Source organism: Piliocolobus tephrosceles, chromosome 8 (assembly GCF_002776525.5).
Source record: "Piliocolobus tephrosceles isolate RC106 chromosome 8, ASM277652v3, whole genome shotgun sequence".
NCBI lineage: Eukaryota > Metazoa > Chordata > Mammalia > Primates > Cercopithecidae > Piliocolobus > Piliocolobus tephrosceles.
The window spans coordinates 35,001,883-35,063,933 of NC_045441.1; the positions used below are offsets into that span (position 1 = coordinate 35,001,883).

Sequence of the window (62,051 nt, forward strand, 5' to 3'; positions counted from 1 at the left end):
TCTTTCTTTCTTTCTTTCTTTCTTTCTTTCTTTCTTTCTTTCTTTCTGTACTTCCTACAGCTTGCAGTGCTAAGATGAATAAGAGTGTCAAGAGCAAACATTCTTGCCTTAAGTATGACATTAGGTATAGATTTTTGTAGAGATTCTTTATCAAGTTAAGGAAGTTCCATTCTCTTCATAGTTCTCTAAGAGGTTTTATTATGAAAGGGTGTTGGGTTCTGTCAAATATTTTATTTGCTTCAATTGATGTGGTATGTAATTTTTCTTAATTAACCTGTTACATGGTAGATTATATTGATTTTCAAATATTGAATTACTCTTGCATCTCTGGAATACATTTTACTTGGTCATGGTATATAATCTTTTTATATACTACTGAATAATATTTACCAATATTTTATTAAAAATTCTTGCATCAGTCAGCCACAGTGGTGCATGCCTGTAATACCAGCACTTTGGGAGGCTGAGCCAGGAGTATCTTTTGAGTCCAGGAGCTCCAGACCAGGCCAGCCTGGGAGACCTGGAGAAATACATCTCTACAAAAAATACAAAAATTAGTTAGGCATGGTGGCATGTGCTCTTAGTTTCAGCTACTTGGGAGCTGAGGTAAAAGGATGGTTTGAACCCAGGAGGCAGAAGTTGCAGTGAGCCAAGATCGCGCCACTGCACTCCAGCGTGGGCTACAGACAGAGACCTTTTATCAAAAAAAAAAAAAGAACATTTGCATCTATCAATATGAAGGATGTTCAGTCTATAGTTCCTATTTCTTTAAATGTTAGAAGTCTTCAGGGAAACAGCCTGGGCCTCAGATTTATTTTTCAGGTATTTTAACATTATGAATCCAATATTGTTAATAGTTATTGAACTATTTAGATTATTTCCCATTCAGTGTGCTTTTTAAGGAGTTAATTTATTCATTAATGTTATATTTAAGGGTGTAGAATTGTACACGGTATTTTCTTACTATAATTTTGATGTTTGTAGAGTCTGTAGTGATACTTTATTTCATTATTCACATTGGTAACTGTATTTTTATTTTTTCCTTAGATTCTCTTGCTAGGGGTTTGTCAATTTAATCTTTTCAAAGAAACTACTCTTATTAATTTTCTGTATTTTCTAATTTTAATTTTATTGATTTCTATTCTTATCTTTATTATTTTCTCTCTTCTGCTTGCTTTGGGTTTATTTCGCTTGTCTTTTTCTAGTTACTCTACATATGAATTTAATTCATTGATTCAAGAACTTCTTTTTGTTTGTTTGTGTTTTTATTGAGACAGAATCTTGCTCTATGACCCAGGCTGGAGTTAAGTGGCATGATCTTGGCTCACTGTAACCTCCACTTTCTGGGCTCAAGTAATCCTATCTCAGCCTCTCAAGTAGCTGGAACCACAGGCACATGCCACCACACCCAGCTAATTTTTGTGGAGATGGTTTTCTCCATGTTGCCCAGGCTAGTCTTGAACTCCTGAGCTCATGATCCCCCAACCTTGGCCTCCCAAAGTTCTGGGATTACAGGCATGAGCCTCCATGCCCAGCCTTCCTGATTTCTATTGTAAGCATTTAGTACTATAAATTTCCCTCTCAGAAAATTTAGGTATGTTTTATATTCTGTGTCAATGTCCTACCAATTGTTCAGAGAGAAATATTGAAGTCTTCAGTTGCAACTGTATATTTCTCTATTTCTTCTTTCAGTTCTATTAGATATTGCCTTACATGTTTTGCAGTCTTTTTGTTTCATACACTTTTGGTATTGTCTTTTTGGTGGACTGAACCTTTCATCATTCACTAATGTGCCTCTCTGATAATTCTCTTTGCTCTGAATTCTACATATTTTTATAAACTAAAACTTTCAACCTACATGTATCATTATATTTGAAATTAGATCCTTGTAGATGGCATATAATTGAGCCATAATTTTTATATACTTGTTACTTCTGTATCTTAATTAGCACATTTAGTCTATTTACATTTGATGTAACTATTGATAAATCTTTTACTCTCTGTCTTTTTTTGATATTTTCCTGTTTTTTTTCTGTCTTTAGTTTTGTAATATGTCATTCTGATTTATTTAAATTGTGTTAAATTGTATTTATTTGTCTAAATTTTTAATGGTAGCTTTAATTTGTAATCTATATAGAGACTTGAGATTTTACTCTTTGAGTGAAGTATAGAAAACTTACCTCTTCATATATCTCTATTTCTCCACTATTTATAATTATTTAAGTAGTTTCTCTATATACATTGAAAATCATATCAGCCATGCAAGAATTTTTGCTTCAACCATCAACCCTAGTAAAAAAAACTTAAGAGAAACAAAATGTATTGTGTTTACCCATATACTTACTCTTTTCATTGTTCTTTCCTTCTTTCTGATGTTTCAAAGTTCTGTCTTTCATCATCTTTCCGTTTACAGAACATCCCTTAGCTCTTCCTTTACAAGGCCTATTACCAACAAATATTTATAGCTTTCCTTCATCTAACATCTTGATTTCCCCTTTATCCTTGAAGGATATTTCTGTTGGATATAGGATTGAATACAATTTTTTCTTTTTGTTACTTTATTTTTAATACTTGAAAAATGTGCAGCTTTCTTTAGGCCTCCATGATTTCTGATGAGAAATTCTTTATTACTTAAATATTTTCTTACTATAAATAAGGTGTCCCTTCTCCCTCTTCAATAAATTTTGTTTTAGTTATGAGAAGTTTGACTATAATATGTCTTGATGTAGATTTCTTTGAGTTTTCCTGTTAGAGTTTTACTTTGCTTCTTTAATCTGCATGTTTATATATTTTGCAAAATTTGGTAAGTTTTTAGCCATTATTTCTTTGAGCACTTTTAATCCTATTTTCCCTTTCTTCTCTTTCCAGGACTTCAATGACAGGAAATTTAGATATTTTGCTAGAATCCTATAGAAACATGAGTATCTGCTCATTTTTTTAGACTATTTTTTCTCTCTTGCTCAGAGTTGCTTATTTCTGTGGCTATATCTTCCAGATCATCAATTCTCTTTTCTGTTGTCCTTTCCATTCTGTTGGTAAGTCCATACGTTGAGTTTGCTTTTTTACTTCATTTATAGTGTTTTTCATTTCTAAAATCCAAACTGGTTCTTTTTCTTTGCTGAGTTTTCTATTTTGCTTCAAGAGTATAGTAATTATTCCTTGAAGTCTCTTCATGATGGCTGCTTTAAAATTTGTGTGTCAGATATTTGCAGCATTTGTCATCTTGTGTCAGTATCTTTTTAAATTCATATTGGGATTTCCTTTGTTCTTATAATGCATATTTTAAAAATGACAGCCTGGACATTGTATTTATTATTCTGTGATGATCTGGAACTTATTTAAATTTTTTGTTTTACTTGGCTTACTTAGACACTGCTCCAGCAGGGAAAAATAGTAGCATGGACTCACTAATGTCAGGGGAAGGTAGATGTTCTGGCTCCCATGTAGTCTCTGCTGAGAGCACCCTGATTGGGAGGAGTAGGTTGCCTTTGTACTGTTCCAAAGTTGATCTCCACTGATAGAAGGGGTGGGAAAGGACTCATTGCTTCCCAGCGGGGAAGAGTCCTGGCTCTCTACTCAGCCTTCTCTGACACCCCAGGGGAGGGTTGAAGCACCAAAAGGTGATGTTTCAGCTTCTCACTAGGCTTTTGCTGAAGAGCATGTATCCACAGTACTCTTAGTTGTGTTTGACTGGAGAACAAATGTTATTGACTAAAACATTTCTGTCTTATTAGGATACTGCTTTCTAGCCCTTTGACTACAGAGCCAGCTTTTGAGAAGCTTTTTCAATTGTGACTGGTGGTGTTTCTGGCCAGTTTCTTCAGCTACAAGTCTGGGATGTGTGTGACTAAGAGAAAACCCAGAAAACCAGCCATTGTGTAATTGTATCTTGAGTTTCCTTGGCAGTCTTCTTCTTTCCATCTTCAGAATATGTATCTCAGTGCTTTCAGTTGCATTTAGCAGGAAGGAAAAAGTATGTCTACTTCATCTTCCTAGAGGTGAAAGTACTTCTGACTTGTTTTCTCACTTGTTCAGTTAATATTGGACTCAGATTCTGTTGTCTTGCATCTGCTGAATGACAGGCTTCACTTAGTTCCTTGCAGCTCTGAGTTTTTGTCTCTTTGTCCTGCTACTGTACTTGACTATATGGTGGTTAGCTTGACATTAGGTCAGTCCTAGGGACTCAGCTTGAGGATGAGGTTGTGTGATTAAACCTTCATCAAATTTTCTCTAGTTTTGGCTACAGGAAATGTCACATGCATGCACACACAAACACACACACACATGCAGAGAGAGAGATCCCTTCATTGTGTATAGGAATTAGCAGCTTTATGTAGGCTTGCATTGCTCCTCCCTGCTTTTTCCATTCCTTGCTGCTAAGCTGACTAAAGCCATCCAGCTGCAAGGAAATAAATCTTGTTCTGACCTCCTACGAGTAAGTGTACTGTTCTTCAACCCAGGATGCAGCCCCTCCAGAAAGTTTTTCCCAAACACCTCCACCTCTACTCTACATCAAACGCACACATCATATTACCACTGTTTTCTTGTCTTTCTCTTCTACTAGAATGACAGCCCCCTATTTACAGGGTCTGTATTTTGGAGTATTCATGACTTCGGACATAATTCTGAGCCTCTAAACAGTGCTGACAAATGTTGAAACTAAGTCAGACACACAGCAGGTTAGATATGGAATCAGTTTGAGGCATAGCCCTCTAATTGAGCTGGGATGAAGGCTGGTTATCTGTTCACTCCCAGGCTTTGATCACATTCTAATTTTGAGGCTGTGTTGAATGATTGGAGGGTTTCTTCAGTTTGTGCCTGGCATCCTTATTTCTGTTGGAACTGTAGCCTTCCTTCAAAACCTTAGACTTGCTGGCTGGGGCCCTGAGGCTCTGTTGAGCCAGCTTATTTCTGCACCCATCATGAACGTCAGGAGCAGAAACGGCTATTGTGTTGTAACAGCAGGGCACCAGCAGAGACAGACAGAGGAGAAAGAGTGCCATCATCAATGAGTAACATCAGCTGTGGGTGGGAGAGGGACAGAGGAAACAAGTTTGGGTTTGCCTAGCTAGTTTGGATTATATCTCCTGCTCCATGCCCTGGATGGGGTCTTGTGATGACCCAAAGAGATCAGGTGAACCACTGCTCCCCTAACCTGCCTCTAGAAACTTCTATTTCCTGATTACAGTAATTAATCTGACCTTCCCTAACCAAACCATCAGCTTTAGTCATATCTGAGGTCCCTTAGACTAGATGATTGTTAGCCACCTGGAAATAGCTTCCCATGCCATCATATAACTAGACAAGACTACACAAATGTATTAGTCCATTTTCACACTGCTGATAAAGACATACCCGAGACTGCATAATTTACAAAAAAAAAAATAGGTTTAATCAACTCATAGTTCCACGTGTTTGGTGGGGTGCCTCACAGTCATGACAGAAGGTGAAAGGCATGTCTTACATGGCAGCAGGCAGGAGATGATGAGAGTCAAGTGAAACGAAAAACCCCTTATAAAATCATCAGATCTCATGAGACTTTTTCACTACCATGAGAATAGTATGGGGGAATCCACCCCCATAATTCAATTATCTCCCACCAGGCCCCTCCAACAAAACATGGAAATTATGGGAGCTACAATTCAAGATGAGACTTAGGTAGGGACACACCCAAACCATATTATTCTGCCCCTGGCCCCTCCAAAATCTCATGTCCTCACATTTCAAAACCAATCATGCCTTCCCAACAGTCCCCCAACATCTTAATTCATTTCAGCATTAACTCAAATGTCCAAAGTCTCATCTGAGACAAGGCAAGGCCCTTCTGCCTATGAGCCTGTAAAATCAAAAGTAAGTTAATTACTTTCTAGATACAATGGGATACAATGGTCTATCCACAATGTCATTGGATAAATACACCCATTCCAAATGTGATAAATTGGCCAAAATAAAGGGGCTAAAGGCCCCATGCAAGTCCAATATCCAGCAGGGCAATAAAATCTTAAAGCTCCAAAACAATCTCCTTTGACTCCATGTCTCATATCCAGGTCACACTGATGCAAGAGGTGAGTTCCCATGGTCTTCGGCAGCTCCGCCCAGTGGCTTTGCAGTGTGTAGCCTCCCTGCTGGCTGCTTTCATGGGCTGTCACTGAGTTTCTGCAGCTTTTCCAGGTACATGGTGCAAGCTGTTGGTGGATCTACCATTCTGGTTCCTGGAGGACAGTGGCTGTCTTCTTATAGCTCTGCTAGGCAGTGCCCATGGGGACCCTGTGTGGGGGCTTCAACATCACATTTCCCTTCTGCACTGCCCTAGCAGCGGTTCTCCATGAGGGCCCTGCCCCTGGAGCAAACTTCTACTTGGACATCCAGGCATTTCCGTACATCAACTGAAATCTAGGCAAAGGTTCCCAGACATCAGTTCTTGACTTCTTTGCACCTGCAGGCTCAACACCAAGTGGAAGCTGCCAAGATTTGGGGCTTGTACCCTTTGAAGCCATGGTCTGAGCTGTACCTTGGCCATGGCTAGAGTGGTTGGTATGGAGGGCAGCAAGTTCCTTGGCTGCACACAGCAGGAGGGCCCTGGACTGGCCCACAGACCATTTTTCCCTCCTAGGCCTCTGGGCCTGTGATGGAAGGGGCTGCTTCAAAGGTCTCTGATATGCCCTGGAGACATTTTCACATTTGTCTTAGTGATTACCATTTGGCTCTTCATTACTTATGCAAATTTCTGCAGCCAGCTTGAATTTCTCCTTGGAAAATAGGTTTTTCTTTTCTCTTGCATTGTCAGGCTGCAAATTTTATGAATCTTTATGCTCTGTTTCCCTTTTAAAACTGAATGCTTTTAACAGTACCTAACTCATCTTTGAATGCTTTGCTGCTTAAAAATTTCTTCTGCCAGATACCCTAAGCCATCTCCCTCAAGTTCAAAGTTCCAGAACTGTCTAGGGCAAGAGCAAAATGTCACCAATCTCTTTGCTACAATGTAGCAAGAGTCACCTTTACTCTAGTTCCCAAAAATTTCCTCGTCTCCATCTGAGACCACCTCAGCCTGTATTTCATGGTCCATATCATTATCAACATTTTGGTCAAAGCCATTCAACAAGTCTCTAGGGAGTTCCAAACTTTCCCACATTTTCCTATCTTCTGAGCCCTCCAAACTGTTCCAACCTCTGCCTGTTATCCAGTTCCAAACTTGCTTCCACATTTTTGGGTATCTTTACAGCAGCACCCCACTCTACTGATACCAATTTAGTGTATTAGTCCATTTTTATGCTGCTGATAAAGACATAGCTGAGACTCGGTAATTTATAAGGAAAAAGAGGTTTAATGTACCCAGTTTTGTGTGGCTGGGGAGGCCTCATAATCAAAGCAGAAGGTGAAAGCTACATCTTATATGGCAGCAGGCAAGGGAGAATGAGAGGCAAACAAAAAGGGAAACTCCTTGTATAACTATTAGATGTCATGAGATTTATTCACTACCATGAGAACAGTATGGGGGAAACCACCCCCGTGGTTCAGTTATCTCCCACCAGGTCCTTCCCACAACACGTGGGTACTATGGGAACCATAATTCAAGATGAGATTTGGGTGGGGACACAGCCAAACCATATCAACAAACAAGAGATGACTCTGGAATTTAAGTACTGGAGTCCAGAGTGGTTTCTCAGCACCACCTTAGACAGCATGGCAGCACCTGCAAGCCTTGGGTTTCTCATCTGCCAAATGAGGATGATTAAAAGTAAGCCAAAAAAAAAAAAAAATCCCTACCTTCAAAGATTCTGGGAGTCTCACATGAAATGACAAATATGAAAATGCTTTTGCAATTCAAAAATGTTATACAAACAAAACATTACCACTTTTTTCAATATCCTGAATATCCTGAATTGTTAAATAGATCCTCCTAGACACCAACTCTTAGGAATTCTATTTGAATCAGGACAGCTTTGCATGGGCCACCAGACTGCTTGTAAATGCAGAACATATAATTGAAACTTTATAAAGACCAGAGGAAATGTACTTGAAAGTGTTGAATTCACATTGCAGAATGATTTATGCACAGTTACAATTTATGCAGTTAGCTTCTCATGGCTGTATTTTTCCAAAGCTCTGATTAAAGCACAATGCAATTCTGACATTACTCCCAATCCCTCCTCACCGTGGGTGGGTGAAATCCTTAGCTAAGTTCAGTAGTAGAGACAGAACATTTTTCTTTTAAGATTTGATTATGCTCTGTCTATGTTTTTTTCTAAGTATTGTATCTGTCCTACCAGAAATTAGTACTTCATTTTACAATGACTTTTGTGTTAATTATAGTGAATTCTTGAATTCAGTCTACAATTGCTCAATGTTCAGACATCACTGTTTTCACTGAAAATACTTCTCTAACTCTAGCTACACTGTTCCTAAGTTGTTATTGCACAGAGTCCAACAACACTGAGGAAGACATTTTCTTCTTAGATGTGCACCCTACAAATATCCCGCAGACACTGCTGAAGGTATTCCAAAAATTGGCTTCTTCATCAGAACATATGCAGCAGCAGGAGAGGATCTCCTGGTTTTCACCAGAACAGAATAATCCCCTAATTCAATGCCATCTGAAAGCAATATTTCTGTTTATTAATAGACATATAATTTATGCTTTCTGTTTTTTATTAAACTTTTTTTTCTGGCTCAATAAAACTACTTTTAAAAAATAAATAATCAGAGAACATAGAATTATGGAAAATTAAAAAATATGATAGCTAAATAAAAAACTGAGCAGAATAATGAAAGATACCAGAAGATAGAAGGAAAAGAAAGAGAGGGAGGGAGGGAGGGATGAAGGAAGGAAGGAAGGAAGGAAGGGAGGGAAGGAGGGAGCGAGGGAGGAAGGAAGGAAGGAAATCAGAAAGGAGATAACACACCCAATCAACTGAAGGGGGGAAATAAAGAGAAAATATGATAAGTAAAATTTCCTTCAAGAGAAAGTGAGGTTGAAAACATTTTCTTTTATTTTTAATTAATTAATTAGTTCTGTATCAAATAGTACAATTATTTGTATTTTCATGGCACTTTAATGATTTTTTTTGAGACAAGGAAGGTTGTGGCAAACTTTTTAATACGTGTCATCATTCAAATTCAATGAAATAGAGGCCCAGGTTTCCAAACCAGTTAAAAATTGAAGCAAAAATATAAAATATGAGTTGGGGCAAAAAAAAAAAAAAATCCCCCTAAGAATAAAGATAGGGCTAAACACAGCATGCTGCCCTGTGGCAGTCTCTTTCACTGTTAGATGCTATTGGGTAAATGCACCTGACAGCAATAACTTAAGCACACCCTTAGAATGACCCCGTGTGGTACACACACCTAAGTGTGGTTCCAAGCTAGGGAATCCAGGAGTGGCCAATCTGGTGATTCATTCCTTGTCTATGAGGAACATCTGAGCCCCTGGCATGTCCTGTGGAACACAGGCTGTATAGAAGATTGACTTCTGAGTTTTGGAGCGGGGGGCGGTCAGTAAATGAAGGTTGTCAGGCGGAGGTCATTACGCGGAGGGTATTAAGTGAAAATAAACTGCATGCTGTTCGCAAGTGGTTGTGGTTGTCCTGCCCAACCAACCACCACTGTGCTGTGTGTTGACGTTGTTCAGCCTGCTGTCACTGGATTGTTTCTGTCCATAAGGTGGTTTTCCCTGCCCCGCCTGCCATCACTGAACTCTCTCCCCTGTAATGAAAGTCCCTAATAAAACCCAGTGTCTCATTTGCTGATTCTGGGTCTTTCTTTGACCTCTTGAACCTGGCGCCTTCCCTACTGAGGTTGATAGGGGTTTGGCACAGCAAATGCTCCAGAGACTGATTCATGAGGAAGGAAAGTGAGCTCTACCAGAGAGAACAAAATCCCAGGTGACCCCTCTCTGCCTTCTAGCGTCAAAGATTCCAGGTAATGTTTCCTGGTCCAACCTGTCTCACTTGCTCTACTCAAGCCTCATTTTCCACATCTGCAAAATGGGAACAATAGTTTTGATCCGATTCTCTCAGGTGTGGGCATGATTCATGCAGAAAGCTAATTCATTTGCTGAGTGTTACAAACCGAATAGGGATTTTCCAGCAAGGAAACAGTGACAGGGCATTTCATTTTACGAGAACCAGGTATGTGAAGGCAGAGATATATACCAGTGTTTCACAGATGATCTTACTTTAGCTTTTCAGCAGCCTCATAGCAGAGGTAGAAATAGCATATCAGTAATGAACAGGCACTCCAGAGGCACAATTCCCTGGGCACATGGAGAATGGTGATGCCCACTCCAGGCTGAACTGAAAATCTGTTCTTAGGGATGGGGGATAGGCACCTGAGAAAGAAAGTGAGCAGACATTGAGGGAATTAGACCTTCACCCAGGCTCAGAAAGAAAAGAAACATTCTTTTAGAAGGGACAAGCATTGTTGGCCAGGAAGAAACAAAATGAAACACTCCAGGCCACTACATACTCCCTAAGTGAAACCTGCTTGTCTGCTCACTCCATAATTATTGGGCTGTCTGCTGTGAGCCCTGGCGTTTACATGTTCATGTACTAAGTGAACATATTTACCAACCTAACCTGTGGAAATGTTACCAGCAGTGATGCACATGGACCATCTGCCCTCACCAGACACATGAGAAAACCAATCACAAGAAAGGGGGCTGGGGGAACTCCTGGGACACTGAACTCAGAAAAAAAACGAATATACTTTGGGGAGCAGGAGAACATTCATTAAGCAGATTTAAGAAGATGTTGCAAGTATGAAACAAGAATGGCAGCTTTGAATGGCAGAACAAAGAGAAGAAAAAGTCTTAGACATTGTAAGAAAAACAGTGAAAATACCAGTGTGTATGCTCAATAGTCAGCTGGTTACTTTGAACGCTAAGTTGGTTATTAAGAAAACTTAACACAATTCAAAGAAAAAGTTGGAAAACATGAGACAAAATAATAAAAAAGCATTGACCATATGTCTAAGAGTCAAACATACATCTAAAAGATCAGGTCAGGGATAATGGAGAGGAGGTAGAATATTGAAAAAAGTATAAAAATAAACATATCTGGAAGCTAAGAAATAACATAGATGCTTTGAACAAGAGTTCTTTAATACTGTGTCGGGTGGTTGGATGAGTTGGGAAAAGACCTTACTGGGCCCACTTAGAGTCATTTGATGATTCCAAGTTAACAAGAAGTTCTGAAAATCTTTCAGTATTAAAAGAATCAGAATGAATACCAAGAAGTGGATGTTAGTGTAACATGAGAACTCCCTGAGAAAAACCCCATACAAACAGCAGTGTGGCCTCACTTGTGGATTTTTGAGGGAGAACTGTCTGAAGAATTGAATTTTAGGGGGCATCTACATGATATTCTTTCTGCTCTCTAATAATGATGTGGCAATATTTGAAATGCAGAAGCGTAAGTTAGAAAATTGAAATGTTAAAGACAATAGAAAAAAGTTATATTTGCATGAGTGAGCACACAGACACACACTTGCTAATTTATTCATTTCCATTGAAACACTTTCTGAATACCCAAACACATTGCCAGGACCTAAAGTTGCTATAGAAATTGAGGAAATCCAATGCTTGCCCTGCAAAAAATCAATACTCAGTAAAAACAGGTTAAATACACAAATATCTATAACAATAAGTAGAATCAGTTGTCTGACAAGGGAAAAACATACTTGTCAGGGTTCTTCAGAAAAAGAGAACCTGTAGCATATATGTGGAGATTTACTATAAGGAAGTGGCTGCTGAAACTCCAGAGGCTGGGAAATCCCACGATCTGCACTCTGAGAGCTGTAGATCCCAGCAAGCTGGTGATGCAAATTAATCCAAGCCCAAAAGCCTGATTACCAGAGAAGTCAATGGTATAAATCCCAGTCTGAGGGCCAGGGAAGATGAGATGAGATGGGATGTTTCAGCTCATGCAGGCAGAAGAAAGAAGAGGCATACTCCTCTTTTCTTTGTCTTTTGTTCTACTCCAACCCTTCAAGGATTTGGTAATGGCCAACCACATTGGGGTGGGCAATCTGTTTCACTGAGTCCATGGATTCAAATTCTCATTCCATTCAGAAAAAACATAAAAGACACACACAGAAATAGTACTTAATCTGTGCACCTTATGATCCAGTCAAGATGACATGTAGAATCAACCATCACAAGTTCAACCCTTGTCAACTTGGCACACAAATGCCTCACCTCAAATCATAATTAATCCTCAAATAAAAACAATAACAAGGTCACAATGCCACTGAACATGATACACCTATCCTATGTACAACCAGTTATGCACTAACTCCTTCCCCAGAAGCAGAGATAAAGCCCTGAGTGATGTTTATTCTGCTCCTTGGTATTCTATAGCTTAAATTTTACAATGTAAAGTTAACAATATTGAAATACTACAGTATGAAATAAATATATCTTATGTTACATGGTAACAAGATAAGACAGGAAAAAAAGATACACATATACATATATATGCATGCAAACATACTCAGAAAAAAGTAAAAAGAAAGTGCTTGTGACAATTGCAGTCATGAGTCATTTTTCTGTAACTGGTCATGTGTCTGTAGCTGGTATTTATAACTACCTTCTTCCACTACCTATTCTGTATTCCCTTTGACTTCAGCAAGCACCTCAGCCAATTGTGGTTCTTTACCTGGTGGGATGACCCAAACTTACATTCCTGAAAAGTCTGGGCCATTAGATGCCCTACATGATTTAGTTTGTTGTGGTTTTCCATTGACGTTAATTACAGGGCATGGTAATATAAAGAGATGCTCTAAGTTATTCCAGACATATTCGACCTCCACTATGGAGTAGTAGTTCAGTGTAACCTTGGTAATCTGGATCAGTCATGCCAGCCAACACAGTAAATTCTTGGCCTGTTGACTCAGGAGGGAGACTCCCAAAGTGGTGGATGGAACTCTTAACTTCCAGTTCAATGAAGTCACGATTTTGTCTTCTGGTGGGAGCATTCCCTTTTCCAGGATGAAGACTTCTAGGTCAGCAGAGCATAAAGTCATGGAAACAGGAAGAAAACATTTTGCTAATGGGACACTAGGGGAATTCATGAATAGTGTCACTTCAGTTTTGAACCTTGATTCCTGGACCTATGAATTTTGGTTATTAGAGAAACAGCACCAAATATTGGATGCTAATTCAGAACATATACAATTTTCTGGAGAACACTGCCTTAACCCTCAAGGTATTATCACCTAGCTGGTCCTGTAACCAAGACTTCAAATGGCCATTCCACCATTCTATCAAGATGGCTACTTCAGTATAGTGGGGGATGGGGTAAGACAGTGAGTTCCTGAACATGAGACCATTGCCACACTTCTTAAGCTATTAAGTGAGTTCCTTGATCAGAAGCACTGCTGTATGGAATAACATGATGGTGGAATAACATGATGATAGGATTTTGGCCCAAAGTCCTAAAGCCCTAAAGGCAGATGAGGCATTCTGTGAGTCCACCGATGATAGTCTTGGTGGAAACATTCAAGAAAAGCAAATCCATGTCTGGAGTAAGTATATATTCCAGGAAGGACAAAACACTACCCCTTCCATGATGGAAGCTATCTAATATGATCGATCTACCACCACCTAGCTGTCTCATGACCCCAGGAATGGTGCTATGGGGATGGGGGCTGAGAATCTGTTCTGGTCTCTGCTGCTGGCAGACTGGACAATCAGCAGTGCCCATAGCCAGGTCAGCATTAATGAGTGGAGTCCCTATTGTTGAGACCATGCATAACCTTCATCCCTGCCACAGGGCCACTTTGTTCATGATAACAACACTTTGTTCATTGGATAATAACAAGGTTGGCTTAGGAAAGAGGTTGACCGGTATCCAAAATAGGTCATCCTATCCACTTGATTATTAAAATCCTCCTCTGCTAAGGTCACCATTTGATGAGCATTCTCATGAGACACAAATATCCTCCCACTTTTTCTCCATTCAGGGAAAATCTCTGTCCTCATATTTCTCTGTGACCATTTTCCAATCATGCATCTTCCAAGTCTCTGACCATTAGGCCAAAGCATTAGACATCAATTGGTATATAATTGTATGTCTGGCCACTTCTCCTTCCAAACAAAATGGACAATTAGATGGATCCCCTAAGTTCTGCCCACTGGGAGAATTTCCCTTCACCAATGACCTTCAGAAATGTCCCAGAGGATGGCTGTGGTGCTGCAGCTGCCCTGCATGTCATGCAGAATCATTTCTAAACCAGGACTGAGTCTTGTCTTTCTCTGTCAACTGATTGTTGAGAACTGCCTAGGAGCCCACAGGTGTAGCTGAGAAAGAGAGAAGGTAATGAAGCAAGAATGGAGACCATGAAAATTTGAACCACTTCTTCATGTAACTTATTTGTGCTTTCAGGGCCTGCTCATAAAACCCATGTATATACCACCTTCATTCAATGATGGAGTGTTGCTGCATGCAGCCAACTTGATGGCTTCATGGGTCAGCTAATAGTTCATGATGGGCAGCTCAAGTTGCATGGTAACTTTGTGGCTTACATTTAAACGCCAGTTGCAGAGAAAAAGCTATTTCTCAAAAGGAGAGCAGTTTTCTGCAGATGACAATAGGATCTTGCCCCAAAGTCCTAAAGGCCTGTGCTCTAATTCATCTATTGGAGCCTAGCAAAAGCTCCAAACAGCATCGCTACCCACTATTGACACTTCGAAAACTATTGGATCTGCTGAACCATGTGGCCCAAGAGGCAGAGAAGCTTGCACAGCAGCCCGGACTTCTTGAAGAGCCCTTATTCTGGGCTCAACTCAAAACCAGCAGCTTTTCAGGTCATTCGGTAAATGGGCCAGTAAAACACACCAAAATAATGAATATGTTGCCTCCTAAATCCAGAGAAGCCCACTAGGCACTGTGCTGCCTTTTTAGCTGAAGGAAAGGCAAGATGTAACAATTTATCGTTAACTTCAGAAGAGGTATCTTGACATCCCCACACCATTGGGCCCTTAAATATTTAATTGAGTTAGAAGGCCCCTAAATTTTTGTTGGATTTATTTCCCACCTTCTGACACACAAGCATCCTATCAAGAGGTCTTAAGCAGCCGCTACTTTTTGCTCACCAGATCCAATGAGTGTCATCAATGTCATGGACCAGCATGATATCTCGTAGACGAGAAAGGCAATCAAGATCCCTGAAAACTAAATTATGGCATAGAGCTAGAGTGTTAATATAAGGCTGAGGTAGGACTGTTAAGGTGTATAGCTTTCCTTACCTGTTGAAAACAAAGCTGCTTCTGATCAGCCTCCAGACAAGTAAAAAGAAAAAAATAATTGGTCAGATTAATAACTGTGTACCATATATCAAGTGATTTGTCAATTTTCTCAAGCAATTAAGTCACATCTGGTATAGCAGTTGCAATTAGAGGTACCACTTGATTAATCTTACAATGGTCCACTGTCATTCTTTAAGATCCATCTGTCTTTTACACAGGCCAAATAGAGACAAATGAGGATGTGGTGAGAATCGCCACCCCGAATCTTTCATGTTTTTTTCATGGTGGCAATAATCTTTCCAGTACCTCCAAGAATGTAGTATTGCTTTTCATTTACTATTTTTCTAGGTTGATGTGACTCTAGCAGCTTCCACTTGGCTTTTCCCACCATAATAGCCCTCACTACAGAAGTCAGGGAACCAGTGTGGGGTTTCTGCCAGCTTCTGAGTACATCTATTTCTATTTTGCATCTGGAACAGAGGAAATAACCACAAAATGGGTTCCGAGACCCTGGAACTACTGTGAGATGGACCTGAACTAAAACTCCGTTGATCCCCTGACCTTCATAAGCCCCTACTGTAACTGGAGGGCCACAGTGATACTTTGTGTCTCCTGGAATCAACGTCAGTTTAGAGCCAGTGCCTGCTTGTTTCAAAAAGGTCTAATTATTTTCTTTTCGTTAATGCACAACGGCCTGATGAAAGGCCGTAGGTTTTTTTGTGGACAGCTAAGAGAAATGTCAACGGTATACATTTTCAATAGTGCACTGGGGTCTTTCCTCCAGGTGATCACCTCCCCTTCATCCAAGGTGTTCTGGGTTTGTAACCTGGCTCAAGTCTGAGAATTGACTGAGGGACAATGACTCTGTTTTATTAAAGTTGGACTTTGGTTCTCTTGATCCATAACTTTTTACTTTATACTGCTGAAGCAAGAATTTAGTAGGGTTCCAAGCTATTTCTCTTCTAGGAACTCCATGATTAACTAGCCAACACCACAGGTCCACATGAGTCAGACTGTTCTGATTGCTGCTTTGACTCTGCTGTTGATTACAGTAACTATGCCCACATTTTCTTTGGTACTTCACCTCTTGGCCCCGGCTCCCCAGGTTCCAATTATTCTCACTGCATTTAAGTTTTCAAGTTGTATGGCTATGGCTTCCACTGTAAGGTCTGGCCTACAGAGAAGAACAATTACAAAGCACTTTAGGGTGCTAGGACTCCCCTTATGAACTCATTTCTCACAGTCCTGGTGAAAGATGTATCTTCTGGACTCTCCCAGAGTGTATGTGTAAGTCTTATATGACAAATCCACCCTAACATTCCAGTCTCCCTAAGCCTTTCAGTCCCTTCCTCTATGTTAAACCAAGGGGTGTCTGCAATTTCCAGTTCACTTACTGCAGGCCATCTTTTGGTCCATGTTTCAGCCAACCAACCAAACAAACAATTGGAGCCCTTTCTAACTCCCCAAGTTGTCATATTAAGTGCAGACTCACTGCTTTGTGAGCTCATATCAATAAATTCAGCATAACCCAACTTTATGTTCCTTCCATTGTTATCCCATATATCTATTCCCACACATGTTCCCAGGATTTCCACTTGAAACCATAAGAAAACCTGAGTAGTTCTTTTGGAGTGTAACATGCCTCCTTCTGGGCCACACTTTGTACCTTACCTGCAGGAGTCTGCAGACACTGGAGTCTACTGGTATGCCTAGAAGCAAAGAGGAAGGGTGAGAGGAGGTCCTGAGGAGAATCAGCATAGTCTTTCATGGCCTCAAGGGAGGTCATTACACTTTCCTCAGGCAATGCAGGGTTAATTCCTTCAGATGGGGATTGAAAGGTGGATGTCACTGCAGGTGAGGAGGCTGCTACCACTGGAGGTAGAGGTGTCTCTGCCACTGGGGTTGGGGAGACCACTTCCACTAGTAAAGAAAATTCATCTGAACTTAGAGGCTCAATGTCCCCAGCTTCATCAGAGTCTTCCCACAAATCCCCATTTAAATTTTTTAGAATACTGTTCCTTCCCAATCGATACCCTCACTTTTAAGAGTAGACACCCTACAAGGCTGGGAGTTCAATTAGCATTATAATTCAGCCAGTGGCAGAATGGAACTCCATGTTTGATTTTCAGCAATTGCAGAATCCGTGTCATTGCAGGAGATAAAGGTCTCCTTTAAGACACATATGAAAGTTCTTACATTATCTACATGACACTTGAGATGGAATTTCAATCCCTAAACTCAACTTTTTTCTTTCACCATTTTGTTCAGCAACATTACGCGCAACCAACAATGCCTTCATATTTGTTAGTTTTCCGGAAATGTTCAAAAATATAATACACACAGTCACTTCACTTCTTGCCTATTATAAGTGGTTAATTGGGAGTATACAATGCATATATTTCGTATATCTCTATGAACAATTCACACCATGGGCTATCAGTGCTCTCTTTACTACCAAAAATAGAGCCGTTAGTATTATTTAATCAGATTAGTGGGCCAGTTCCAGAAACCCCAGCCTCAATTTAGAAAACTCATCTTTAAATTTTTGTTCTTCTAATTCTGCTCCTCTAGAACCACTCATTCCCTGTATCATATGTGTATACATATCTGGAGTGAGAGAGAGGTAATATGGGAATTGGACCATGTGATTATGGGGGCCTAGGTGTCCCACCATCTGCCATCTGCAAGCTGGAAATTCAGGAAAGCCAAAGGTGTTGTTCAGTTTGATTCTGAAGGTCTGAGAACCAGGGGAACCAACAGGGTAAACCCCAATCCAATGGCCACAGAAAATGAAATGAGATGAGATGTCCCAGCTCACCAGTGAGGCAGAAAAAAATAATGTAAATTCTTCCTTACTCCTGCCTTTTGTTCTATGCAGGCCCCCAGTGGATCAAATGATGCCCAACTACATGAAGGAATAAAATCTACTCTATTGAGTCTACTGATTTAAGTACTAATCTTATCTAGAAACAACCTTACAGATACATCTAGAAATAATATTTAATCTGGGCACCCTGTGGCCAGTCGAGCTGATACATTAAAATTACCCATCACAAAAAGTAAGATGTTTCTGCATATCAAAGAAAGATTTTTTTTTTTTCTGAAAGGCAACAATGCTGTGTCTTTTCAGAATGATTGGAGTAAAACATTAAATTGTGTTCTGTGAAATGGACTGCATCAGCACTTGAGGAGCTGATTCCTGAGTCATTAACAGAAATGACAAAATTTGGGGTTTGAAGTTGGAAACCTTGAGTCATTTTCTTCCTCTGTAGACCATCAGACTTGTGATTTTAGCCCAGCTATCCTCACTGAACCACAGGTCTGTAACCCATAAAATGGGAATAACAAACTAGTTCATAGGATTTTGAGGCTTTATAAGGCTTTGGTGGGATGCTCTATGGCCATCAATGAGCTAATCCTGGCTGAGCCATACAGAAAGGCACTGTAATTTGGTTTACTTGCCAGATTCCATTAGCTGCATTCAAACACCACTCTGGCTTGGAGGGACAGAACAAGGCCTCCCTTGGACATTTTATCTGATTCACTAAGGTTTTCCAAGCTGCTTCTCTAACTCTTCTTCTACAGGGTATAAATTTTGTGGTGATACACATTGCTTAAGGTCTTCAAAGTGCTAAAGACTCTCTTGGTTTGAGACACATCAATGAAAACAGATGGCAGTTCAGCTTTCCAGGGGAGGGGGGCTGATTAGAAAGATGGGAAATAATGAGAAAGAAAAATATCTTGAGTTTCAGGCAGAGTGTTTTAAAGGTGACAGAATTGATCATTTATCTATCTTTCTTAAAAAAGTCAAGATAATTAGAAGAGATGTGTATTAAAAAACATGTATATACACACGTATGTTTTAACACTAAGGCTTAGTTTAAATGAAGACTTACTTTGGAGAGAGGCCTCATAACTGTGCCAAGAGTAATTTGCATATTGATATGTTTTATTTATGCAGTTTCATTTTTTGGCATTATCTCAGGAAAATCACTTGATTGACTCCTGGTAAATGAAATCATACACAGTTCTTAATTTACTTTAGCAAGTAAAGATGGTTTTTATTAAACTACAAATGATCTTTCATAATTTGTAATGACTTGCCTTTTTAAGAAACATGGAGAGCTTCTTATGAATATTAGTAGCATTTTATTCTGTACTACTACGAACCTGCAGTGTAAGCAAAGACAGGCAAGGCATTAGGCATTTAAACAGAATCTAAACTTGGAACAGTGTGTCCATCCTGTTCTATCTTTCTTTCTTTTTTCTTTTTCTTCTTCTTCTTATTTTTTTTGAGATGGAATGTTGCTCTTCTCACCCAGGCTGGAGTATAGCGGCGCGATCTCAGCTTACTGCAGCCTCCGCCTCCTGGGTTCAAGTGATTCTCCTGCCTCAGTCTCCCCAGTAGCTGGGATTACAGGCGCGTGCCTCGACGCCTGGCTAATTTTTGTATTTTTAGTAGAGACAGGGTTTCACCATGTTGGCCAGGCTGGTCTTGAACTCCTGAATTTGTGATCTGCCTGCCTCGGCCTCCTAAAGTGCTGGGATTACAGGTGTGAGCCACTGCACCCAGCCACACGCTGTTATTTCATATGTGTTTGTGTGCACCCTCACCCCACCCCCACCCCCACACACAAGTCTGCAAGTGTAGTGGGATAAAAAGTTGTTTTAACTATATAAGGAGTATATATTATTACTTTGAGTATAATAATTTGTATTTTCCTAAGCCAACTCGTTCAAAATAGAATATACCAAATTTTCTCTCATCTTTGACCACGTTCTCACCAGTCACACCACCTAAATCATAAAGTCTTATCACTTCTACTCTTCTTCCACCCCACTGATCTGTCCCCTCATTTTCAACATTATACCCCACACCCTACCAACTGCACTCCCTGTTTCTGAACTCCCCTACCCATGGATTCTGAACTGGGGCCACAGCAGAGTGCCTATCTGAAGAGTGCTCAGGTCTGATTCTGTCTTTCCCAGCTTAAAGTGTGTAAGGGCTGAAGACCCTTAGTCCCTACAGTAGGAACTTGTTAGGGTAGGGCTGACAGGGGAACATTACACCTGGGAAATGTGCCCTGCAGTAGAAAAGGAATCACAGGTGGAGAGCCAGAGAGAGAACCGGCCATATTCACAAGTTGCACGCAGTGCCTTTGTCCCCTTGTCAGCAAAATGGGAGAAAGAAGTCCCCGCTGGAGTCAGCCAAGCCCCACCTGGAGCTTCTTCTGGTGACTTCCTGTCATGAATGTTGGCCCCTCGGCAATGCCCTATCTCCCAGGGGTGATCTGAGAGGAAAGTTCTTCTAATAGCCAAGGTGTGGTGAGAGGGGCCAAGAGGGGTCAGAGGACCTACTCTGTGTAGACAAACACCAAGTCTGAATAGTCTTTCTGTGGGTCCAGTTTGGTTTACTTTCTATTCATATATATGTATACATGTGTAAATATATTATAGAAAGATATATAGAGATATTGATGTAGATATATAGATATAGAGTAGATGTAGGTATAGCTGCATAATATATTTAAAACTGAGGTCATTATCCATGCAGCTTTCATACAGATAGTTGAATTTGATATGTTATAAAGTATATTTATTCATTATTCTTTAAAACATTGGGTTTTCATAACCACACAGTTTTGATGACTCTACCACCATGGAGGTCTGACTAGTGACCCCTGGTCTGCAATTTGACAATGTGTTTGCAGGTTTTGTCTGTCAATTCTTCACTATAACAAATACATATATTCTTTTTCAGAGTGAACCTGGAAGGGTACAAACATGAAGCAAATACCCTCGCCTCCTCTCACTTCCTTTCAAGTTAGGCCTGTGAAATGACTAGTCCCTTTCCTTTTAAGGCATTTGGTGCTGATGACCCAGTGAGTTGGCCAGCTGTTACAAGTCCAGTTTCACAGAATCTCAGAGGGCTTATATAGTCAGCTGATCCCTGATTTGAATCTCACCCCTCTCTCACCACCAAGGTTAGGCTTTAGGAATGTAGACGGGAGGGATGGCTGCTCTTCCACTCCCCTTCCCTACTCCTTGCTTGGATGAAGATGGAGAACAAAGCCCTCTTCATGCTTCCTGGAGGCCTCACCCACTTACTACTGGAAAAGCAGAGGGCGTAAGGGAAGAGGAACCCAAGTCCCCTCTCCCCTCTGCCTTGGTGTTCCCTTCCCATGGGCCATTTCTGACAGCCACGGAGTCCCACTCTGCAGCAGGTATGAGTTCTTGGGGGTCCTCGGGTAAGGCTGACTGGGTCAGGGTCATTTCGTCAATTCTTGGCAAAAGGTAATCAGTGCAAGGATCTTGCTTTGTAATAATGTGGGCCATTGAGCTTCCTCCCCATGATTCTCCCAGTTTATGCTAGGTCTAGGGTAAGAGGAAAATCTCAATTAAAATTGTGTGTAGGGAAAATATTATAATACTTATGAAGACGATTATAGCATTTCTAGAATTGTGGGTAGTTTTAATTCTCCTCCTATTGTTTCATGTTTGCATGTTTTCTAAAGGGCGTGTAGTATGTTTATAATCAGATAAAAACTTTTTTTAAAAAATAGTAGTCTACCAGTTCTGGACAACGTAGAGTTCAATTCTTCTTGCTAAGTACAAATATAAACACTGGACAAAGTAACAGGTATAACTGTCAGAAGATTGTGAAAAGATAGGCCAGGGACCTGAGGACTTGAGGAGCCACATGATTTGTTTTGTCTTTTTTTTTTTTTTTTTTTCATTTTGTCATATCCCCTATCTGTTCTAGCCTGGGCTCTGAAAAAGTCCACAACCCAGAATTGCCGGTGTGCACAGACAAAAGCCTTTACTCCACAACAGAGGCCTGGAGGAGGTAACCCTGTACACAGAGGCTTCTAATGACACCCTCCACCTTAGACCAGCATCCCAGGTCCCACTTTCCATCTATCTTTAAGTTCATGTTTCCATCCTATCTTTAATGCAGGCTGCCACTCTTTTCTGCTACTGAGACTCAATCCCATGGACAACTGGTGGGGTAGAGTGCACAGGAAACACTAAGTCTCCTGATGAGCTATGGCTATCATGTGCTTTAATTTTTCTGGACTGGGATTTGATTTGTATTTTAAAATCTTACTTTATTCAGTGGCAGCAGAAACCCAGCTGTGAGTTACTTCTCAGTTTGCTCAGTTAACTTTGGCTTCCGTCATTAATTCTGGGTTTGTTCCACCCACTCTCTCACAGGCATTCAAACTGTAATGTGCAGTACAGGGAACATGCAAATTAAGGCCTCAGCTGGACCTCAGCCATCATCCCTGTGCCTCTCATCCTCTGGCCCACTGGCACTGTCCTCCATAGGGGATCTTCAGAGAGGTTCCAGTTTTCATCCTGTCTTTAATGCAGGCTGCCACTCTTGTCTGCTACTGAACCTCAATCCCATGGACAACTGGTGGGAGGGGGCACACAGCAAACACTAAGTAACCCCACTCTGGGCTCCTAGGAAATGAGCTGTTTCTGCCCTGCAGCCTTATGAACTTGCTGCATACGGGGCTCAGTGGTGCAGTGAGCTCTGCAAGGCCTGTGTTCCACCCAGAGCCCCAGACAAACAGTGGTCCTGGGGTCTCCACTCTCAGATCCTGAAAGCTCTCGTGTTTCTAGGTCATCTGTGACATGTGTTTCCTTAGGGACGGAGGCTGAGTACCTCAGTTTCCTGGCTCAGGAGAGACGCATGGAAAATAATTCAAAACATGTTGCAAGGATTCTGCCTGCCTCCCTTTGTGCCATTATCTTGTTTATATGTTAATTAATATTAATACAGTCCCAGTATTACTGAACTTTTGTATCACAATTTCTATTTTTCTTTAAGGTTATGCTTAATCTGTTTTGGGGGGGAATTTAAAAATTCAAAATTTATGAGATATATGAAATTTAATTTAAATTTATAAAATACACAAAAAATTTTAACTTATGCCTTTGGATTAAAAAATATAGAGAAACAATTTCATTAGATAATGTTTTCCCATGAGTTGATTCAAAGAGCTTGATAACACTGCAGAATAAATGAGCTTTTCTAATTTGAAAATAATGTCTGAGAGCTTTTAGAATACACCTAAGCGCCTTCAAATTGCAGTGCAGTTTTTCATCTTGTTTTATATATATATATACACACATATATATGTACACATTTTATGAAACAAGCAATAGGAACACACTTTCATGAACAATTTACTGGTCAAAATTTTTAAAAGAAAATATTGTGAATTTTCATAAAACGGATGCCATTTTAGGTTGATTTCGTTTATTTTCTATAACTCAAAAATTTTAAAGGCTATGAATAGCTGAAAGCATAAAAATAACACACTATAATATGCAGTACTTAATACAATTCTTTTACAATTCAGTTTTCAATTTTTAATTTTTATTTTTTTTATTTCAATAGGTTTGGGGGAAGCAGGTGGTGTTTGGTTACATGGGTAAATTCTTTAGTGGTGATTTCTGAGATTTTGGTGCACCCATCACTCAAGCAGTGTACACTGCACCCAGTGTGTAGTCTTTTATCTCTCACCCCGTTCCCACCATTTCCCCTGAGTCCCCAAAGTCCATTGTATCATTCTTATGCCTTTGCATCCTCATAGCTTAGCTCCCACTTATGAGTGAGAACATATGGTGCTTAGTTTTCCATTCCTGAGTTACTTCACTTGGAATAATGATCTCCAATTCCACCCAGGTTACTGCAAATGCCATTATTTCATTCCTTTTTTTAGATGAGCAGTATTCCATGGAATATATACCATATTTTCTTTATTCACTAATTGATTGATGGACATTTGGGCTGGTTGCATATTTTTTGCAAGTGCAAATTGTGCTGTTATAAACATGTGTGTGCAAGTATCTTTTATATATAATGACTTCTTTCCCTCTGGGTAGATACCCAGTAGTGGGATTGCTGGATCAAACAATAGATCTGCTTTTAGCTCTTTAAGGAAACTTCACATTGTTTTCCATAGTGGTTGTACTAGTTTACATTCCCACCAACAGTGTAAAAGTGTTCTCTGTTCACCACATCAATGCCGTCATCTATTATTTTTTTGGTTTCTTTGATTTTGGACATTCTTGCAGGAGTGAGATGGTATTGCACTGTGGTTTTGATTTGCATTTCCCTAATCACTAGTGATATTGAGCATTTTTTCATGTTTGTTGTCCATTTGTATATCTTCTTTTGAGAATTATCTATTCATGTCCTTAGCCCACTTTTTAATGGGATTTTTTGTTTTTTTTCTTGCTGATTTATTTGAGTTCCTTGTAGATTCTGGATATCAGTCCTTTGCTGGATGCATAGTTTGAGAGGATTTTCTCTCACTTTTTGGATTGTCTATTTATTGTGCTTATTGTTTCTTTTGCTGTGCAGAAGCTTTTTTTCTTTTTTTTCTTTTTTTTTTTTTGAGACAAGAGTCTCACTCTGTCGCCCAGGCTGGAGTGCAGTGGCCGGATATCAGCTCACTGCAAGCTCCACCTCCTGGGTTTACGCCATTCTCCTGCCTCAGCCTCCCGAGCAGCTGGGACTACAGGTGCCTGCCACCTCGCCCGGCTAGTTTTTTGTATTTTTTTAGTAGAGACGGGGTTTCACCGGGTTAGCCAGGATGGTCTCCATCTCCTGACCTCGTGATCCGCCCTTCTCGGCCTCCCAAAGTGCTGGGGTTACAGGCTTGAGCCACCGCGCCCAGCCAGAAGCTTTTTAATTAAGTCCCATCTATTTATCTTTGTTTTTGTTGTATTTGCTTTTGGATTCTAGGTTGTGAAGTCTTTGACTAAGCCAGTGTCTGGAAGAGTTTTTCCAATGTTATATTCTAGAATTTTTATGGTTTCAAGTCTTAGATTTAAGTCTTTGATCCATCTTGAGTTGATTTTTGTATAAGGTAACAGATGAGGATCCAGTTTTATTCTTCTACAGGTAGCTTGCCAATTATCTTAGCACCATTTTTGAATAGGGTGTCCTTTCCCCATTTTATGTTTTTGTTTGCCTTATCAAAGATCAGTTGGCTATAAATATTTGGCTTTATTTATGGGTTCTCTGTTCTTGTCTCATTGGTCTATGTGCCTATTTTTATACCAGTACCATGCTCTTTTGGTGACTATAGCCTTATTGTATTGTTTGAAGTTGGGTCATGTGATGCCTCTAGCTTTATTACTTTAGCTTAGCCTTGCTTTGGCTATGCGGGCTCTTTTGTGGTTTCATATGAATTTTAGGATTTGTTTTTAGTTATGTGATGAATGGTAGTGGTATTTTGATGGGAATTGCATTGAATTTGCAGATTGCTTTTGGCAGTATGGTCACTTCAACAATATTGATTCTATCCATCCAGGAGCTTGGGATGTGTTTCCATTTGTTTGTGTCATCTATGATTTCTTTCAGCAGTGTTTTGTAGTTTTCCTTGTAGAGGTCTTTCACATCCTTGGTTAGGTACATTCTTCTTCTTCTTCTTCTTTTTTTTTTTTTTTTTTTGGCGGCTATTGTAAAAGAGGTTGAGCTCTTGATTTAATTCTCAGCTTGGTTGCTGTTGATGTATAGCAGTGCTTGTAATTTATGTATATTGATTTTGTATCCTGAAACTTTACTGAATTCATTTATCAGTTCTAGGAGTTTTTTGGATAAGTCTTTAGGGTTTTCTGGGTATATAACCATATCATCAGTGAATAGTGACAGTTTCACTTCCTCTTTACCTATTTGGATGCCCTGTATTTCTTTCTCTTATCTGATTGCTCTGGCTAGGACTTCTAGTATTATGTTGAATAGAAGTGGTGAAAGTGGGTTTTCATTTTTTACTCACTGATGGCATACAAAACCATATAGATATAGAGATAGATTCATAAGTACACATGGATGTGAATTCCCCCAATTTATGATCAACCAATTAACAAACACCCCACACACAAGCACAGTCAGCATGTGGTTTTGCCGTTTCTATGCAGACAGTGAGAATCTTCTGTTTTCTCTCTAGGCCCCTCACCCACCAATCAAGCTTTTGTTCTATACTCTAGGTATTTTCCTCTCTGGGGATCAAATCATATTTCCTGGAGAAGCAGCAGGCTTGTTTTGTTTGTTTTTGTTTTTGTTTTTGTTTTTTCCTGATCCTGATACCTTGAGCACAGTTAAATGACCAAGAAAGGTTGGCCATTTACTAAATAATTCTTTTAGGGTTTGACCCAACGTTTTAAAATCCAAAACTGGGATCAAAAGTGAGGCCTACTACAGATGATCATGCTGTGAGGGGTGATGAACTGAAGACATTGGGGGACATGTCATCCAGAATTTGCCCTCGTGTGGGCTGCAGAGAAGGAGAATGATACCACAGACAGAGAGAAGGGAGAAAGAAAGGAACTTACTGTTAGTTGAGTTCCAGGGTTATTCACTCTTCCTGAGACTTGGTAGCCTTATTTCCTTCCACGTATTTGGATGCTTCAACACTCATCTGGATGTAATGAGATTCTTCAGTATCTCTCTGAGGAATTCTCTTTTCTGTCTAAGCTGGTACAACATGGGTTTCTGTTACTTACAACCCTCAGAATCCTAAGTGGTGTAAAACTAGAGGGCTTCTTTCCTGGACTTAAACCCTTTGAGCTTGAATCCTGGGTCTACTACTTATAAAATTTGCTACTATAAACAGTTTCTTAACCTCTCAATCTTCTCATCTTTAAAATGAGGAACATAATGTTATGTCACTTGCTGAGAGTGTGAAATGAGATGATATCCATAAAGCCATTAGCACAGAGTCTAGCCCAAGGACCAAGTCCATCAGCACCCCAGGGAGAGGAGTTGTATAGAACTAGACCATACATTTTATATCTTCAAATACACACATGCATACAAAAGCTAGAAGACAAAAATGCTCTTCCTTACAGAATAGACCAACTCATAAATTTAGAAAAAAAATAATAGAGCATACAAACCACACCTTTGCAATGATAATATTAAGGAGTGAGTCAAGCAGGAGGCGGCAAGGGATGGTGATGAACAGGATAGTTTTGCAGTCTCAAAGCATCTCCTCACAAATAACTTGTCAATCACGATGGTAAACACTCAAAGTGCAAAAACTTCTCAGGCTGCATTGTAATCAAGTGATGGAAGGCAACACCCCAATCATAAAGCAAGCTGACATCAGGACTCACCTGGAATGATGCAGTGAGGACACAGCCTCCCTTAGTGGCAGCCCTGAAAAAGAAGCACAGCTGAAATCTATCATGAAGAAACAATAGACCCACACTGAGATAAGTTCTATAAAATAAATGGGCTCTAGATGTTTCATGCCATGAAATGGCCTCTAGATGTTTCATGCCATGAAATACAAAGAAAGGCTGCCATACATTTCAAATTGAAGGAGACCAGACACACGGAAACTGTGATTCTTGATCAGACACCAGAACTGGGAAAGACAACCCTAGACAATATAATTGTGACAACTGTTGAAATTTGAATAAGATCTGCAGATTAAAGAAGAGTATTTCATGGATATTAAATTTCCTGATTTTGATCAGTATTGTGGTTCTCTGAGAGAGTGCTCTTGTATGTAAGAAATTCTCATGAAAGTTTTCAGGAGTCAGATGGCTTGATGATTCCAGCCTAATTTCAGATAATTCAGACAAAACAATACATACATACATAAGTAAATGTGAATGTGTTCGGGGACAGAGAGTGAAAGATATCGTACATGAGACCAAATGTAAACAACTGGTGAATCTGTGCATAGGGCATGCAGAAAAATTGTGTACAGTTCTTGAATTTTTTTTTTTTTTTTTTTTTGAGGTAGGGTCTCACTCTGTAGCCCAGGCTAGAGTGCAGAGGCACAATCATGGCTCACTATAGCCTCAACCTCCAAGACTCAAGTGATCCTCCCACCTCAGCCTCCCAAGTAGCTGGGACAACAGCCATGTGCCACCATGCCAAGCTAACTTTTGCATTTTTTGTACAGATGGGGGTCTCACCATGTTGCCCAGGCTGGTCTGGAACTCCTGAGCTCAAGCAATCCCCCCATCTCCGCTTCCCAAAGTGTTGGGTTTGTAGGTGTGAGCCACCACACCCAGCCAAAATTTTTAATAAGTTAGGAATTTTCTTTATTCTTTTTTTTTTTTTTTTTGAGATGGAGTCTTGCTCTGTCACCCAGGCTAGAGTGCAGTGGCATGATCTTAGCTCACTTCAGCCTGTGCCTCCCGGGTTTAAGAAATTCTCCTGCCTTATGTCAAAATAAGGAGTTATAAGATGTTAATAAGTTTATGTACTTAAAGATGCTGTTTAACTTATGATGAGGTTACATCTTAATAAACTCATCTTAAGTTGAAAATATTTTAAGTCAAAGATGCATTTAATACACCTAACTCACTGAGCATCATAGCTTAGCCCAGCCTGCTTTAAAGGTGCTCATGAAAAGACTAAAAGGCAGAAATGAAATCCACAGGCAGACAGCCCGGGCGGTGCCCTGAGCCTGGTTAAAGATCGACCCCTGACCTAACCGGTTATGTTATCTATAGATTCCAGACGTTGTATGGACAAGCATTGTGAAAGTCCCTGTCCTGTTCTGTTCTGTTCTGATTACCGGTGCTTGCAGCCCCCAGTCACGTACCCCCTGCTTGCTCAATCGAAACCACCCCCCTCCCACCCATGGTTAAGCAAGCAGTTTGTCTAAAAAAAAAAAAAAAAAAAAAACCCTAGACGTTTGTGGTTTAAAAAAGGGCAGGAGCCAATCAGAAACTGCCAAATGTTCAAACTTCAAAATGTCAACCAATCCCAATCTTGTAACTGCAAAAATGCCCTAATCTTCTGTAACCTGTTTGTGCCTTACTATAAAAAGTAGGCTTGAGCTGTACTCGGGACCTCTCTCTTGCCCTCCTGACTACTCCTGTACGGAGAGAGGTCCGGGTTCGAACCTGCAATAAAGTGATCCCGGCCGCTTGGCTTTGACTTCGGTTTCTGGTGGTCGTCTTTGAGGGGGGTCTTGGAACTCAGGAAACAACACTCAGAACTCTTATATTAGCCTACAATTGGGCAAAATCTGGCAACACGATACCTTGTAGAGTGTTGGTTGTTATCCTTATGATCACAGGGCTGACTGGGAGCTGGACTCAGTCTGGTAGAACCAGGGACAACTCACCTGGAGGTCATGTCTGAGCTGAGATTGGGAGACCATGGAGAAGGCAACCAGGTGAGGAAGGCCAGGGAAGGCAACGTGGGCAAGAGCCAGGGTCAGGAGACAGGAGGACACCTGTGAGCAAATGTCAGTTGCTCCTTAGGGCTGGAAGATAACATCAAACATCGTCTTTAAGCTTTATGGGTATTCAACGAACAGATCTTGGAAAAAAATCTACTTTTGAGTACATGAAGACAAAATAGCTTTAAAATCTATTTGGAGCAATTCTAATAAAGTCAAAATAGATTTTTTAAAATACAGCAAATATTATGTAAGTGTGATGTCCTTATTATTTTAAGAGCTCACAGAAGCTGATAAGAGAAACATCAGACCCCAATAGGTAAAAAGATTTACGTAAAAAAAGAGAAAAATATACAAACTGCAAGGAAACAAACAAGAAAATGTACTATGTAGTTTTGAATAAACTTCTTTCTCTGCAAATGCAAAATGAAGGCCAAGTAAGTATCTCCAAAAAATGTCTCTATGCTCTCAATAATGAAAGACAATAAATGTGTTAATCAATTGTAAACCAAAAATAAAATCCTAAGCCCAGCAACCGACTAAATGGACTACCACCCTTGGCCAAAGACATTCCAAAGTAAACTGGAAAAACTAATTCAAGCCATGATGGGACGAGATGGTTAGACATTCCTCATTATACCCTCCACCCTTTGGAATTCAGACACAACTGACCAGCATTAGCATTAAAGCAGAGACCCTCAGACTGAAAAAACAGACTGTAACAATAAGATACTAAATTGCAACCTGACTTGGGTATAAGATCACGTGACGGATACACGTGACGGATAGCAAGTCCTGAAAGAAACTGAAGTATTTTATGCCAACATATATTTCTTTGACATATTTTTAAATGGCCCTACAAAGGTGTCCCTTGCGGGGGAAATTTATATTCTGTAGAGAATCTCCTTCCCTTACTAGATCCTTTCAGGAAAGTCTAGCACCTTTTAAGATCTGTTAAGACAACATTTGCCATCTATTATCTCTGATGCCTACTACCTAGAGGCTTCACTTGCAGAACAAGAATCTTAAATTCCACAGCCCCCTTATCTTAACCCCAAGCATATATTTCTGCTGACTTCAACTCCTTAGACAAAACTTAACTCTTTCAACCTATTGCCAGTCAGGAAATCTTTGAATCCACCTATGACCTGAAAGGTCTTTCACCCTCTTCTAGATGTCCCATCTTTCCAGACTGAACCAATGTATAACTTACATATAATGATAGATGTCTTCCTAGAACTTTTGTCCCACTAAAATATATGCAATCATGCTATGACCCAACCACCTCGAGTACACGTTCTCAGGACCTCCTGAGGCTGTGTCATAGGCATGTCCTTAACCTTGGCAAAATAAACTAAATTAATTGAGATTTGTCTCAGATACTTTCTGGTTTATGTAATATATGTAAAAATAAGAAAAATATGAAATTGCATTTAGGCAGTCAAAAAACTTGGGAGGGGAATAAATACAAATTTTAATATTAATCACTGTGTGGTGAGTTACTATTTTTAAGTTCTTTCTGCTTTTCTGTATTTCCTAAGATATCAACCAAGTTTAAATACTATGTTTTAAATAAGAAAGACAGTGATTGATTTTAAGGCCTTTTTCACCTGATTTGCCTTTTTTGTTGTAATTTTTTAACTGGCATGTCGATTTAATTTGTAGGCAGTTTCATTATGATAGGAAATCCAGTTATTTGCCAAAAAATGTCAGAAAATTGCACATTTTAAAAATAGCATATTTTAATAAATAGTTGTGTTTTTTCTGTGATTTTTTGTTTGTTTTATTTTGTTTTGTTTTGTTTTGTTTTGCTTGACACAGGGTGTCTCTCTGTCACCCAGGTTGGAATGCAGTGGTACAAGCATAGCTCACTGTAGCCTCGATCTCCTGGGTTCAAGCAATTCTCCCACCTCAGCCTCCAGAGTAGCTGGGAATTTTAGGTTCGTGCCTCCAAGCCTGGCTAATTTTTTACTATCTTTTTTAATCACAGGGTCTCACCATGTTGCCAGGCTGGTCCTGAACTCCTGGGTTCAAGTGATCAGCCTGCCTCAGCCTTCCAAAGTGCTGGGATTATAGGCATGAGCCACCATGCTCAGAGTCATGTGCATCTGTGTGAAGAGACCACCAAACAGGCTTTGTGTGAGCAATAAAGCTTTTTAATCACCTGGGTGCCAGCGGGCTGAGTCCGAAAAGAGAGTCAGCAAAGGGAGATAAGGGTGGGGCCGTTTTATAGGATTCGGGTAGGTAAAGGAAAATTACAGTCAAAGGGGGGTTGTTCTCTGGTGGGCAGGAGTGGAGGTCACAAGGTGCTCAGTGGGGGAGCTTTTTGAGCCAGGATGAGCCAGGAAAAGGAATTTCACAAGGTAATGTTATCACTTAAGGCAAGGACTGGCCATTTTCACTTCTTTTGTGGTGGAATGTCATCAGTTAAGGCGGAGCAGGGCATTTTCACTTCTTTTGTGATTCTTCAGTTACTTCAGGTCATCAGGGCATATATGTGCAAGTCACAGGGGACGTGATGGCTTGGCTTGGGCTCAGAGGCCTGACAGCCCTGATAGATGTATTTTGGAGCAACTTAGATGTGGTTATAAGAGCGGAATGTCTTTTAGAGAAACAACTATGTAACATCTTTCAGGCTAAATATCTTTTTTCTGGATTAATTCTGTAGGGCTTCTTCAGCTCTTACCTGTGTTTTATCCCAGAACACAAACCCTTAACCTCTTCTTGAGAGATAAAATGAAACTTACAGAAAGAGGAACTCTGTTTAACATAGGCATTCCTTCACACTTGGGGCCAAAGAAGTTTCATTCTGCTGGCAAAATGTGGACTTCTGGTTTCAATTTTTAAAATATGAAGGATTTAGAGAACTATTCTCAGAAATCTGGAATGGGCTTAGGAGGGAGTGAACACTGGGAGCACTGTGCCTGTGAGACAGCAAGCTCTAACATGGAATTCCTGAGTGGAAAATTTAGTTAAGGAAGGGCACTAAACAGCAGCCAATTTGGTAAATAAAGTTTTATTGGAACACAGCCATGTTGATTCCTTCATGGATCATCTATGACTGTTCCTTTATTGGAAGAGCAGAGTTGAGTGGTTGCAACAGCAACCTTACGGCATTAAAAGCCTACAACACTTACTATCCAGCCCTTTGTATTTATATTGCTAGTTCTGTGCTAGCCAGTTTCCCCAGGTGCCTCTCTTTAACTTGATGATGTTTTTACTTTTTACTCTTACTGGCAACTTTTGTTTTTGACAACAACAAAAACAAAAGTAAAGACTTCACTAACACTTTTGTTCTACCAGGTTTATAACCAGCCCAGAAATTTACCTTTGGCAGGAAATGCCATTACGGATAAAAAATTCAGACACCACAAATTTCAGAAAAACAGTACATTTAGCCATTACAATAGTGCAGCTTTATTTACACAGACATTGGTAGGCTTTTCTGTGAATACACTGTGTATAGGAAACAAGAACATAATTTCCAAGATACAGGAATCCATCCACACAAACCAAGTAAATTTATGGTCAGAGAAATGATCTCTCTAGGAAGTCAATATTATGAAACAGGTTGGAGATCAACAACAACATGCATGCTGCCAGATTTCTTTGTTTTGTCCAGTGTTTTCATCCAAGAAGGTCAAAGCAACCTTAAGAATTTCAAGATTTCCAAACACCTCCAGAAAGTAAAGAGCAAAAGAAGCAGCTGTGAGTTGGATAAATGCAACCTCCAGGAGAATGAACATAGTGGGAGCCCTCTCAGGCTTTGCAGACACTCACTCTACAGCTCAGGTTTCCTTGTAAATGTCCCAGGCTTATTATGGAACTGCTCTCTGGTTTCACAGCAGCTTTTTCAGGTTACCAGGGCATATGTTAGCATCACTATGACTTTTTAGTGATGATAGAATTCATCCTTCATGTTATCATTTATCGAATAATTAAAAAGCTGAATATAACTTGGAGAGATCCAACTCTCTCAAGCTCTGCAGTGGCTGAGGGGTTGGGTCCAATGGCTACATGCTGCTTCTTTCCTTTATCACTTCCTAGCTGGGTGAGCCCGGGTAGATAATAATCCATCTGTTCCACTATGTCCTCACCTGTGAAATGGGAATTATCAAGAATTTAATGTTTCATATGCTCAGTGTGTGTCAGGCTTAGCAGAATGCCTGGCACACAGCAAGTCTTCAAGATACATTAGACTTGGCTCACATCTGGACAGCAAGCTGCCTTTTAATATTTAGTCAATCAATTCTGAAAACTCTGAGCCATCTGTAAGAATTGCTTGTGCTTCATCAAGTTGAATTGACTTGTCTCCATAAGAATTTTGATTGTGAATAGGTGATTATGTAAAGTTATATGCACTTCTCCTAACAATTAGAGATTCAATTGCAGAGTAGAGCATCACAGAAAATTATTTTGGGGATTGAATCATGCTCCATGTGTACAAGCAAGAAATAATGTTCAGTTTCATAGAAGAAAGAGCACTAAAGTTTGAGTGAGAAGGTACCACTTATTAATTCTGAGGAAGCTATTTCTCTAGTCTCATTTTTGCAATTGATAAAATAGACATGATCCAAGATGCCTGTCATTAATTCTTCCCACTAAATTAATGGAGCCACTGCATCTCAAAGACCATTAGCGAGTAGAGACAAGGGTTTTGGCTGGAAAAGTAAGTAAATATTTGACTTCTTTTTTTTAACTTGATCTGAGAAATTGGTTGGAATTGCCCATCAAATGGATTCTCTGGCCAACATTTTAGATTATCTGTGTTTAAGGCAGGCCAAATAAGGAGATAACTCTATCAGGTATGAGGCGATATTTCACTGTGGTATTATAAAAAAGCAAGAGATAAGAAGTATTGGCGAGGATATGGAGCAAGGGCAATTCCTGCACACTTTTGGTGGGAGTGTAAATTGGTGCAGCCAATTTGAAAAACTGTGGAAGTCCCTCAAAAAGTTAAAAATAGAACTATCATATGATCTGACAATCTCACTTCTGGGTATATATCCAATAAAAATAAAAATGAAATCAATATCTCAAAGAGATACACCCCCATCATTGCAGCATCATTCACGATAACCAAGATAAGGAAACTAAGTGCCCATTTGTGAGTGAATGAATAAAGAAATTATAGTGTATTTATATAAAATGAAATATTATTCTGCCATAAGAAAAGAAGAAAATCCTTCTATTTGCTATAATATGGATGAACCTGGAGGAAACTATACTAAATAAAATTATTTCACTTGTAAGTGAATACACATACAACGACAAATACTGTGTGTTCTCATATGTGGAATAGAAAAAGTTGGTCTCAGAAGCAAAGGGTAAAACAATGGCTGACAGGAGCTGGAATGGGGGAGTGAATGGGGAGATGTTGATGGAAGGGCTGAAACTTTCAATTATAAGATGAATAAGTTCTAGTGATCTAATGTAACATGATGACTATAGTTAATAATACTGCATTGTTTATTTGAAGTTTAATTATAGAGGAGATGTTAAGTGTCCTCACTTCCCTACACACACACATACACACAGTGTTGACAATGGGTGGTGATAGATGTGTTAATTAGACTGTGGTAATCAGTACACAATGTATATCAAATCACTTTGAAAATATACAATGTTTGTCAATTAAATATTTTAAAATGAGAAAAGACATTTCTTAGCTGACTGTATCATACTTGACTCATGGAATAGAATATGAGTGAAATTTTTTTAAAGAGTTATGTTTAGTGCCTGCCTAGTTTTTCTAGAGTGTTGTGTCACCCCTGGTGCACAGTAAGTGCTCACTGTTTGCTTAACTAAAATATTGACTTAAATGGGATGTTTTATCACCTTCATTATTAATGTGCCTCTTGATAACACTTGGTATATTGTATTAGTCCATTTTCATGCTGTTGATAAAGACATACCAAGATTGGGAAGACAAAGAGGTTTAATGGGACTTATAGTTCCACATGGCTGGGGAGACCTCAGGATCATCGTGGGAAGTGAAAGGCACTTCTTACATGGTGGTGGCAAGAGAAAATGAAGAAGATGCAAAGGTGGAAACCCCTGATGAAATCATCAGATCTCATGAGACTCATTCACCACCATGAGAACAGTATGGAGGAATCCACTCCCATGATTCAAATTACCTCCTCCTGGGTCCTTCCCACAATATGTGAAAATTATGGGACAACAATTCAAGATGAGATTTGGGTGGGGACACAAAACCAACCCTTATCATATGCCTTGACTCTAAATTAACCAAAATTAAAGTCAAATAAAGTTATATTTTCCTCTTTAAATTATAAGTTCTCCTCAACAATAATTGAATTGTTTCAAGATAGTGTTGAGACAAAACTTTTAAATAAGAAATTAATCTTCCTATCAGAATTACAGAATGTCACCTCTAAAGGGAGCCCCAGAAATCACCCTCTTTCCACAAAGTGGGAAATTTGGCCTGGGAACAGGGAGAGGCAGGCCTAGGCCTCCCAGTGGACACTGATTAGGACAAGGAAAAATCTAGAATTTCAGAAGTCTGCCCCCTTCCCCCTTCAGTATTATTTATTGCAAGGTCATGCCCTTTCTCCATTCTCTTTAATTATTGGGCCTCATTTTCACTGTAAGCAAGTAGTCCTTTTATGACAACATGGCCTAATATTTGGTCCAGAAAAAATGTCCATTGTGGTAGTAATTGCAAGGAAAGAAAAACAAATTATCTCCTTATTTGGCCTGCCTTAAACATAGGTATTCTAAAATGTTTGCCAGAAAATCCATTAGATGGGCAATTCCGACCAACTTCTCAGATGAAGTTGAAAAAGAGAAGTCAAATATTTACTTACTTCTCTAGCCATAACTCTTGTCTCGGCTCTGCTAATGGTCTTCGAGATGCAGTGACTCCATTAATTTAGTGGGAAAAAATTAATAAACGGTGTCTTGGTTTCTTCTGTTAAGATTAGAAATGACTAAAACTGAATAAGTTATGAATATCCCTAAGGTCATTCCAGCACTAACTACCCAATTCTTCCAAATCTGTCCTCCAAAGAAAGGTTATTTTATCAGATGGCAATTAACAGTTTTTTATAGGTAGAAAAAATAAAATAACAAAACAAAACAAAAAGTATGGTTACTGAGTGCCTTCTGGAAGCTTCTGGACAGTGGTGTTCAAGTGCAGGGAAAACTTGTCTTTAAGAGCCCACAAAATGGCAAAGATTGCAGGCAAACTTATTTTATTGCATGTCCAGCTATGAAAACCTCTTAAATGATGTTGCCCCTTCCCTTGCACCCACTCTCTGACCATGAATCAGACAATCCCCAGTGCCACACAACCCTGAGATTGGCCAGCCTGGAAGCCTGTACATCTTCCTTGGAGAGACACAGACTCTATCCTGCAAAGAAAGGTTTAGATCCATAAATGCATAGAAGAGCAAGGTTGTCACTTCTCAGTGGTATTTGAAAAAGTGTTGCCATTGAAAAAGTCAGAAAACTGAATAGGACTGAAATCACATGCCATTCCCATCAGCTCAAAGGGCTCAACAGTGTGAATAGCCAGCCCCTTTGTGTTATGGCTAAAGAAAGCTTGGGTGGGCTTCATCTTTATGGAAAATTCCTGGCTCCCACTCCTCCCTCTACTGACAGGCATTCCCTGCTCCCCAGTCCTTTGTGGCCTTTTAAAAGACCTCCAGACACGTCTTTCCCCGTGGTTCCTGTGCTGTGCTCTATGTGTCATGTGGGACCCTGTACAAGTCTCCTGCAGCACGATTGACCTGAGCACATACTGTCCTATAGTACATAACAATTACGAAAACCCGCAACAGAAGAAGAAAGAGGAGAAATTGCCATGGAAAGGCTTCTCCTTTGTTATATGCCAATTCTCCTCCCCTAGAGCCATGCCACCTTGGACTGGAGTCCATCCACCCTTGAACTTCAAAGTTCAGCTATTTCACAAATGGTCAACTCTTGCCTGGAAAAATCCCAAACAACCCCAGAGGGGACAGATACATGGAGTTTGTTTTCCGTGGGTCATGTGGTTTCCTCTGAGTCTGTCTTTGATTTATTTAATGATTGAAAAGATACCTTAAGTCTAACTTGCTGTGGAGAGATATTTATTTCTATTTCCCCCTCCCTCATCTACAAAAAACCCAGTTTGTACCTTCCTCAGCAGAAAACCATACCTTCTGATAACTGAGCATTTTCTTGAAAAATTACCATATGTTATATAGAGTTTTTCTTTCTCAGTAACACCTCAATAGAGCCAGGGAAAATAAATTTTTTAAGTAACTTTTAAAAATATAGCCTGATGTTATAAAGACAGTAGCATGTGCAAAATAATACTGTAAAAGTAGATTCTAGTTAATAATATTTAGAAATGATACTTTGAAACTGAAACCATTACAAATAAAGTAATAAACTTAAAAAAAATGAAACCTGCTGACCTAAACAAGTAGATGCATGGTAGTCACTCTTTTCTTGGTGGCAGTGTTGCAGGGCCTGTGTCAGCACTGCGTGGGAGAGAGCCTTGTCTTTCTTCTGCAGCAGGTGGAGCAGGCAGGGCTCTGAGGCAGTACTAAATCCTGAATCCTGCAGGACCCACTCAGAAGTGCCATTTGGAGATGGTTGGTTTGGGGGTGAGACAAAGGAAGTGGGAGCAGGGAAGGGTGGGTCAGATAACTTGTGAAAGGAAAGATGACTGAGATTTGGGGGAAGCAGCAGCTGCAGGATCGTATCAAGCACCCTAGTACTGGGAGTTGGTGGTGCCAGCCATCAAAACTGTTGTGTGGGTGAGTCTTTGCTGGGCACATGGGATGTACCACACACCAATAATTAGAATCACTTAGAAGGAGGCCTGGGGTGGAGGTGGTGCAAGTCCACCCTGGAGTTGTTCCCTAGAGAAAGTGTCACATGTGTGTGCCCAGAGACACGTGAAGGCTGCCTCCAACTGCATGGCCTGTGTTCGCAAAATGGGAACCACCCCAGTGCCCATTGACAGTAGAGAGGATAAGACATTAATGCAGGCATATATAATTGCATAGTGTGTTACTGAAAACTAAATGAAGCCGTGAAAAAAAAAACTGCTACTTGCATCACCATAGGTAAATCTAAAACCCTGAATATTAAAGGGTGGAAGCAGGCAGCAAATAAAAGCATGCGATGAGATTATTTATCTAACAGTAGAAAACAGACAAAATGAAACAATATATTATTTAAAAATGCATGCAAATGAGAAATGTTTTAAAGCATAAAAATAATTAACACAAAATCTAAGAGAGCAGCTAACTCTAGGGGGAGAGGTACCCAGAGAGCTTTGAAGATGCCATCAGTGGATAAAGGGATGTCACTAGTCTTTTAACTATGCATACAAGCTACATATTCTATTTTATATGCATTATATATTTCATTTTTGGCTGGGTGTGGTGGCTCCTGCTTGTAATCCTAGCACTTTGGGAGGCCAAGGTAGGCGGATCACCTGAGCTAGGAGTTTGAGACCACCCTGGGCAACATGGTGAAGCCCAATCACCACTAAGATACAAAAAATTAGCCAGGTGTGGTGGCGCACGCCTATAGTCCCAGCTACTCAGGAGGCTGTGGCACGAGAATCGCTTGAATGCTGGAGGTGGAGTTTGCAGTGAGCCGAGATCGCACCACTGCACTTCAGCTTGGGCTGCAGAGTGAGACTCCATCTCAAAAAAAAAAAAAAAGAAAAGAAAAGAAAAGAGAAAAAATATAAATATATGTATATATTTCACTGTAACAAAGAAAAAGAGGAAAAGATTATTTAAAAAAAAAAAACAAAAACTGGGATCATATAGCTCTGCCTAGTACTCACACTTAGTGTTAGGGAACTGAGAGCATTCAACTCCTCTAGTCCTTTATGTGTCACAAATAAAAACAAATAATACAAACAAAAGAAATATTAGTTTTAAGAAGAAAAATATCTAGGAGTGAGTATGCAGTAGAAGCCTGTGACTGACACCTCTCCCCTGTAGGTGGACTTTTTCAGCCAGGGATGATTCCTCCCGTTCCCCCATCTCCCAGTCAGCATTTATTGAATACATTATACAATAGTAAAGAGAGTCTTTTATTCTTTCCATACATGGAATTTTCCCCGAAGAGGTAGGACTGATTCTTCCTGGGATGATTCTGGAGTAGAGAACTGCAGGACCAGAGGGCGTGTGGACAGCAGGATACAGGAGCGGAGGGCATGGAGCTACAGGAGCTGTGTGTACAGCTATGAGATGGATGCTTCCTGGCCAGCACTGCCCTGGACCAGCTCCCTGGCTTCATCCCCATCACTCATGAGTGAGAAATTGTTAACTCTGGAAGGACAAACTCTGCAAGCACCAAAGCAAGGGCTGGCACAGGAGCAGAGGCAGGACAGAGAAGGATGTCCTCTAGCCAGGATAATGAGGGTGAGCATCTAGGGAAAATGAAGTCTCTAATGCCAGGCATGCCCCATGGCAATGTGAGGGCCAGCGAGGAAGTGTGGGTTCCTACCACCTACTCAGCTCTGACATGCCCCTACTGGCCAGAGTCTGCACCTTCTCGCAGTACCTTCCCTCTTGCATAGTGTAGAGACACACCATTCCTAGGACATGTGATTGCATTCATCCATTGAACCCAGATTTCCTTGTAAGGTGGGCAATTTAGGCACAGAGCACAAACTCTGGGGACAGATGGGGGCCATGTCTGTGAGACAGAGATAGCTTCCAAGCTCGCTACAACGAGTAGTTTCTATACAAGCCTCGGTTATTCTCTCTCCTTCCCTTAGTTTGTAAAATGTTTATTTATTGGAAAGAGGAAAAAAAATTATATCTTATATTCTTCAAAACTTTACATGGATCAAGACCCTTCAGTATAAATTCCTAAAATCTGTTCCATCTGCCCTCTTATTTGTGATGACTATTTCCCCCCTCAAGGAATTATCCCTCGTGTCTGGTTAGGGGAAGGGCTCTACTGTACAAGGAAAGAAACTTACTGAAGCGTGCAAAGTCAGAAAAATAACATTTTAAATAGTACTACTTGCAAAAGTGAGAAAGACTACTAGCCTGAGCCCAAATTAGAGCTTGGACCCATAGATGACTCATGGTTTGAACTTGCTGTTTTGCAGCCTAATGGGTGTTGGCCTTTTGTCTTAAAGACTGCGAATGCCTGCCAGACTGACCGTGGCTTTTATTTTCTCATGAGATTCATGCATCTAGAAATCAGAGACTATCAGAGCAAGAAGGTCCCTCTGAGGATGTCCAGTCCTTCTGAGCTTTGCTCTGAGTGATCTTGCATTTTGGTGCTCCAACAGTCTCCCTGGGGCCTGTGTCATGAGGAGACGCCAGGGCCAAGCAGAGACAGGATAGGGGAGAGCTGGGGCCACACACGCCTGAGGGGTTGTATTCATCACATCTGTTGTGGTCACGTAGCAACATACAATTTAGCTTGAATAAATAATTCTGCCACTAAAGATGGTGTTGAGAACCATGGATCTCACAGATACTCTCAGACGGAAACAAAAACCCAGTGATTTGAATGGATTCCCCCAAATTCAAAACTTACGTGCTTTATCTGAGTGTTAGTAGCAGATGGTCATAGCTTCCCCAAACTGCAGACCAGAGCTCTTTGACCACATCACACTACCCTAGGTTACCCATTAGCCACAGACTTTCTACTCAGCCCAACAAATGCTGGGGACCAGATATAGGTAAGTATGCCTAAGCTCGCCTCTCTGAGCAAAGGATAAGGAGTTTGGTTCAGCAGCATGATATTTTGGTATCGGGATTTTCTGGGATCTGGAAAATTCATTTCCAAAATGTCTCCCCTATAGAACTTTGAAGATGTGTCAGACCATGTCTTTGTCATAAGCACTGACTCCTCCTGGATGCTCCTGGAACAAGCATCCTAACAGCCTACAAACTTCAGGATGCTATGACCAGGCTTGGAATATCTTCCCTGTGATGTGGGATGCAGTTGTTCCCTTCATTCCCTCACAAGTCACATGGAGTGGAGGCCAACAGTTCCTGTGATGCAAAACACAGGCCTGTTTGCATCATAGCTGAGGAGTCCCAAGCTCGGGGAACCCCACTTTCAAAAATGGGCTAGAAACAAACTTACCCCCAGTGCTGGGATAAGACATTATGCTTATTATCCTGGACAGTAAGCAAACCAGCCCTTTGCTTCAGAGACATACTCTGTGTCTATCTTCAGAGGCTGTCACCTACACAACCCTCTGTGAGAAGGCAGTCTAGAATCAAAGCTACCGATGCTCACAAGATGAGCAGAAATATGAATGACCCTGGAGAATCATCTCCCAAGAACTCTGCCTGGCTTTTCCGAGGTTTAGCTTTAATAGTTTTAACATGTGTTTCCTCTGCATCTAAACGTTACCAAATCATGTCAGGACTTCCAGTATATTAGCATCTCAATTACACTTGCCTCTTTCAACCAGAATTATCACTAAAGTACTTTCTCAGAGCATGTGTCCTGGTTTTGATTTGAGAGGGAGAAAAAAGAAGTCACTTCAGGAACATCTGATTAGTCTCAAGTCTTATAGACTCAGCCACATACTTCATATATTCACTAAAATATTCAAGTTCACCCTGAACTCAATCATCCAATAATCACATGCCCAGTGTTCAAAAATATCCTTGGGGAATGCAAATGCTCCTAAACACAGATCAACTTCAAAATTGCTATTGTCAGTCATTTGACGTTAGTAAAATGCTCCAACATGCTTGATCACTTCAAGATTTTTCAGTAAAGCCTGTCTGAAAATCACTTATCTGTTCGGCTTTGAATTTGGGTATGAATACCCCAAAGCTCTACTATTCCAGTGTTCTCAAAATTGCTAAAGGTTGTTTTCGTGTTGTAATTTAAATATTAAAACAGTATGGGACAATTTTATTTCCTTTCTTCTTTCTCTTCTCCATTTAAAAAAAATGGCAGGGTAGGTTGGAAGGATGGGGGTACAAGCATTTGTAAATACTGTGTGCCAGGCTGGGACATGATCAGATAATTCTGTTGTAGTTGATTTTTTTCAGCTTGTTATAGAAAACAAACAAAAAAATTAAAACAGATTTTGTGCTGTCTTTTTTTGAAATTTAAAAATAGTTCCTTTTTTTCATTGTATGGAAGCATGCCATAGTTATGCATGTTAGGGAAATGTGTTGCTTGTTATAATTTCCCAGGCTACGTTAAAGAGAGAAAAACATGATTAAGTTAAAGAAAGACTGAAAATGTTGTAGTCCTTGGACCTGCATAAGGTACCATTTCATTAACTTAAACAGGATAATTTCTTGTAATCAGAGCCAGTCATGGAGCTTGAGATGTATCAGGATCTACCCGTGTGATTAATCTAAGAAGATAATGCTGTACAGAGTCTCTCCTAGGACTTGGTCATGCCCACCTGGATGGGGACTAATATAGCCTCATCTCTTCCCAAAGCGTGGATGTCTTTAGGGGGCAGCAGTTTTCTGCCCACACACCTCAAGCAAAATATTTGTAAAGGAAAGGTCCAATCTCTTGCCCCCAGGTGTAACCTAGAATTTTCTGAATGGCCTGAACTACCACTCTCATGTAAATTTATAAAATTGCATTTTCTGCAGATGTTTTTCTCCAATCTTCCAACATAATCCATTCCCTGACCTTTTACTGTGATATTACAGGTAGTGTTGCAAAGTTGATCTGCTTTGAACAACCTGATAACTGCAGCAGCCAGCACAGAGCCTTGACCATAGTAGAAATTTAGTAGCAATTTTTTAAATAATCGAATAGTATTATTCATTCTTCTATTTTAAAATTTAAAGTGAACTTTAATACATCTAGCTATGCTATATAGTCCTCTTGAAACACTTTTAGAAACAGGAAAAATGACACATTTGAAGTTTAAGTGAATCTTGTTGGAAATAATGCCTTTAAATACATTTGTGGTTTTTAAAATAATCATTTAACACTACAAGAAAAGAAAACCACAGTTTAATATCCATCATGAACATAGACGCAAAAATTTTCAACAAAATATGAGCACACCAATTCAACATATTGAAAATATCATACACCATTACTGAGTAAGATTTACTTCTGGGATGCAAGGATGGTTCAACATGTGCAAATCAATTAATGTGATACATCACATTAACAGAATGAAGGATACAAATCACATAATCAATCATCTCAATATATACATAAAATGCACTTGACAAAATTTAATACACTTTCACGATAAAAACTCAATGAACTAGGTCCAGAAGAAATTTACTGCAATATAATAAAGACCATATATGAGAATCCTGCAGCTAACATTATATTTAATGCTGAAAAACAGAAAAACATTTTATTTAAGACAGAATGAGACAAAGATGCCCACTCTTGCTATTTCTATTCAACATAGTATTAGAAGTCCTAGCCAGGGAAATTAGATAAGAAAAATAAATAAGAGGCATCCAAATCAGGAAAGAAAAAGTAAAATTATCTGTTGAGAAATGAAAAAATAAAATTATCTTATATGTAGGCAACCCTAATGACACCACTAAAAATCTGTTAATTATAAACAAATTGAGTAAAGTTGCAAGACTTAAGATCAACATACAAAAATCATTTGAGTTTTTATACACTAACAATAAACTATCCAAAAAGGAAATTAAGAAAACAATCCCATTTGCAATAGCACCAAAAGGAATAAAATATCTAGGGATAAACTTAACCAAGAAGATGAAGGATGTATATTGAAAACTATAAAACATTTATAAAAATATATTTTTTCGTATATATATATATGAAAGACTTAATATTGTTAACGTGTCTCTACTGCCCAAAGTGTTCTACAGAATTATTGCTATCCCCATCAAAATTCCAAAAACATTTTCTATAGAAAAAGAACAAAAGCAATTCTAAAATTCATGTGGGACCACAAAAGACCACAAATAGCCAAATCAATCTTGATAAAAACGAATAATGAAATATTATCTCACACCTATTAAAATGGTTATCAAAAAATAGATAAGTGTTGGCAAGGATATGGAGAAATTGGAAACCTTGTACACTATTGGTGGGAATGCAAAATGGTACAGCCATTACGGAAAACAATATGGAAGCTCCTCAAAAAATTAAAAATAGAACTACTGCAGGGTGCAGTGGCTTACGCCTATAATCCCAGCACTTTGGGAGGCTAAGACAGGTCAGGAGTTCGAGACCAACCTGGCCAACATGGTGAAACACTGTCTCTACTAAAAATACAAAAATTAGCCGGGTGTGGTGGCAGGTGCCTGTAATCCCAGCTACTTGGGAGACTGAGGCAGGAGAATCACTTGAACCCAGGTGACGGAGGTTGCACTGAACAGAGATCGTGCCATTGCACTCCAGCCTGGGTGACAAGAGCAAAACTCCATCTCTCTCTCTCTCTCTCTCTCTCTCTCTATATATATATATATATATGCATGAACACACATACATGCACACACACACAAACAATTATAAGGACATGGGGAAATTTTTGGAGATACTGGATAGGTTTTTTTTCCTTGATTTTGGTGATAGCTTCACAGGTCTATGCATATGTCCAAACTCATCAAATTGTATACATTAATTATGTACAGTTTTGTTCTATATCATCTATAATAGTCTGTTTTCATGCTGCAATAAAGAACTATCTGATACTGGGTATTTATGAATTAAAAAAGTTTTAATTGATTCACGGTTCTACAGGCTTAACAGGAAGCATGACTAGGAAGCCTCAGGAAACTTACAATCATGGTGGAAGGCAAAGGAGAAGCAAGCACATATTACCATGGTGGAGGAGAAGAGAGAGAGCAAGCAAGCGGGGAACTGCCACACACTTTTAAACCATCAGATATCGTGAGAACTCACTCACTATCATGAGAACAGCATGGAGGAAATCCACTCCCACAATCTAATCTCCTCCCTTCAGGTCCCTCCCCTGACACATGGGGATTACAATTTAACATGAGATTTGGATGGGGACACACAGCCAAATCATATCATCCCACTCCTTGCCCTTCACAAATCTCATGCCCTTCTCACATTTCAAAACCAATCATGCCTTCCCAACAGACCCCCAAAGTCTTAACTCATTCCAGCATCAACTGAAAAGTCCAAGTCCCAAGTCTCATCTGAGATAAGGAAAGTCCTTTCCGCCTATGATTCTGTAAAATCAAAAACAAGTCAATTACTTCCAAGATACAATGGGGATACAGGCATTGGGTAAATGTTCCCATTCCAAATGTGAGAAATTGGCCAAAACAAAGGGGCTACGGGCTCCATGCAAGTCCGAAACTCAGCAGGGCAGTCATTAAGTCTTAAAGCTCCAAAACAATCTCCTTTGACTCCAGGTCTCATATCCAGGAATGCTGATGCAACAGTATGGGGAGGGGTGGTCCCAAGGTCTTGGGCAGCCACCAGAGAGGCTGGGACTACAGGTATGAGTCATCACACCGGGCCTACCTAAAGATTAATAATCAGTCTATGCCGTAAGCAATCCCAGCCATAAGCAGTATCCGAAGATTAGGTAAAGGCGCAATGTGCCTGCAGATGGACCCTAAGTCCATTTCTGCTACTTCAAAAGTTACTGCAGTGAGCTTCAGTTCTAGCCGGTGCTTTCCACACAAATCTGCAAATATGTCTTTTTTCTGAATTTTAGGTCTATGGAGAAAAGATGGAAAGGCCCAAAATGACTGATGAACATGATATATAATGACAGCTGGCACTTAAAGACTTTGTTAGCCCCCTGGTATTAGGAAATCCAGGTGAAATAAAGGCCCTGATTATGCTAAGGGTTGCAAGGATGTCCAATAATATTTGAATTTCAAATAAACAACAAATAAGTTTAACATAACTATGTTATAAACATTGCATGGAACCCACTTTCACTAGAAAAATATATCTTTAACTGAAATTCGAATTTAACTAGGTATCTTGTATTTTTATTTGTTAATTCTGGTAACCAATATATCTTACATGAACTCTTGCAAAAGTATCCAAAACGCATTTCTGATCACACGTTTCAAGGGCTGCTTCTTGCTTAAGAAAAGACCTCTGGTTGTCCTGAAATTTGAGGTGCTTGTAGGTCTGCTGTCAGCTCAACTTTGCATCTTCTTTCTCCAGGATGCCCCTCCCACACCATTTTTAGTCATGCAAAATCTCTTGTACCTCTGAGCAGGTCATATGTTTCTATGTTTCTCCATCTTCTCCAAGACTGTCTTCTCACCTGAGTGGCCATTGCTCACTTTTCTCTTTGTAGAAACTGTCTTCAAAATCTAGGTCAAATATCATACATCCATGATTCCTTGGCTGGCTCTCCAAAGGTCAAATAGTAATTTTTAAAAAATTAATAACCTCTGTCTTCTTGTCTATGAACAGAAATGCATCATCAGTGCTGAGTCAGAAGGACTAAAAGATTTAAGGATTCAGAAGCCCTGGGATATCTGGGAATGGGAAGGCCAGAAGAGTACCCATCAAAAGTTAGGGAGGCTGACCTGAGGGCCTCAGACTGAAAGCACCAAGGCAGTTGGTTCTCATGAGCTCTCTGGGGATGGGGACTGTGAGAATCCCCATAACTGGTGGGAGCTCCTACCAGCTCACTCAAGCTACAGCCTCAGGCACATGGCCCTCAGAGCCATGCTGGCCAGCCACACAGCCCTGCATATTGTTCCCGAGAATGACTGCTCTTTTCACACCTGGGGGAGTGCCTCTCATTGGTCCACTCAAATGTGGAACTGCAGGTAGAAGGGATATTGGGCAATGCAGTTCCCAACTTGTTTTTGGCATACAGAAAGGGTCGTGGCAGGGCCGGTCTACAGAATGCATTTTAGCACATCACCTTTGCTTCAAAGACATCATCTCAACTTTTGTAATTTTATTAACTGGATTTGTAGATTTACCTTGGATGGGGATGGCATCTTACGTATTCTTTGATTTGAAATTCCCAGCATAGTGCTTAGCAAATCTTCAATAAATGAACAAATAAATCAAACTTAAAAGTATAGCAGAAGGCCTAGAGTCTATCCTCAGCTCCACATATTATCCTTGTTATTTTGCCAAAATCACTAATTACAAGCCTTCATATTTGCATCATTAAAACTATGTAAACATCTCCATCCCACACACGCATACTTTTTTTAAATTAACAGTTGTGAGTGCTATCACTCTGTAAGTGATAGAGATAGCTCTGTAGGCTGAAACAGCTGTTTACAAAAATAAGATCTCTTTCAAAAAAGATGTTAATAATTTTAATTATACCACATTTAAGCAGCAGAAAGGGGATTTATTTTGCCCTCTGCATTATGGTTTCCTTTTGTATGATGTTACAGCCATTTCTTAGTAAATAAATGAATTAATTCAAAATTATTGCTTCAAAATTATGATTTATTGCTGTCATAGACAATTAGAAAAGCCATGTACCCATGCTTCAAAGAGTAAACACAAGAGGAGTTTTCTCCTACTGTGACAATATGCCATATTTGGAAAAATCAAGATGAACAACTTAATAAACCTTTGAAAACTGTTGCCATCACTTTTGGTCACCGTCACTGTACAGGATTATTTGCAGGGCTTCTGAGGTACACTACTTATTTTCCTCTACTTTGGTGCCATCAATTACCTTAGTTTGCCTTCATTTACTGAGTAAGGTAAAATGCTGTCATAAACGTTTCTTATGATCTATGTTATACGCCACTGGTATAGTTGGCAGAGGACATTACCTCACAAGGGAGGTGGCCTGGGTATTAACATCATTATTGGTTCAAAGAAGATGCTTTACCTTCCTTCCAGTTCTTAGGTGCTTTTTCATCTTGAAAATAACTTCATCCAGATAATAAGGATTCTAATATTCTGTTCTGCTCAAACTTTTTATTAATATATAAATTATAACTTTACATATTTTGTACTACTTGATAGAAAGATATAAAATGTGTTTTAATAGGGTCTGGAAAATCACAATTACTGTTATTTCATAATTTAGATTAATTGCAGAATCAGATTTCCCAGCAATAAACTAGTAGTTGAAAGTGAATGAGGAGGTACCTTCATGGAAATGATGAAATAAGAAGCCCCATCAATTGATTTCTCCATGGAAACAATCTTGAAGCTGCCAAGAAACTGACCATATCAGCTTTTTCAAAATTCTCAGATCTCATGGAAACCTCACAATACCAAAGGAGTGTTTAGTGAAGAAAGAGGCTTCAAAGTCTCATTAAGATATAGTTATGTCCGTTTCGTTTACCTATCTAACTTTCCCTAATCCCTAGGCTCATGGCAGCGCCCCTCAGTCTGGAGGCTTTCTGGGAAGCATCTGATTAAAGAATTTAAGACATATAGTAGCTACTTATAGAGCTTTGGGGCATGGGATCATAGATGAGGCAAGCAACAGAGATAACCACAAGCCTGGGAAGAAGGAGGCTGAGAAGGAAGCTTCTTTGGGAAAACATACTTTGAAGGGTTTCCAGATATAACAGGAAATATGAAGTATACTATTTATGCTCAGGACTGGTCATACAGTCAGAAAAAATCTGAGAGTACCCTAGTATTGTATGTCTAATATTGGGCTTCATGTAAACAGAAAGTGAAGGCTAAGGCAGAGTCACACATGGCTTGACCTAAAGGATTACCTCAGCTCAGAGCCCGTCTTCAAAGATTGGGAGACTTTTTTTTTTTTCCTTTTAGACTCCAAGCATTTCATCAGCTCTCTCTCAGGTAATTGGCTAACTGATGAGATAATAGAATAGAAACTTTGGTGGCAATATATGAGAAGAAATATAGTATTTGCAAAAGTAGTTTGGAAAAGTCACTGAACAAATAGATGACTGCAAACCTCAACAATACACAATAGCAAATTCCGAAGTGGAAGAAAGACTAATTTCTAGTATTACTACATTCAAAGTGCCACATTTCAACCAAAAATTATAAGACATATAAAAAAAAATTGGAGGCTAGACATGGTGGCTCATGCCTGTAATCCCAGCACTTTGGGAGACTGAGGCAGGTGGATCACTTGAGGTCAGTAGTTCAAGATCAGCCTGGCCAACATGGTGAAACCCCATCTCTACTAAAAATACAAAAATTAGCCAGGTGTGGTGGCACATACCTATAGTACCAGCTACTCAGGAGGCTGAAGCAGGAGAATCACTTGAACCCAGGAGGCAGAAGTTGCAGTGAGTCAAGATTGTGCCACTGCACTCCGACCTGGGCAACAGAGCAAGACTCCATCTCAAAAAATAAAAATAAAAATAAAAATTATGGCTTATTCACAAGAAAAAAAAAGAAAAGAAATTTACAGAAACTGTATTCAAGGAAACTCAGGAATTTAACTTACTAGACACTTTAAATCAACCATCTGAAATACTTGCAAACACCAAGAAAAACCAATTAATAAAGAACTGAAGAAAACCAGGAGAATGATATGTAAACAAGTCAAGGATATCAATAAAGATATAGTATAAAAACAAACAAAATTGAAATTTGGATACTAAAAAGTATAAGGACTGAAATGAAAAATTCACCAGAAGGGTTCAATAGCAGATTTGAGTAGACAGAAGAAATAATCAGTAAACTTAAAAATAGGACAATAGAGATAACTCACTGTGAAAAGAGGAAGCAAAGCAAGCAAGTCTCTGTAGGATAATTCATTGGTTCTTTTGGTCTCAGGCCACCATTTTGTAACTTGCTCTTTTATACACTGCCTTCATGACTTGAAAGAATTAATGCATCTTCAAAATTCTGCTCTGTACCTAACAGCAGAATCTGAAAACATAAGGACTATAGCATGCTTCCTCTTTTTGTCTCTCTAAAGCCCTTCTTTGAAGTAAATAGGTCAAATCTTTTCCATCAAAGTTGAAATGGCTTGCCATGGGTCTAGATAAGACTAGAAACTGGACTACTCAAATTTCTATTATAAACTCAAAATCTGAGTATTGCTTTAGACCTATCCACAGCAGCTTTGTGTTCAGAAGTAGAAACAACTTTGTCAAAGTGTTCTAGCAAGTAAGATTGTTTTAAATAGAAAAGAATGCATTCTAATGCATCATGATAAAGTGATTAAAAATTTACATTTTAGTATATTTCTGCCAAATTGACTCTCTATGATTAAATTGTCTTTCTTAAACAGCTTTGGGAATTTTACAAAATATAAGATTGTCAGTCCAGTTCTTTACAGAAAAAATGTTTGATGGGTAATTTCCATTCTCTTCTTTATTATCAGAAAGACATGATAATTATTATCATGCTTCTTTTAGTAACTTTAATAATAAGACAAATATTTTCAGTATTTAGTATGAGCTACTTACTGTACTAATTCCAGGCAGGCATGGTTTTCTGTAATTCTAGTGGGAACATAGGGAGGAAAGTTAACTGAATTTATATATGAGGAAATTAAAGTGAATAACTCAAGAAATTAGCTCAAGTATACACAGCCAGAAAAATGACTGGTCCAAAACGTGAAATTAGACCACCAAATCCCTAGGTCATGTTCTTTCTGTTAGGCTTAATAACTGCCGAAATGCAAGCCCTTAGTTTGCAGTCTTTAATGCAGATTTTCTTCACTATATTTAAACCTTATAGACGTTACTGACATCAGATGAAATTCTGTCTTCTCCCTGGGCAGAGAAACACTTTTAAGATATTCCCTAAATAATAGATGAGCACAAGGCTAGATGCACAGCACTCAGACAGAAAGAGGAGACAAAAAACATTGCGGGCCAACTCTGTAATTGCACCTAAGTCATCTCATCAACTCCTCACAGCACATGACATTACAGCTGAGGAGACTAGGCTAGAGTTCCCCCAGAGCTTACTAAAACCTCTAAGTTCATGCCCGTGTGTCCTCTTGCATGTGTGTAGCTTGGGGACAAAGGTGTCCAGGGCAGGTGGTCAAAGCCGGAGGAATCACTTTTTTTTTTTTTTTTTTTTTTGAATCACTTTTAATTCTAATCTTTTTCTACTATGCTTTTTTAATTTGCTGCAATGAACAAATCAGAATTACTTTTAGAAAACAATGCATTTTCTATTCTACCTCATTTCAAATTGATTAGTAAAGAGGAAGATCAGCAGTCACGTGATCTCTTTGAAGGGTCAAAAGAACCGAACTGAACACAACTAAGCAGCACAGTTATTTCAATAATTTCTCAAACACACTGGGCAAGGTTTGGGGTCTTTCATTCTAGTGTTTATTAACTGGTCATTAAAACAACAGAAAATACAAATGAATTAAACCAAATATCTCAAACAAGTTCATGGAGAAAAGTTCCGTGTCATTGTATTAAAACCTCACATTTTAGTTTTTTGATACAAGTTTTAAGAAGCAAGGAAATGTTTAGAGAGAAATTTAACATGTTTAACAACAATTTGTGGAAATGTAGCAATATCAAACACTTAACTTAGCACTAGAAACTTGTAATTATTTTCCTGACCGTTAATTTCCACACTAACAACAGATAGTAAAAGTAAAAGACAGATACTCACCAGCAAGCAGCTCAAGGTAGAATGGGAAGGGATGCACCAGAAATGGTGAATAATAATAGGAGAGAATTTTTAGATAAGTGAAGTAAATTGTGCCTCTTTCAACCTTCTCAAACTTTGTTGTGTTTTTAATGAAATTCTAAGTATCAACCCCTTCAATCATATTTCCATATAGTAATGTAATAAATGTTTTTAAAATTTATGAAAATTCTTCCCAAACTGCATTTCCAATTAATAATTAAAATCAAATTATTTTATCTCTCCTAATACTTTACCTTCGACATGACTTAAAATTAAATATGAAAAATAAAAGCATAAAAATCTTATTTTTAAAAAGGAAAAATATTCTATAGATATTGAATATTTTCAATAGAAAAAGATCTTTACATTTAAAAAATAGAAGAAATCACAAAAGATAATTCTATACTTTAACATAAAACTTAAAAAGTAATATATAAACTTTCCGTTTCTAGTCTAATAAGAAAGGAACTTAGAAGCCACCACTCATACCACACAACTAGAACAAAGCTGAACAAACTGAAAATCAATAATGTTTTTTAGATCCATCAGATAATAGAGGCCATAGGGCACACTGCCTGAAAAACTGGAGGGGCAGGTACCAAGAGTCACAGAGCTGGGGCAGAGGCTCACAGCTGAGCTAATACTTGAACTGCAATTAGCAAATACTGGCGACCCAAAGTGGAATAGCTTGAAAGTTAAAAACACCAGGGGGCCGGGCGCGGTGGCTCAAGCCTGTAATCCCAGCACTTTGGGAGGTCGAGACGGGCGGATCACGAGGTCAGGAGATCGAGACCATCCTGGCTAACACGGTGAAACCCCGTCTCTACTAAAAATACAAAAACCTGCCGGGCGAGGTGGCGGGCGCCTGTAGTCCCAGCTACTCCGGAGGCTGAGGCAGGAGAATGGCATAAACCCGGGAGGCAGAGCTTGCAGTGAGCTGAGATCCGGCCACTGCACCCCAGTCCGGGCGACAGAGCGAGACTCCGCCCCCCCCCCCAAAAAAAAAAAAAAAACACCAGGGGACCGAATATTAGAGGAATCCACACACTTTCTTGCGTTTCACCCCCAGGAGCCCCACCAGGTTCTCAGAATTATTACAGAAAAATTCCCCCAAGCTTCCAGCAGAGGGGAGGAAAAGTAACCATTTTGAAATATGCTCAAAGAATTCTTTTTTCCTTAACAAAGTCCAGCCCACAGGCAAACTATTTCACTCAAGACCAACAACTGACTTGGGTCTTACTAGCGTTACAAATATGGGGGAATAAAAATATCCAACTCAACCCCTGCTAGCTTTTGACTTGGGGAAAGGAAAATACCAAAATCTAGTCATTTCTAGCCTTCTTTTCTTACCTAAATGGAAATGGGAGGGAACTAGGAAGTAATTCTAAAGGTCACAGCCTAGAGGCATGGTCTCACTAAGAGAGTAAGATTGAATGATGGTATTACAGGAGACATCCCCCTCACCGCCTCCACATCAGTTAGCCTTTTGTATAATAACAGGGAATTACAGATAAAATGACCACAAGGTTCGGCTGGCCGGGTAATCCCAGCACTTTGGGAGCCCGAGGCGGGCAGATCACGAGGTCAGGAGATGGAGACCATCCTGGTTAACACGGTGAAACCCCATTTCTACTAAAAATATTTTTTAAAAAAATTAGCTGGGCATGGTGGCGGGCACCTGTAGTCCCAGCTACTCGAGAGGTTGAGGCAGGAGAATGGCATGAACCCGGGAGTTGGAGCTTGCAGTGAGCCGAGATCGCCCCACTGAACTCCAGCCCAGGAGACAGAGCGAGACTCTGTCTCAAAAAAAAAAAAAAAAAAAAAAAAAAAAAAAATGACCACAAGTTTCAAACCCTATATAAGGAGGAGTCTCCAAGACAACGGAAAAGAGAATCCAAAATACTAGAGAAACTGTTAGCTTCTGGCACCTAGAGCAAGAGAAAACAGTATACACACCTACAGTTGAGCCAGCTAAATGTAAACCTCACACGAAAGGCCTATTTATTTCAGTTCCTTTTACCTGATACATTAGGTCTCACTCTCAAAATAAAGTCACAAGGCATGAAAAAGGCAAAAAACAAATTAAAAAGCAAAACAAACTAAGCAAAAACAAAACCAAAAATAAAAACAAAAAACCTTAAAGACATAAAATATCAGAACCAGACTCAGATACACCAGGGATTATAAAACTATCAGTCCAGGAATGTAAGTTAACCATGATGAAAATATGCTAAGGATGATATTGGAAAAGTGATCAACAAACAATAACAGATGGAAAAAGTAAGCAGAGAGATGGAAACCGTAAGAAAAAATAAAAAAGAAAGGCTAGAGATTGAAAAAAAGAAAAAAAAAGGTAACGTAGACATGAAGAAAGCCTTTGATGGGATCGTCAGTAGATGGGACACAACTGGAGAAAAAAATAGTGAACTTGAAACATGTCAACAGACACTTCTCAAACTGAATAAGCAAAAGAAAGACAGACAAAAAGAAAGAAACAATAAGAAAACAGAGAACAGACTATCCAATAACCGCTGGAAAAGTACAGAAGGTATAATAGATCCATAATGGGAATAGCAAAAGAAGAAAGAGAAAAAGAAACAGAAAAAATTAGTAGAATTAATAATGACTTCAGTAATGAAGAATTTTCCAAAATTAGTGACAGATACCAAGCTACACATCTAGGAAGCTCAAGGAAAACCAAGCAAGATAAAGCCTTTTTTTTTTAAAAAAAAAAAAAAAAAAAAAAGCATCTAAGCATATCATATTCAAACTTCAGAAAAATCAAAAAGAAAGAGAAAATTTTGAAAGAAGCCACAGATGGGAAAATGCCTTACCCAGAGAGGAACAAGGAAATGTATTATGTTAGAATTCTTTTTGGAAATCATGCAAGCAGAAAGAGGAGTGGAGTGAAATATTTACATTATTGAAAGAAAAGACACCCACTTGAAATTCCATATCCAGTAAAATTATCCTTCAGAAATGAAGAAATAAGGATGTTTTCAGAAAAAAATTGACAGAATTTGTCACCAGGAGGCCTGCCTTTCATGATACGTTAAAATAATGTCTTCAGAGGAGGAAAATGATACAGGTAAGAAACTTGTATCTACATTAATAAAGAAAGAGCATTTTTTAAAAAATCAAGAAAGTGTCTTGTGTGGTGGCTCATGCCTATAATCTCAGCACTTTGGGAGGCCAAGGCAGGCAGACTGGTTTGAGCTCAAGAGTTTAAGACCAGCCTGGGCAACATGGCAAAACCTTTTCTCTACAAAAATACAAAAATTACCTTGGCATTAGTGGCTCGTGCCTATAGTCCCAGCTACTTGGGAGGCTGAGGCTGGAGAATCACTTGAGCCTGGGAAAGCAGATGTTACAATGAGCCGAGATTGTGCCACTGCACTCCAGCCTGGGCAATAGAGTAAGACCCTATTGTTTGGACGAACCGAGGCAAGATGGTGTACTTCCGGGTTCTTCATCTCCCCCTCCCAACTTTTCCCGCGCGCGCGAAAATGCAGCCGGCCCCCAGGGAGGGGTGCAGACCAACTGGGCATGCGCCAGGTGACGTCAATCTGAAGAGACCAAGATTTACCTGGTCGCACCTGTGGAACGCCCCTGACACGCCCATGCCCCACCTATTGCCCTCCCACTCCTAGAAAAGCCGCTCTCCACCATTGAGCCGCGCGGCCCTCTTACAGCCCCAGTCCTGTCGGGATGTCGGGACTGTGGGAAGTCCGTCCGAGAGCCCCACCGCGGGGGGACTCTGCCGGCCCCCTTTGCCGGAGGCCGACAGACTTCTCCCGCACACCTTAGGTTACCAAAATAAATGTGCAGTTTTGCTGTTACACTTGCCTACCCGCTGGTTCTTTTGCGCCGGCTTGGCTGGTCTTAGAAAAACAAGACAGATGGTGCCGAACCCGGGAGGAGACCCCTCCTCAGGGCCCCCAGGGTCCGGGGAGCCTCCTCCTCCTCGTTCCACGCCGCGGACGGACCAGGACCTGAGACCCGCTTCGCTCACTCTCACGGCCTCTCTGGGGTAAGTGCCCTTGTCTCCTCTTTACCACCCTCGGCCAAAATCCTGCGCAGGTCCGAGGTCCATTCTGAGCCACCAAGTGGCTGGAAGCCACCACGTGGCTTCGGAGAGCCTTGCAGGTCGGAGACGTCCGCCTGAAGGTACCCTCCACTTTGGCTTCAAGAGCCTCCAGTCTGTCTCTGCTGGTTCCAAAGGACGCTTTGAAGCCAGGCAGAGATCCACTTCCATTTCCATTGTGTCCATTGTGTGTCGGTAAAGAGGAAACAAATGGGAAACCCCCAGTCCAAATTTCCAAAGAGCACCCCCTTAGGGTGCCTCCTAGCCAATTTAAAAACCTTACAGCTTGAACAAGAACTTAGGAGGAAGCGGTTAATTTTCCTTTCCACTGTGGCTTGATCGACCTCAGCAATTTCTGCCAGCGGCTAGGCAAGTGGTCCAAAATTTACATACGAGGCTTTTAGGCCTTAGGCTCTCGTCCCTATACTCCTTCTCTCCCCGCTCTCCCCACCCCCTCCCTTCCTGTCCAGACTCCTCCTCCTCCCCCCATCCAGACTCTCCTCCTTCCTCTTCCTTACCTACTAGTAATCCACTCAGTCCCATGCCTCCTTCGGGGCCCCCAACTGGCTGTCTTGAGTCTCCTGTCTCTGCTCACACCCGCTCTAAGTGCCCTGCTGATGTCCCCACTCCTGCCCCGCACCCCCCTACAGTGTTAGCGCCTTTGCGAGAGGTGGCTGGGGCGGAGGGGGTAGTCAGAGTACATGTCCCTTTTTCATTGGCCGATCTTTCCAAAATTGAGAAGCGTTTAGGTGATTTCTCAGCTAATCCTACCATCTACATAAAGGAATTTAGATACCTTTGTCAGGCCTATGACTTAACTTGGCATGACCTCCAGGTTATCCTAACCTCTACCCTAAACTGACTGAGGTTCTAACCCAGTATACCGGGTTAGATCCGGCCTCCCCCACAGGGGCCACCATTTTGGCGTCTTATTTCATTTCTCAATCAGCTCCTGACATTCGTAAAAAACTTCAAAAGGTAGAGGATGGTCCTCAGGCACCAATACAAGACCTAGTTAAATTAGCCTTTAAGGTCTATAGCTCCAGAGAGGAGACGGCAAGCTTGCCTTGAACAGAAGGCCCAGCTCCTAGCAGCGGCTTTACAGCCCAGTCGTAACCCCAGACCAGAGAGCACATACCCCACAGACTCCAAGGCCACGAAAGGAGCCTGCTATAAGTGCGGTAAGGCAGGACACTATGCCAACAGGTGTCCGCAGGGTCCCCGAGTCCCAACGCAGCCTTGCTATAAGTGCAAGGCATCAGGACATTGGGCCAGTGAATGTCCTAACCCTCATCCACCAGCAACCCCGTGCCCTGCTTGCCAGCAGAAAGGACATTGGAAGTTGGATTGCCCCACCCTGAGAACAGGTGCCGCGCCTCTACGTGACTCCCTTTCCCAGGATCCTGGGAGCTCCTTCCAGCTCCTACATCTGGACGACAATGACAACTGAAGGTGCCGAGACTCGGGGACCCCCATCACCCTCGCCAAGCCACGGGTAACTCTCCTGGTAGCGGGTAAGACAATTACTTTTTTAATCAACAGCGAGGCTACCTATTCTGTTTTGCCGTCCTTCTCTGGACCTAGCCTTCCATCCAATATCTCTGTAGTAGGGGTAGACGGAAAGCCATCCACTCCACGAAAAACTCCACTCCTTAATTGCTGCCTGGCCAACAACTATTTTGCGCACTCGTTCCTCATTATACCCTCATGCCCTACCCCCTTACTAGGCCGAGACATCCTGAGCACCTTAAAGGCCTCCATACACATCCCCACCAACCCATCCACTCCCCTTCAACCCTCTCATGACCTGTTGCTCATGCTTTGTGCAGGCGCACACGCTCCTCCTATGTCGCCCCCATCCCCCATCTTCCCTATTTCTGTACACCCTCAAGTGTGGGACACTTCCACCCTGGTCATAGCTGCCCACCACCCACCAGTTCTTGTCAAGCTCAAAGATCCTACTCGTTTCCCAAACCGCCCCCAATTCTCTCTCTCTCCGACACATCTACAAGGTTTAAAGCCAATTATCACGCGACTACTTAGCCAACATATCCTTGTCCGCACACATTCCCCTTGTAACACTCCAATACTTCCAGTTAAAAAGGCAGATGGAACGTATAGGTTAGTACAGGATCTTCGACTAGTCAATGAAGCCACCCGTCCCACACACCCTGTAGTTCCCAACCCTTACACCCTTCTGTCCCATATCCCTACCAATTCTACTTATTTTACTGTGCTAGACCTTAAGGATGCCTTCTTTACCATACCCCTACACACAGACAGCCAGTTCCTGTTTGCCTTCACATGGGAGGACCCAGACACACATACCTCCACTCAACTGACGTGGACAGTCCTCCCACAAGGGTTCCGGGACAGCCCCCATTTCTTTGGTCAGGCCTTAGCGAAAGACCTTGCCTCCTGCCCTCTCACTAATAGCAAAGTTCTGCAGTATGTAGATGATCTCCTAATCTGTAGCCCTACCAAACAAGACTCTCTTCTAGACACTGCAACTCTCCTCAATCATTTAGGCTCATTAGGTTATAGAGTATCTAAACACAAGGCCCAAATTTCTTGCCAAACCGTCATATACTTGGGAATTGAAATCACCCCAACAACCCGGTCACTAACTACCGACCGCATGGCCCTAATACGTAACCTTCTTCCCCCTCAAGATGCAAAAGAAATTCAATCTTTCCTAGGTCTAATAGGTTTCTTCAGACATTGGATCCCCAATTTTGGAATCCTAGCCAAACCTTTATACGCCGCAGTTAAAGAAACCCCACATGGGCCTTTGTCCAACCCCAAATTAATCTCGACTCATTTCACCCGCTTAAAAGCTTGCCTTCTCTCACAACCCACTCTCTCACTGCCTGATTTCCAGCGTCCCTTCCAACTCTTTACAGATGAAAGGCAGAAAGTGGCAGTTGGTCTCTTAGCCCAGCCTGTCGGTAACACCCACCGTCCTGTGGCCTATCTATCCAAACAGCTAGACCCAACTGTACAAGGCTGGCAACCCTGTCTGCGTGCGTTAGCAGCGGCAGCCTGCCTGACCCAGGAAGCAAAAAAGCTCATTAGAGGCAGTAATCTAACGGTCCTCTCCACACACCGTCTTCAGGATCTCATCTCTCATAAAAGTATTAGCCACTTAACTCCATCCCGGCTCCAACTTTTCCATCTCTTATTCATAGAAGACCCCACTGTTACTTTAGAAGTTTGCTCCTCTCTAAATCCAGCCACTTTACTGCCAGACTCTCTTAAACCACCCCATACTAAACATTCTTGTCCTGAGGTCCTGGAGGCTCAACCCCCCAGCCACCTACACTTGCATGACCAGCCCCTTCAGAATGCACAATTAACCTTATTTGTGGATGGCAGCTCCTTTATCAACCCCCAAGGAAACAGGCAGGCAGGATATGCAGTAGTTACCTCCTCTGCAGTTTTAGAGGCAAAACCCCTACCACAAGGGACCACATCACAGCAGGCAGAACTCACTGCACTGACCAAGGCACTCCTGCTATCAAAAGGAAAAACAGTAAACATATACACAGATTCTAAATATGCTTTTCTAATTGCACACACTCATTCAGTCATCTGGAGAGAGAGGGGGTTTTTAACCACCGGCGGTACCCCTATTATTAACAAAAACCAAATACTAAAACTACTAGATGCATTGTCAGCACCTTCCAAGGTAGCCATTATACATTGTAAAGGGCACCAAACTTCATCTGACCCGATAGCAGCTGGCAACAATTTCGCTGACGTCACTGCCAAGTCAGCCGCCAGATTTTCCACCCCTAAGCCTCCTTCTGTCTGTTTTCTCTCCCCCCAATATGCCCCTAACTACACTCAGGAAGAAAAGGCTAAGCTATTACAAAATCCAACAGCCAAACTAACTACAGGTGACTGGATATATATTGATAACAAACTAGTTATTCCTGAAACACAACTCCATACCATTCTAACAGACATACATAACTCTTTACATATAGGACCCAAAGCCTTATACAATTTTCTAAATCCCCTCCTCCATTGTCCAACACTACAAAAACACTTACTGACAATCAACCAGCAGTGCTCTACCTGTCTAAAGGCAAATCCTCAAGGCGCATTGCGTAATCCCCATCCCAGCCACCAACTCAGAGGACACCAACCAGGTGAAGATTGGCAAATTGATTTCACACATATGCCAAAACATAAAAAATTCAAATACCTCTTAACCCTTGTGGACACTTTTTCAGGGTGGATAGAGGCCTATCCTACCACAGGAGAAACCGCTAACATTGTTGCCTCTATACTCACTGAACATATTATTCCTAGGTTTGGTCTCCCGGTCACTCTTCAATCCGACAATGGTCCAGCATTCATCTCTAAGGTAGTCCAACAGGTGGCATCCCTCCTACACATCACCTGGAAACTCCACATCCCTTATAGGCCTCAGTCTTCTGGTAAGGTAAAAAAGGCTAACGGACTCATCAAACAACAGCTCACCAAACTCTCAATCGAAACCCAGCAGTCGTGGGTAACCCTCCTTCCCTTAGCCCTGACCCGGCTGCGGGCAGCACCTCGAAGCCCAACAGGCCTCAGTCCATTCGAATTAGTCTACGGACGGCCCCTAACCCTCCAGCAAATACCTTCCCTGCCAGCCCCTTTGGCGAACTACCTCCCATATCTCACTCTTCTCAGACAACTCCTAAGACAGCACGCTGAGTTAGCACACCCTCCTCCAACAGACGCCTACAACCCACATCTCTCCCTCAGTCCCGGGGACCAAGTATACATAAAAGATATCCAAGCCAAAGACTTACAGCCCAGGTGGAAAGGTCCATACATTGTCCTCCTGTCTACACATACAGCAGCAAAACTCCTAGGACACACACATTGGATTCATATTTCCCAGCTAAAAAGGGCCCCCACTGAGAATAATCAGTGGACATCAGTTCAACTTTCCCCCACTCGCCTCAAACTTACAAAGCTTCCTTGACTATCTCATGCTCCCCGACCCCTGGCACCTGGCTTGCTTTCTCAACATCCTCTACATAAACCTATCAGACTTTCAATACATAGCCCCAGATCCATATCTACCTCCGGACAATAGTCCAGAGCAGTGGTTCTCCCGTCTTCTAACTTTCATCGAACATCTTCAGTGACAAGGGACACTGCAACTACACTGAAAATGTAGTCTCAGTTTACATTTATATTGCTGTCTCACTCATACACTCAGACCTTTGCTAGTCCGCCTACTGTATGGCAGTTATTTTTTTAATCACTGAAACTTGGCCACAAGACAGCCGAACACACTCAGTAGTACATAGTTCTGCCAGTTGTCTTCCTTAAGGCTGTCAAACTTCTCTCCGCACAATGGAGGCCCCTTCTCATGGCTCACACTTATCCGCCAAAGGCCAAACTTAACCTACACTGCGAATATAACCAATCTCTCCCACTGCTTCCTCTGTGAGGCTTTAGAAGGCCCCCCCTGCCCATGGCCTTCAACACAACTGGTCTCTCTCTCTAAAACTCTTAACCATACAGCCATTAATTGATCCCTCTATGTCCCTGTGTCCTTGGTCCCCAGTCTAACTTTATACAGCCAGGCAGAGGTATCAGAGCTTTTCCAACAACTTTCTATGCTACTACGCCACTTTAGTCAAAAAACGGGCTGTTTTCCTCCCTCTAGTTATTGGAATCAGCTGAAGGACTGGCCTCCCTGCAGCGCCGAACTACCTCAATAGCCCAAGTAGCTGCCCAAAATAGGCGAGCTCTGGACTTGCTTACAGCTGAAAAAGGAGGCACTTGTCTCTTCCCTGGAGAAGAGTGCTGCTATTATGTTAGCGAGTCAAGCCTAGCAGACACTAACATTCAAACTGCCCATATTCCAACAAATGCTTCCACTTCTTATTCTTGCACTAATACTGTGCCTTATTTTATTTTTCATCCGTGCGTCCAAATACCAACCATAGGCTCCGACTTTAACAACGCCCCTTAACAGCAGGAAGTAGCCAGACAGACCACGGCGCCCCTTTATCACTATTATCAACAAAAGGTTGGACTGTTTGGACGAACCGAGGCAAGATGGTGTACTTCCGGGTTCTTCATC

The 62,051-nt window shown here is 40.6% G+C and overlaps 1 long non-coding RNA gene across 1 annotated transcript; it reads right to left on the reverse strand.

Moving 5' to 3' along the window:
• Positions 1 to 46,359: 46,359 nt before the first annotated feature.
• Positions 46,360 to 54,933, reverse strand: LOC111552259. Its single transcript, XR_002734592.1, has 3 exons — positions 54,817 to 54,933; positions 49,979 to 50,139; positions 46,360 to 46,751 (listed from the first exon to the last, which is right to left on the reverse strand). It is a non-coding gene; the product is annotated as an uncharacterized LOC111552259 (long non-coding RNA).
• Between the last annotated feature and the right edge of the window lie 7,118 nt (positions 54,934 to 62,051).